Here is a 72,089-nt window from a genome sequence, read left to right as displayed (position 1 = left end):
GTTAAACAAACCAAACGTGGCCTGTACGTGGCCAATTTCACTGGAGGAAATGACCAATTAATGTGTACCTTCGCCGGCAATTTATCGTAAATGCTTGTTGCATCAGCATTATACCATCTACCCTTAAGTAGAATTATGCGATTTATGTTGTCAGAAAGGCTTTTGTAAATTCACTTTTGAATGAAATACGACTTTGGCTCTCTCATGACAAAAATTAGAAATGAGGGTTACACGAAGGTTTAAGGCATATTAGGGGAATCGATATTGATAGCGATAACGCTACTCTACAGGATTACAATACCGAGTAGGGGGTTATGTGGTCACCACTGCGCTCGCCCGTGATTATTACCTTGATTGGTACTGATACTCATTAACAGCTGAGCATGTTGGGAAGACGTATTGATAATGAGAGGAGCGACCAGTGTAGTGGATTACTCTACCCTCCCTTCCGAACAGACGGTTATCTATGTAACATACAAGGCTAGGAAATAATAATTTGAACGCACCGTTTATATGGATTAGTACTTAATGGGCTTGGCGGATGCTGAATACGAGTAAATAAGAAGTGATCATCACGCCACGATGGAAGACTTGTTGAACGACAGAGATTGGATTGGAAGACAATCTCATTCTGTTCCTCTGGAAGACAATTGTTTGGCGCTATTGAAAATTGAGGGCTAGTTTCCACTTAGTAAAGTGCCGGTAAAGCTCGTTCGTATGAAGTCAGGCGAGTGTGTAGTGTACTATGCATATCCTACGTGGAGGTGTAAATTACGATTATGACTTGTCTTTGAGAGTAGCGTTAGGGATATTTGCTGTGAAGAGTGAGGAGAGCGTTGTGGAAATTACGGACCCATATGGGAGAGCTGAGAATTTGGCAGACATTGAGAGGATGGAGATAAGCTTGTAGCGAGGATTTCAATTTTTCTAGAGGTAGGAGAGATTTCAGCATATATCTAGCTCACGAAGAAGTGGGCGTTCAGTAAGCAGTCATTAATTAGAGATGTTAGGAAATGATCAATGGTTTTAACGTAATGCTCATCTCGCTATTAAAAATAATATAGTGTCTTAGAAGCAATACCCATCAAGTATTGCTTATACGGCACTACGCATTGCGAAGGGAACCCTCATGGCGGCACTGGAATATTTACCAGATGCCCCGTTAAGCATTATCCTCTAGAAGAGTACTACAAAGACTATATAGCTCGAAACAACTTCAATCCGATTGTTGAAGTGGAGCAGCGAGATAAGCATCACTACGACCTATTGTCCTACCAAGTTCTAGTTGACTTCTAAAACATTCAGAGTATTTTTCAACTGTGGGGAACAGATTTTATTCGCCATTGGTGATTTTAATGCTAGTGATACTCATTAAGGATCCAAACTAATAACTCTAAAAGGAAGACAGTTGACATTTCTTCTGGACTGCTTATTGGCATTTTTTGGCTACCAGATAGACGAAAAGAACAAGCCAGCCGTGATGATGAGCTATTTTCAGACCACTCGTTCGGCAGTATGAAATTGGCGAACTTGCCTATAACAAGGAGTAAAGGTGGAAAATAAACAAACTGTTGAATTACTGAAATAACAGAGGCGCTCACTTAAAGATCACCGCTCCCTTGCAAGTTAAAGATGACATTGGCACAGTTCTGTTAAAATTCAATGAAGTATTGACTGTGGCTGCTCATCCCTCTCCCCACGTTCACATGTCGACAATCTCCCGAAATATAGTACGCCGCATAAAATATCACAGCTGGTCAAAATAAAACGCAAGTTAAGAGGACACTGGCAGACAACCCCTAGACCTACCACGCCTACAACCATGAAATGCTGACGCCGTGGTTTTAACAAGTCACAATAGACCACCCCCTTGAAATCCTACCCAACGCAGTGGATCGTCTTCTTATCAAAGCGATTCAGTCTTACGATCGCTATGAACTCTGCGCCTTTGTCCACCCATGACCTTTGATTTGACGCAAAGACCATTTTCAGCAAAATTTGACAGGTGCTTTTTTGTCTCACGATTTTTCTCTTGTGCAGCTCGGGTGGTACCCATTAGCGATTTTCTGAATCTTTTTAATCTTTTGTATACGATTGGAAATGGCCTGCTGACTTACGCCCGAATGCTCTGCGAGTTGTTCTTGTGTTTTCGAATCATTTCAGTCCAATAATGTCTGCAATTTCACATCGTTGCTTGTGATGGAGGCTAATTTACCATAAGCCTTTCGAAGTAATTGATACCGTTCAGCAGGAGTTTTTCACAAATGAAAACAAAAAATTAGTAATGTCCGCGAATGATCTTTATTTGGTGTTAAATGCGACATATTAAATACAACCACAAAATATTGTGAAAACACTTTTTCAGTTTATCTTGTATGCGGGTTCGACACTTGCTGATGGCCTAACAAAATGGCATGAATGACAAATTTTTATACCAAACACTGGACTGGTGCGCCACGTGTTTTCCCAAATTCGCATTTCATCGTTGTATACTTGTTAAAAAAATAATTAACAGGAGGAAGAATGGTAAAGCTATTTATGAGACTTACCGTTACTAAAAGGATGAAGACACCTATTAAATGCGAATCGTCATTAAGATCACGAGACAGCAGGTGGGCGAGAAGTGATGCCGAAGAAGGGCAGCATTTGTAAAATACCTGGTTGGCAGCAGAGCTAAAGAGCAGCTTCACATCTCTGCGTCCCCATAAGTTTGCTCCTCATCCTCCCCGGGATATTCGAAAAACTATTTTCAAAAATCGCAAGACCAACCAATAGATTCGTCGATACTAGTTTGGCTTTGGAGAGAAGCATGGTTCCATCAAGTAAATTCATAAGATCGTGTCTGAGATAAGGTATGCACTGGAGGATTGATGTGGCGAAGATTTCGACAATGTGTGGTACAAACGTATAATTTTTAAAATAAAGAAGTTGCTTGTAGTACAGTTGCTCGAAATTTCTGAATCTTTTCTCTTCCAGTGCTAATTCACGGTTAAATACAAAACTTCACCTTTTGACATTATAAAATCTAAAATGGGATTCCTTAAGGCGGCGTCTTTAGACATACATTCTACACCACCTACAGTTTGGGATTAAAAATAAACTGACAACTTCAATCTTTGCGATACTGCTATTTGGAGTACCTTCTCTGCTATACTCTCTTTTGAACACTTTAAAGCACCTGACATGGATGGCAAGGATGCTAAAGAATGGTACAGAGCACCTAGAGCGATTTCTTAGAAATATTTTTCGAGGATGTCTTGCTTTGGACTACGTGCCTGCCTGGCAGAAGGTTAAGGTAGTTGTCATACTTAAATCCAAAGAATTTCAGACAAATCAGCTTATCATCATTTTCACTGAAATGTCTAGAAAGCAAACAGTCTCTCATCACATTTGCAAGAAGACCCGAAGATTGCCAGCGTGGAAAGTCCTGTTGGTCTGCTTTCATTCCTTGGTTTTGAAAAAATTGTGATGACGCCAGAGAATATGGTGTCGTTGAAACTTTAATTAAGTGGATTTATGCTACGTTGACGCAAGGATTGCTGTGTGCGAAGAGGCGGCTCAAAAACAGAACAGGGTTCTTGTACAGTAGGCTGCGTCACAGTACATCTAATAAGTAGTATGATGTGTACAGATAAGCTTCTCTAATATATTCGCAAGTCCAGGACTATTGAGTGTGGGTATTGCCTATTAGATATATTGTAGTTTGCGTCTCGAATAAAAACGAAAATCAGACCCTTGCGACGATATGTAATGTCTTTCAGGTTGAACTGTAAGCGATGTTAAGGGCAGTGTCGCTGGAAGGTGGGGAGACTAACACTGCTTACAGAAGGAAAGGGACGCTGAGCTGTATGCTTGACTCGACAGGGACAGTGTTCGAAAAGCTCATCAAGAGCGGACTCACTGAAATCATACGTGCGGCCGGAGAATTTTTGCTAAAGAATATAAAACCGACGATAATGCAAGGTTGAGGATTGAAAGGAGGTCGTTATCTATGAAGATCAGCAACAAGGACTGAGTGGATGGTATTTCTTTTCAGGAAAATGGTTCAAAAGGGCAGTTAGACTGGGCGGTTTTTTTACAATTTCGGTCTATTTTCCGGCATGGTGAAATTGATTGTTTCTCTATCCAGCTTCTAAGTGGGTATGGGGTTTTTTAGTATTACCTGCACAAGACTGGGAAGGTACGATCCATTGACTAGGTTTTTTGCATTGGGCTGGCAGACGGCCCCAATCACAACTTTTTAAGGTTTTGTGTGAAACAAAACCTTATTAAAATCGAGACGGTGTCCGTCTGTCCGTCTGTCTGTCTGTCTGTCTGTATGTCTGTCTGTCTGTCTGTCTGTCTGTCTGTCACACCCGATTTATTCGGAAACGGCTGGACTGATTGTCACGAAAATTGGTAAGAGTATGTAATCTGGTGTTCCCTTTACATGCAGTAAGTGGCGCCATCTTGTGTTAAGTTTAAGGGGGGGGGGCTCCCCATACGTGTGAATGGAGGGTGCAATTTTTTTTTTCACAGAATATAGCCATGTGGGGTATCACATGAAAGGTCTCAACTAGTACTTTTTGAAACTGGTTCAATATTTGAATTTGGGTGAAACATAGGGGAGTGAGGACTCAAAATATGACCCCCAAAAAGTGTAACAGGTCTCGTTCTCAGAATCTATCCAACCGAAAAATCTGAAAAAATCAAAGTAGTGCATCTGTACGAAATCTAGGCCTCAAAATATATCCGGTTCCGATATCTGCACAAATAAAGTTAATAAAAGCATATTTCCATATTTTAGAAATTTACCCGGCACCCCTCTTATGTTTATCCCAGAAGTACAAAATTTGGCATGCGTGTAATGAAGAACATAATGCACAGTTTGGTCAAGTTTAAAAAAAAACCAACTGTTATTAACAAAGTTATAGGGGGTGAAACTTTACAATTTTTTGTGAATTTCGTGCACTCTACAACCTGCATGACGTCATCATCACATATCAATTGGTCAATACCACAACGAAATGAGTTCTTATGAATTGGGTCGCACAGAATTTTGTTTTAGTTTTTTAGTAATTTGTCAGCCAGACAGAATATATGCGTGCTAATGAACTTTGCGGGTAGTGCCTAATTTAAATAGATATAAGAAGTAATTCGGAAATATGGGTACGATCAATTTATATACGTGCATATATGTATACAGTATTTGGAAATAGGCAGTTTGTTTGTTTAGGGTGAGCGTAATATCTATGGCTGTAATATGTACGTATGTCTCGTAGTTAGGAAAAATATGAAGGAATATGTTGGATTTGTAGTTATATACGGATAGAAAAATGTGCGTTGAAATTTCTTACATAAGATGAAAACAAAACCTTTATACCCAAAGCGGGAGCTTCCGGTATTCCGACTTGTTTTCTATTTGAAAGTGGGATTGGATCCGTGAGAAATTTTATGCAAACACAGTGGAGTGTTTTCCAGACGACAGAGAGATTCTGAGGTGCGCTGGCAGATGGAGTTTTCCTGCCAAATTGTTTCAGTGTACTGCAGGGTGTGTCAATGATGGCTAGCCATAGTCTAATTCTACAGTCCTCTACCTCTTCGTTGTTACGAAGGTTTTAACGGAAATCACGTTGGATATGCCTTGGGCATCCCGGTCATTTGCGATCTCCCGTGCGGAGCTAGTGTGATTTAAGCCACGAATAATAAGGGATGAGGTATAAGTATAAGCGGAGAACTTCACCTGCTTCTTCACGCGGGGTTTTGGTCGTTGCGTAATTCTCTTTGTCCCTGAGAAGTATCTGATGATTAGAATTCTCTGATTTCTTTACCAGAAAGTTCTTGGTAGCGGAATTTGATATAGAGCTTTGCGTTCAACGGTGACAATTCCAGGTGCCTATTGTGCTTGTCGCTGTAGCTTAGATAACGCTGGGGCATCCTGTTTGCTGGCAACTTTGGTTGGAACAGTGGCACTGGGTATCTGCTTCTGTGGCTCTTTTGTCGGGTAGTTGATTGGGTTGAAGATGGATCCGCGGTACGTAGAATTTATGGTCGCCTTTAGTAAAGGAATCGGATTAAGTCCGAGTGTAATTATGCGGTGTTTCCAGCGATTAATTCTTTGAAATAATAAAAAAAACTTGTTTTTTTCTTGTTCGCTAGTGTTTATATTTTTATTTTGGCAAATACCGATTTTTCGGGAACCACGTGTTCCCTTCATCAGTGCTAACAAGTCTGCTCCTCAGAGGTTTATTTTTTAGTTGTATTTATATTAATCCAAATCTATACTACTATTCTAATTATGACCAAATTAGTTGTTAGAGAATTATATCTTATTTATTCTCTTTAAATGAATAAATCAATGTGGTATTATTCGGGTATTTCTTGATGAGGGCTCTGCCGAATCTGCACATCCTCCTATTAACTTCTACCCCCCACTGTAATGTACACCGGAAATATCACTTATATTTTTTTGCCAACACATTGCTCCATTGCTTTCGGTAGGTTTCTTAGCAGCGCATTCGACATATACCCTTTGCGATGCCAATACCAAAATAAAAATGCAGCCTCAAGCGTCTTTCGCTTGTTTCTTATAAATATTGGGTGAAGGTCGTATTTTCAACATCATCTTCGGAGGTGGTTGGCAAGTTACGGAAGGGGAAAACACACCTTCCCCCTTCAAGCCCAACGAATACTTGTGGCGGGTAAAAAGTTGTGGCATCTCAATGTGGGTTTCTTTTATGTAAACTAGTAACAACCTCCAGGGATGAGGATGGAAATTCAATCTTTACTTTTTCTGCTGCAGGAAGTTACCAATATTGATATAGGTGGGAGTACTGGGGACAATATATTTACGATAATGTCCTTATGTGGGAATTAATTTGCAGCTCTTCAATGGCGAGACAGTTGAAATGATTTTTTTGCAGAAAATATAAGCAAATATAAATATTGTCGGCATCCATTCATTTTCTGAATCATATTCATCTGGAATATTCGAGCTTTGAATTCGAATTCCTATTGACGTTTATTCTACTAAGTTGTCAAAGGTAATGTGGTATCCCCAGAGGCACATTGACGTTCATGTGCAAACTTCACTCAGCCTTGGAACGGGACTGCATCCCTTCTTATGGAATCTAAATATTTGATATCAGTAGCAGCTTCCAATGAAACAGAAGTTCTACGTAATTAGTCAAGATGTAATTTGCGAAACACACTCCACAATGTTATAACTGCTGAGTGGCTGCGCTAGACAAACCAAATTGAACTGATAGACTTGCCCGGATTTCAACGCTGCACCTCCGTTCGAAGACTAACTTATTTCGTATCCTCAGGGACGAATTAATTGGGAAATTCCCATAAAACAATTACAGGGAATACTCTCGCGATGGTGTTTAACATCATTCAATTATGTACTTCTGTTAGGGGCACGGAACAGGCTCAATGAGCTGATTAATTAGGATCTAATTGAAATTCTAATAAGTTTACTCGAATATGAAAAGTATCCTGTTTGGATAATGGCTGCTTTCGGGGGAGTCGAAGTTTCCCGTGGGTTATCTTCATAGAATTGCCTCGCTACCCTCAAAGATTGCGTGGACGATATGCGGTTAACTGGTAACGTAAATTCAAGCACGGTATTCACATTTTCGATTTGCATGATTAAAGCAGAGGATAATTGCTTTAAATACTAAATTGAAACTGCATGAGGCAATGCATCTATTGAGAGAGTCAATAATTTTACTATTTACCATTTTCCCCACCGCAAACTGCCTTGAATAGGTCCTGGATTTATTTGGCTTCCTCTCAAGTTGCTGTCTCCATATTAGCAGCAGATAAAATCAATAATGTTTGCACAGACCCCTGGCGAAAGATAAAGGAAACCCGAGATTGAGATCATAAGCTCTCTTTATAGAGGTAAATTGATTTTTTGATAAACAAAACAATGGAAAGTCAATGAAGTGGAAAGCATCAAAATTGTATCATAGTCTGGAGCTACCACTCAGTGCAGTGGTGTAAGCGTCTAGGAAGGAGTTTTTCGCCTTAATGTTTTGCACCGTCAGTTGGTCGCTTTTGGATTGGGACTGAAGCAGATTCCCTGGGCCAGATAAGAAAACCGCTTGATGTTAGAAAAATACGGAGCAAGAAGTGGAGGCTGGGAGTGACTACGAAGATAATCCTTCGATTGCCTCTGCTAATCCACTCTGCAACGAAAGAAATAGCTGAGTGAATTAAGATAAAATTTCGGTGTAATCCTGAGACGAAATTCTCAAGTCGATTCATCCCTCCTTTCGTCCTTTCGGATGTGTTGTTATTACTGTACTCTCTTCTGCTACCAGATCTTGTTGTCTTGCTGAAGTGAGCATTCAAGAGCGGAATTCTAAAGAAGTGGCCATAAGTGGCGAGGGAGCAATGGGAAGAAGCACTAATTGAAGTGGGGTTTCATCGGATTACATGTTAGCACTTATTTGGCTTTCCATATCGTTTTTGTTCAAGGTATTGATTGACGGGAAGGAAAACAACGATAAAAATTTCTGCCATGTACAAAAGGGTGGCATTTGCGGAATTCTGGATTCGACACACAAGAGTTGAGAGATTATTGGGACTACGTGATGCTGCTTGAGGATGGTAGTTAGTGAGCTGAAATTGCGCCCCTAATGATTTGGAGAATTCGAGTGGCGAACACCTGCTTAAGCTCTGCTGAACAGCGGGAGAAAGCTTGTTAACAACATGTTATCGGAACCGAATTGCCGTATCATAGCATGTATCTATGCTTCGTGATAAGTGTCTCAACACGGCGGCTCTATTATCATATTTCATGAAATTATTTATTAATACTTTATTTTTATGTCGAGTGAAGTGCGTTTATCGCTGAATTGATTTTTAGAGGCTCTTTGCGATTCAGAATATCCTTGGTTGGAAAAGTCTTGCCAGTATTGAAATAATTCGAGGAACAGATAGTAATCATTTGAAATAATTAAGACTGTTTTTGCTTTCCTGGTAGTATTATGTATTGTATTTCCATATACGGATATTTCGGGAACCACTTCTTCCCCTCATCAGTGCTACAAGTCGAAAGTGATGTTGAGAATGGGTAAATGGAGTTCTCCATTAATCTTTGAGGCTATTGATCGGCTATCATTTGAAAAGAAAAGTAATTAGGTTTCGGCTTAATGTTCAAAACTGTGAAATTGTTCTTTCCACAGAACGTTGAATAAAGCACTAATTTCCTTAAAATTATTAAAATTTTTCTTCAATTTGACCCGACTTGCTTCCCTTCTCAAAGTCTATAATAGCAGAGCAATCAGATATCAGCAGCGTAGCCAGGTATTTGAGAAAAGGTAACCTAGTCCATTGATCTCTCCATTACCTTTGAATAATGCAGGGTGAAGATCGTCACCGATAATGAAAAGAAGAAGTGTCGGTAGCACGGTGCAATCCTGGTGGACTCTGGGTTAGACTTCAAATTCCTCTGAGATTTTACCTCGATACACGTCACATTTTCCCCCCTAACGGGAGGTGACGGGTTCAATTTTTATAAATTTTTTTTTAAAATACATTTGAAAATATTCTTACCACATATTTGTGAAAGTCATAAATTTTATAAATTCTTTTTTTAGACTTTAACATTATGACAATATAGATGCAAAACATCATTCAAATATCTGTCTTTTTTTTCTAAAAAAAATAAACCGTTTGAAAAAATCAAAAAATCAAAATTTGAACCCGTCACGTCTCGTTAATATGTCGCTCTGATAATACGTATCATTTTCTCCGGTATACCGCCTCTCTGCATAGAACATTCCAGATACATTCGTTGTTAAGGTTTCAGGTCTTTTGAAATCGATGAAGAGCGGGCGGAGTGGTGATCTAAGCTCCGTACAGTGCATCACAATGATACCGAGGGTGTTAAATGGTGGGTAGAGGATGACCCAGTACAGAAACCATTCTGCCCTTTGTCAGTTAAGCTTTCGAGACGCTCGTTGATGATTTTGGTTGATATTTTCGCTACATCAGTGCGGAGCAGAAATTTGAGAGTCTGCAGGGGATGCATGGAAGAGTTTCACGAGGAGGCCGTTAAGGTCCTTATTTCGTTTGAGTGCGTTAATAACACTTCTGTTCTTGCTTAAATTAGAGAAGCGAGCATGTCGGAAGTCAGCGAGGGGCGTGCCCATATTCCACAAACCAATTACAAACCTTTTTCGGAAGCCAAAAATTAAAGCCGTAAGGTCCCTATCTGAGACGTTGTTTACGATTCAATGGCAAAGTAGTTTCAAAATTTCTGGTTGCTAGCTCATAATTTTCTAGCCTTGTAGGACAAGTATTGAATACTGTGATTATATTCTTAAGGCGTTACGATGGGCGGCGAAACGGAAAATCGAAATTGTTGCATATTCATTAAGTACGTTATCTCAAGAATATTCAAAACCTTATTAGAATCGTGTCGATATCTGTCTGTCTATCTGACACACCCGTGAGAAAGTGTGATCTGTGGATCCCTTTAAATACAAGGTGGCGCCATTTCTTGTTGAGTTTAAGGGGGGGGCTCTGAAAAAAATCACAACTATATGTAATCAAGGCCTCAGAATACATCCCGTTCCGATATCTGCACAGATGAAGTTAATAATAGTATATGACCATGTTTTGGAAATTTACCGGAAAAAATTTATACTAGAAGTACAAAATGGCAGTGGTATAAGGGACAACATGGCAACAGGCATAACTTTGAGAAGTTTGAAGGAAATCCAACTATTATTAACAAAATTATAGAAGGTCAAACTTTTACATTTTATGTCAATTTCATGTATTCTAAAAGGCATATGACGTCATCATAACATATCAGTTTGACAATACCAAACCAAACAAAGTGAACTCATATGAATGGGGGGGAAACATTTCGTTTTAGTTTTTTAATGATTTATATATCAATATCAATTACTCGAGTAACGAATGCGATTTTGTGTAGTTTTCAGGAGAGCAAAAAACTGATGAATTTCAATTTTTTATAAGAATGCAGGATATTTTTCCTAATTTGCAATTAATTATACCCCACATGAGGTTCCATTTTAGTCCTGTGTTGTTGTTTTAATATTAATTATTTATTAACAATGTAATAATATTATTTCACATTCGTTAGTTTAAGATGGTGTCGACGATATGTATGTATTTATGTGTATATTTTAGAGGTTTAGGTTTAGAGTAGCGTCTAATTCAGATTAATATCTTTGTACATTGAACCGGTATTCAATATATTTTGTTTATGTATACATATGTATACTTTTACGCACGAAGTTTTTGTAGTGTACGATCAGTTTAAATACACGCATAGATAAGTATAGCATTCGGTAATAGACAATGTTTGTTTATTTAGAGTGAGTATAATATCTGCGTCTGTAATATGCACGTATATCTTGTAGTTTGAAATAATATGAAGAAATATTTTGGATTTTTACCCATCTACGAATGGAAAAATGAAGGTAAAGAGTTTCTGATATAAGATGAACCCAAATCCTTATACCCACCAGGTTCCGGTATTCCGGCTTGTGTAATCGTTTATATTTTGACAAATCCTTTGCTCAGTGACGATATACTAACGAATTAAAATTTTAATTTCGGCTGTTCGGAACTATTATATTATGGAGTTATCATGTCTACATGAAACCATTCCAGAAAGCAATGAACTCTTAGACAAATCGGAATACCGGAAGCTAGCGCTTCGGATATAGTGGTTTTGCGAGTACTAAGTAGTTTGAGTAGATTCTGCCCTTGACAGTTGCCAGCGAGACACCGAATGTACCTGCCAAAAAACTGCCAAGAGCAGAGCCCCGTCTGGCTAATCTGTCCCTCCCTGTCAGCCCGTCTGACTGCAGGGCGGCAGTAGCACCTGCACAAGCGATTTTTTGAATCCTATTATCGTATTGTATTTCTTGCCATACAATAGAGCCGTATGTTAGGATAGGATGCACTACATCGGTGTACATCCAGAGAACCATCCTCGGCCGGAGACCCCATTTCTTAGCAAAGGTTCTTTTGCAGGCATAGAAGGGTATACAGGCCTTCTTAACCTTCAATTCTATGTTCAATCCAATTCCAATTTAGTTTTGGATCCCGGATTATACCCAGATACTTTACATTGGAGGAAATAACCAATCCTTGTTCATTCAGCCGTGGTAGGTGGAATTGAAATACTCTTGTCTTGGTGGTGAATAGCATTAGTTCCGGTTTGATTGGGTTTATGCCGAGTCGGCATCTTGCGTCTCACAGGAAAACCTTTCGCAACGCTCCTTTCATGATGTCGCTCATAATGGACGGAAACATCCCTGACCCTAATATCACCAAGTTGGCATATGCCACTACCTTTAGTCCGTTGCTGTCCAATATTCGTAAAATTTTGCCCATCACTATTAACCAGAGCACCAGAGAGATGGGTGCGTGCTTTCGTTCACAGTTCTGGTCAAGCGGTTGCCTTCCAGATCCGACTGAATTATCCTGATATTTAGCATGGATATAATTAAAGTTTAAAATACCCCACCAATTTCCAATACTGGTCAAGGCTTCCGTGATAGCGTTGGTATTAAAGTTGTTGAATGCTCCTTCTATATAAAAACGTCGACATCGCACTAATACAGGAGCCTTGGTTCAGAGGCGACCCAACCATCAAAGGGCTCCAGAGAAAATATTTTAATTTATTCCACATCACAGGAGACACTGATCATGACAGACCTAGAGCGTATATCCTCGCCAAGAGTGGGGGCAAAGAACGTGTATATTTCCTCGACTTACATGGCTTACGACTGGTCAGCTCAACACTACAACATTGGATGAACACCGTAGCCACAAAAAATACCAACCTGTTGATAGACAGCGACGCCAATCCAAGGCATACTGCTTGTACTGCAATGACCGCTCAACCGTGCCAATTACCTCGTGGAGAGCGGGTTAGGTAGATTTGCCTTTGAGGTAGGAATGCTGGGGGAGGTAGGAATGCTGGGACTTAAAGAAAGGTGTTCTTTCCATAATCCTCCTTAAGTAGACGACACGAAAGAGGTGAGGTTTATTGGTCGAAAGTCCTTCGCAAACTCATGGCCGCGCCTGCTGGCTTTTGATATTAAAACCACTCGTGCGTCTCCACGACCACGATACGTATTCTAAAGATACAGCTCCGGTAAATTTCAAAAAGTCACGACACAACCCTTTCCTGTTGTTTCTGTAGCATGACTGGCATTATGCCATTTGAACCCGGAGATCTACATGCTGAGAAGCTGAAGCTGTGTCTTTAGGTAGTCCTTGGTCAGCTTCAGAGGCTGGAGATACCTTCATTCCACCACGGAGGCAGTGTCATATTGCTGTATTTAGTAGGACACGAGACTTCAAAAGGGTATCGAATGCCTTTTCCAGAGCCTCGACCTTTGGTTCCAGTTCTTCTGTCGTGCCAATCTTGCCAAATTGCGCACCGGAGAGTTAGTTCTTAATTAGTTGACCAAACATTCTCCAGTCGATTCTCCTGGGGTCTATGAAGGTTTTGGAGACCTATGCGGTAAGATCTAGACTGAAAGGATCTCTGTTCAGACCCTCTCCAGTTCTCCACCCTAAGAGTTCCATTGTCGGTTAATAGGGTGATATCAACGACCTCCTCCCAGCCGTCACAGTTCTCCGAGCTGGGAAATGGAAGGTTGGTGTAGTGCCCCTGTTACACAGTGATAGGTTTGTAGTAATAATAAAATCAAAGAATGATTCACCTCTCTCGTTAATTTTCGAGGTGCCTAAAAAGCGTATGCCTTGGATTGGCGTCGCTGTCTATCAACAGGTTGGTATTTTTTGTGGCTACGGTGTTCGTCCAATGTTGTAGTGTTGAGCTGACCAGTCGTAAGCCATGTAAGTCGAGGAAATATACACGTTCTTTGCCCCCACTCTTGGCGAGGATATACGCTCTAGGTCTGTCATGATCAGTGTCTCCTGTGATGTGGAATAAATTAAAATATTTTCTCTGGAGCCCTTTGATGGTTGGGTCGCCTCTGAACCAAGGCTCCTGTATTAGTGCGATGTCGACGTTTTCCTCTAGGAGGAAGAAAAGCAGATTAGCCGCACGTAGAGTGCTGCAGATTTATCTGGGCTACCGTCAGCATGATCTGCTTGCGTGAGGGGTTGGTCAATCCCCGTCGGCCCGTCGATCCTCATCTCCTCTAATAGCTCATTGGCGGTGTTGATTGGATCCAGGTCGTCGCCGTTTTGCAGAGCGGAACACTTTCACTATTGCGTTCCCGACTCCGAACTGCATTTTATAGTCGTACTTTTCAAGTACCTCCAGGCACTCTCCGTTTATATGGGCCAGAAAAGTTTGGCTGTTTGTCAGGGGTTCCTCCTCGGTGAAAATAACCCCGTCGTCCATGGGAATCTGGGATTTTGAAGACGCACAGATTGGACGAGCATGCCCTTGTCCATGCGGATCTTTGGGTTACTTTGAGCTTTATGCCCTCCCAAGGGTCGTTGATTTTAGCGATGCACGAAACGAGAAGTGCTTTTAGAATTGGTCCTCACAAGCTATAACGTGGAACCCACGAACCACCTGAGAGGAATCAAAGCAGGGGATAGATTCCGTGTATTTGCCTTTGGCGTCCAGGAGATGCTCAATTATCATCTCTGACAGATTGGCCTAAAACCTGGTTCACACCTCCGGCGTCAGTTTGCCGTTAGCGGAATTACCATCCATGAGCGCCATACCTAAATGGCTCCTGGCTGAGTTGCTGAAGGGTTTCGCAGTTCGTGGCTCGTCGGCTGGCTGTTGCTGTGTACTTTTCTCCAGATGTTGCTTAGCGTCCGGGCTCTTGCCCACCCTGCACCGTTTGTTGTTTGAGAGCGGAGAGCTTCACTTTCTGCTCGTCTGCCAGGCGCTTACTGTTGTATTCCTCAACAATCGCCTGATATTTAGCGACATTTTTTCTTGCCGCTTGTCGACAGTACCAGTCTCCTTATTCTTAGCAATCTTGCTGAGAATATGCATGGACATCTGGTACTGGCCCTTGAGTAGGATACCAGTGGACCTTCGCTTCTTAGCCGGTTTCCAGTGACCCACCTTCTTGTCGGTCATTATTTTGATGGGTCCCCCGACGTCAAGAATTTCGGGTTAAGTGTACGATGTCTGGTACTCGCTACATCCAGCTTGACGGCAGCGGATTCCGGGCTAGAAATCACTAGTCTGTCTACCCCCTCGCTCAGGGAAGTTCCTGCGGTTGATTGCTACGGCTGGGACCGAGTGCGCTGCTTTCGACGGCTACTGGTTCCTGGCTGGTTGCCAGCAGCTGGTCTTCCGATGATGCGCCTGGCATTAACATCTCTCCTTCTATTGTCGATTTATTTGATTTTTAATAATTGAGTCCATGTCTCGGTCCGACGAGTAGTCCGGAAGGAATGTCGACCCTGGCTAACTAAAGCTAGCTGACTAAAAGGGTAAAGATATTTTTTGAGACTTAAGGTGCCCAAGGTATTCAGAGTTTGCATACCAAAGACCAAGTTCCCCATTGGCGACGCAGTTCTCGGTGTATGATGTTCCACCTCGGCTTGGGGTCCTCTTAGCACCTTCTCCGGTGCTGGGAGGACGACGAGCTGTTGGTTCGGCTCATTCTCAAGCCAGATCCACTTGCCCGTAATACATGACCAGCAGACAAGCGGATCCTCGTCAGTTGAATGAGCCTCCTCCTAGCCCGGCCCCACACATTCTTGTCCCGTCCGAAGACGGTTTCCAGCGGCCAACGCGAGGAGTTCGTATGAGGACTTGACGAATTATGCAACTTTAATCTGAAGCATAATCAAACCGGAACGCCATGTTTACTGTATGCTGACAACCATAAATTATTTGTCTCTATTTCGTTTCCGCTGAATTGTGTTCTCTTGCAGTCCAATCTTGACTCTCTGGTCCGTTGGTGTTGGGTTAATAAGCTGGCTCTGAATGTCAGCAAATGTCACTGGATGTGCTATTCACTCTTCTCCTGGCGGATAACCCATTTAACTACTGACCTCCGTTCAAAACATTGGTTCAACCTTCGTTTCAGTTCCTACTTCATTGATTGGCTTCCAAAATGCTTGCTTTTATCCAAACTTCTTCCCCCGACTTTATGTCAATTCAACCTTCCTTAACATTTTTCATCTCCCTTTGTCAGAAACATACTTGAATATTACTGTGTATTCTGGTCCCCCCTCCTGAACCGTGATTGCTCCCCCCCCTCTTTTTAAAGAGGAATCTTCCCGGGATGGACTATCCGTCACAGCTGCGCACTCTCCCTGCAGCAACGCTGCATTTTCTTTGATATATGTACTCCTTCTAAACTCGGAAATTGCTTGATGGACTGCTCTGCCAACTCCGATATTATTATCCGCACTGCTTCCCGGAGTGCACGTAGCGTCGATATTTTTGAAGTATCCTTCGCCGAGCTCGACACTTACTTTCATTCCCCGATCCCGAGGCTAAGCCGGTCCTGCAACGTCCTACAGCTTGGGTCTTTTGGCTCACTCTGTTTCCTTAGCTTTAGGCGCCTGTTAAGCCATTTACTTGCTACTCCCTCGGAGGGCAATAATTAATTAGCAATTCACTTTTCTGTATGTTGCCTTAATTAAAGAAATAAGTTAGATAAGTAAATAAATCAAATTGTATTCAATATCCTTCGTTACATTAATGCGAGTGAGATGAGAAGAAAATATAAGGGCCTCATCGTTGAATTGGATCAATTCCAAATCAAATTGATCGTTGGGAATATCACCAGTAAATATATTGTATAACGACGTTCCAACGATACAGTACAAGTTTGCAAATTTCTCTTTCACACTGATGTGGAAGTGCCCATCCTCAAAGAAACTTAGTGCTAATTTGATTACAGGGACTGGGACTCCGTGAAGGATCAATTTGAAATCTGCTTGTCCAGATGGAGTCAAATGCGAGGTTATTATGGCAGTAGCTGAAAGTATGCCGTGTTTCATGTGTATCCTTGAGGTCGCAGTCGCCGTACATCTAAAAAGTAGTATCCACACTCAATGTACTGGACTTGCAAATGTATTGGGGAAGTTTATCGTACATATCATAGGCACTAAACCATACGTAGATCCTGATAGATGTTGAAGGCCTATGATGTTTACGGATAAGCTTCTCCAGAATATTCGCATGTGCGGACCATTTAGTGTGGATACTGCCTGTTAGGTATATTATACTATGTCACAGTGTTGGACTACGCAACTCCGCCATGCTAATTAACATAACATGCTGGTCCCAAACCCAGGTAAAGGAGGAGGGTTTGAGGCAATTTACTTCGTACTATCCTCAGTAAAACAAAAATTAAGTGCTCAGGGAGATCAGGGAAAAAGATAAATAAAGTATAGTTGGAGTTATTCCACACTGCTAAATTCTACCCGAACTCTCTTGGTGACAGGTCCCGCCACAGACCGACCAAGAAAATGCATCCAATGTCGTCAGAAACAACATCGCTGTATTCACTTCTTCACCGCGTGCGCACCACAGACAAGTCGGCCTGATGCCGAGAAAGATGCCTTCTGGCAACTTCTCGATGAAAAGACCTGCAACGTGCCCGCTGATGACTAGATCATCATTGCCGGCGACCTTAATAGTTATGTGGGTGAAAGGGCAGATGGTAACAGGTGCCATTGAGGAAGGGGATTTGGAGCGTGCAATGGAGGTGGCGAGCGTAGAATTGATTTTGTGGATTCCCATGACCTTGTACTTATGAATACATGGTTCATCAGACCAGTGTCTCATCTTCCTACATTTTATAGTATGAACAATAAAACGCAAACCGACATTTTACCGCCGTCACTGATTGCAAAGCCGTTCCCTATGAGACCATCGCATCTTAACATCGGCCGTCGATTGCCGTTCTGCGAATTAATGATAATAACAATCGCTGGCGCAACAATCCATATTGGATCAGTGTGTTAAAGCACTTCATTCAAGATCGTAACGGTACACTACAGGATAACAGTACCCTCCAGGAGGCAATGTGATCAGCATTGCGCACGCACGAAATTATTACCCTGATTCGACTGGTATCCGACGTCAAATCACGATACGAATTCCACTCCCACCAGTGAGATTTGAACCGTGACCTTCCATACGACACCCTAGTGCTCTAACCATTGAGCTATCTTGCGAATTAAGCCACCGATAAAACAGCGTGAGGAATGCACTGGCCCGCCGTGCAATAAATGGTGACGATTTCGTAAGAAAAAAGAAGAAATGATTTCACTTACGCGATTACCAACCATTACGAATGTGGAAGAATCGTGGAACCAAATGGAAGACGCAACCCACAAAGCGGCCTCTGCAACCTTCGGGATCACAAAGCCAGGTAAGTGGTACATCAACCTGCTTGGCTTTGGAATGACGATGTTGAAATGAAGGTCCATGAAAAGAAACGCCGCTATCACAGGTTTCCTGACGATAAAACGCTGGCCAATCGACAAATTTACAAGAATGCTAACCGGGAAGCAAAGAAAGCGGTCGCTGTCAACCGAGCGGACCTTTACAAAAATATTTACGATAAACTGGACACTCGGGACGGCGAGAGAGATCTGTATTGACTTGCCAAAAGTCGACATGAATGCACACAGCCGTTATCCCTTCTGTTGCATTAATGACAAGCTGCGACGAATGGATGGCGAGAATACCTCGAGCAGATTTCAATTGAAAAAATTTGCTCATTCTCCATTGCCGACATTTGGAACAGTTCCACCTGTCAGCGCAACTGGTGCTCAGAAGTGGCGGGGGAGGAAGACGGGGCGGCAACCCTGTCGGCTTAACCAAAACAATGTGGCCGAGGAGAACCTCCATAGTGGTGGCACCGGGAGATGCTGTATCGCATTAGTTTGCCGGTTGTGATGCAGTAGGTGAATGCTCCAAAGCCTAATTAGGGCGATCAGACCCGAGTCTGCACCGGGACTCATCTGAAGTGGCAATAATAACGAAACCTGACCAGAGGTATATTGGTACCATGGGAACCGGGACACAGTAGATGTACTATAGGCAGTACCCACACTAAAATGACCCCACTTGCGAATGTGCTTGCAGAAGCTTATCTGTACACATCAGAGACGCTAAACAAAGAAAAGGCATAATTTTCGTCAAATCGTATTGGTAGGAGAGAGATCGGTGAGCTTTTGCTATCACAAAATCAATCCGTGTCTTAAGAAGACCGTGGGATTAAGTGCACGAGACAGGTACTCGCGTGAAACTTCCTAGGACTCACTGTCAGCGCAACTGAAGTTGAGGAAGCAATAAAACGAATGAAATCGGGGAAAGCCAGAGGATTTGACGACATCGCGTCTGGGCTCTGGAAAAGGAAGAGCTGGGACCCAACACTGTGGCTTAGAGAATTCTTTAATCGGATTATTCAGGAAAGTAAAACACCATCTGACTGGCAAGAAAGTACCACAGTTCCAATATGGAAGAAGAAAGCGAGTTCAGCAGAATGTTCAAATTACCGTTCGATCTGGTTACTTTTCCATTACATAAAAATTTTTGCACGCATTCTTGACAAACGAAATCGAAAACGAAATCGTTGAAATAACCGTGAATCAAGCCGAATTTGTCAAGAACTGCGGAACTATTGAAGCAATACATGCTGCGCGGCTACTCATGGAGAAACACCGTGAGAAGTATCGCCCTCTTTACATTGCATTTCTGGATCTGGAGAAAGCATTTGACCGTGTGACACACGAACTCATCTGATATGCTCTACGACAACACTTATTGCCGGAAGAACTCGTGCGCTGGGTTTAATTCCGCTACTACGATCCGAAAAGGAAAATTCGAAGTATGGCGGGTGTATCAAAACTGCTTCGTGTCTCATTATGGTAGCGCCTTCTCGTCACTCCTTTTTGTTCTTATTATGGACACCGTCACACGGGGCATCCAACGTCCAGCTCTCTATACACTGCTTTATGCAGATGATGTTTTTCTAATAACAAAAATGATCTCGAGCATCTTGTCCAAAAATAGAATGATCGCCTCATGCAACATGGTCTCAAATTGAATCTGGGTCAATGCTATCAGTCAAGGGAGAATTGCGCTATGAAATTGCTTCACGCATTAATGCAACCTGGATGAATTGGCATTCCACAAATGGTGTTGTTTGTGATGGAGGTATCAACCACTGTCTGAAGTCTAAAATTTACCGTAATGTCGTTCGTCCTGCCGCTATAAAAGACAATCGACGGCGTCTTGCGGTAATGAAGACGAAGATGTTGCGTTGGACTAGTGGCGTGACACGTTTTGATCACATGTGAAATGAGGATATCCGTGATCGATATGGGGTTGCACCGATCGTGGAAAAATTGCGAGAGAGGCATCTTCGATGGTATGATCACTTAATACGCGCTAACGAAAATTCGAAAACGCCGGCCGAAACAACGGTGGTTTGATACACTGGATGGGGATTTAAAAGCCTCGAGATTGCATTCAGATCAGGCATTTGATAAACTAAGATGGCGAAACCGATCACGGCTAGCGACCCCTCTTGTGAACGGGACAAAGGCTGAAGAAAAAGAAGAAGAAGTGTTGGACTATGCAAACAGTCCACACTTTCTCAAGAACTTGTTACAGGTTAAATAGGAAATTGGTCGGCCTAAAGTTGGAAGGCCTTTTGGCTTGCCTTTCTTATATACCGAAGCAATTCTTGTGGCTTTTTAAGAAGTAGGAAAATATCCATTTGAAATAATAAAAAACTTGTTTTTTATTTTTCGCTGTTGTAGATATTTATTCTTGCAGATACCGATATTTCGGGAACCACTTGTTCTCTCATTAGTGCTAACAAGTCCATTGTTGGTACAGTTACTGAAGATTGCTTCGAGGAATTTGAAAGACGCCCGATGCAAATTTTTGATTACTCAGCCAGGCATCTCATGTGGGCCATTTCAGGATTGAACAACTGAAGTTGTGCAGATCAGTCGGGCTGAAAGAAGGATTACGGTATGAAATTAAATTTTTTATATGTTTTTTTAAGGCGAGATACTTTAAAAGATTAATCTCAGGGTTCACCATCTCTGAGAGTGTGCAATTTTTACTCACTAAAACCACCTCTCGCCACGCTACGACTGAGATTTTCCCACCTAGCAGCTTTCTTTGCATATTTAGGCTTCGTTTTTATTGGGAGAAGACCATGTGGTCCACCCCAGCACTATGGTTGGCTTCGCTTAGGAACTGGCTGTTCCTCAAGAGCTTATATCTATAGGTATCTTTTATGTTGGCAAGTCGTTTGGCTTTACCTTTTTGAGTCGTCTCATTATATTATTATTATTTATGTAAAACGAAATCTTATTAAAATCGGTTTACTATCAGTCTGTATGCATGCAAAAGGGGGGTCTACATTTTTTTCATCAAATATAGTCAAATGAAAGGTCTCGGTTAGTACTTTCCGAAGCCGATTAGTTTTCACATTTATTGGAAAGGTGGGGAGTGCAGGGGGTTGAAAGTGATCATTTCTTTAACGGAAACCACTCGGAAACTACTCCACCCAAGAATCTGAAAAAAATCAAGCCTAGGCTCCGAAATATCCTACATATCGATATATGTTGAAATAAATTTCATAATAGTATATTGCTATAATTTTCAGTAATTGGCTGGAAAACCACCCTTAAGTTCATCCTAGTACCACCTACCTGCAGCAATGTTGGCTATAATATAGAGTATGACCCTGCCAAATTTGGTGGAAATCGCACTATTATTAACAAGGTTATAATAGGTCAAAATTGTCGCTTCTTTGCAAATTTAAGACTTTGAATGTTAATATCATCCGCAAGTAGATATTCTCACATAATATATGCATGTATTACGTGCTACGTACTAATGGGACAAATGCACACTCAAATCTCTTTATAAAAGAAATATATAAAACCTTTCATACCTGAAGCGTCCAGCTTCCGGTTTCCCGATTTGGTTTTGATTAGTGCACTTTGCCTTACCACCTGCCAGTATTTTATTTTCTCGGATCTAACAATAGGGGTTGGTTTGGTTTTGCCTGGCTCAGTTTGTCATTTTGCGAGAGCAGCCAGCTTTGGTGGCAGCGGTCCTTTACGTTTTAGTTTCTGTAATTCTTTCGCTGCTATAATAATAATTTACACATTTGGCCTTAGCTCTTAAGTTGTGAATTTTGTCATGCATGCTTCAGGTGGTTAGAGCGCTGGACTTTCGGAGCAGAAGAGAATTTGTTATCGTGACTGGATGTCGGATGCCAGTCGATTCAGCTGTGAATGAGTACTTGAGTCAAATCAGGGTAATAATATCGGGCGAGAACAATGCTGACACTTGAAATTGCATCCTACAGTGTACTGCAGTTACCATCTTAAATGGAGTGCTCTAACACACTTCGCTTCTGATTATTGTTTTTCCCTTTTTCAATGAAATTTTTCTCTTTTTTCAATATATTCACAGCATTTAGGAGCTTAAAACCCATTTCCTTTAGGTCTTCTACAATGTTGCCTTTTTGGCACGTTGGGTGGAGTCCCCTAACCATAACCTTGAGGTTTTTTCCATGTTTAGTTTTTTCGAGAGAACTCTGTACTCATTTGTGCTTACAATATATACTTTGCAAACATTATTTTTTAAAACATTTATTGGAAATTCCTTAGGGGGCCAATATAGATTCGGATCATTATCTCCTTGGCATGGTGTTCCGAGCTCGAATAACAACACCACCCCGAATTCCCTCTGACAACCACGTGAGACTTAACACTGAAGTCATCCACAACACACCTATAAGGGGGAAATGCCGCAATAACCGCATTCAACAGAGATCCTGAAGACGAACTATCAACAAATGATCTTCACAATCAGCTGAAGAACGTTATCATAATTACGGCCACAAACAATTGACTGGGGCCAATAAATACAGTCGGAACGGCTGGTTCGATGATGAATGTAAGCTAGGAATGGAACAGAAGAATGCTGCATACTGAGTAATGTTGCATTCTCAAAGGACGCGGGTGCGCGCAGAGACTTACCACGAACTCCGGCGAGCGAAGAAGCGACTTCACAGACAGAAAGGAAGCCTGGGAGAACCAACAGGTCTGTGAAAAATACTGGGAGCGACTGCACCAGGTGCGGAAGTTTTACCAAGAAGTCAGCAGGATGAAGCCCCACACACCTCGATGCTTATCCTGCCGAGACAAAGAGGGTAATCTGATTTCTTACAGGGCATATTGGAGCGATGGGTTGAGTACTTTGATGTGCTGCTGAACAACCAGAACATCGGCAAGTTGGAGGTCCCGGCAACTGAAGACGACGGAGAAACACTGTCACCACCAAGTATAGAAGAGACAGTCGGTGCAATTTATCGGCTTAAAAATCATAAGCCACCAGGGGCCGACGGAATTACAGCCGAATTGATAGGAGGCGACCAACTTATACTCTAGCATAGTCCCATACATAAAAAGGGGGATATGACGCAGTGCAGCAATTCTAGAGGTATCACGTTGTTGAGTACCATCTACATAGAAAATAATCTCTGCTATCTTGCTAGGTCAGAGATCTTTGGTTACACATCAATGAAGGCAATACGAAATATATGGTGGCAACATCAGCACCGCAAACCAATCAACCAATAACATTAAATCGCACTGATCAGGAGAATAAAGATAGGAGACTACAACTTCGAGACCATTGATAATTTCTCCTATCTAGGGTCGAAAATCACAACCGATAACATCTACGACGGTGAAATCCGCTCACGGTTGTTGGCAGCCAATACTGTTCCGCTCGAAACGTCTCACAATAGGGTCAAAGCTCTTACTGTACAAGACAATGATCTTGCCAATCCCCATGTATTTCTCGGAGGCTTGGGTTCTTAGAAGAAAAATTGCGAACTCTGGGCCGCGTTGATGATGATGATTGGGTATTCCATTGTTGATAGACAAGTAGCCTACTCCAAACTACAATTTTATTTTATTATGTATATATACGTTTCGGGAGCGCTTTATCGCTTTTCGCGGGACTTTGTCTAATGATTTCCGGTGATTCTTTTCTGAGACGCTCATCTTGTTTGCAAGATCCAGTCAGTTTCCCTGGACAATTGTTCTTCATCTGTGTGGTATCCTTTTGATTCATTTATACGGGGCTGCGGCACTTCACTGGGGGTGGAATAGCCTGAGTTGTTTTCTTGAGGATTTCGTTTCCCTGCTGTAGCTTTAACGCAAGTTTCTCTAGTTTGTTGTTCCATTTCTTGAGGTGCTTTCGCTATATTACCTGTTGGTTTTAAAGTTTTGAGTTTTCCTTCCTTTGGTGTTAGTGATATTTTTTTTGTTTTGTTATTTGAGTTTTGTTTTTGATCCATGGTGGGGGGTCTTGTTACCCTCGAACTCCCCCCGTAGGACCTACCACCCTTTCGCTGGGACGCCGCTCACGTTTGTTCACCACACGACGGTTGTTTAATGGTTATCCAGGGCTACCTCTGGGAGGTGTGAGTCAACTTGTCGATCAGGAACTTTACTTTGTGTGTTTGAACCGATTCAACCCTTGAAGCTGAAATGAAAGTGATTCTCTAAAAGGCAACAAAATCTTTGATGAGTATTTCGCATCTTTTGATGCATTTACTTAACGGAAATTTCGATGTTAGCGTTGTTGCGTACCATTCACTTACTATGGCACTGTATTCCTAATGCGGGTTGCATCTCCACTGCACTTTATTTTTGCTGGAATGTACAATTCTCACTATAGTTTTAAGTAACTGGTGGAAAGAAGTAGGATTGTGTGTGTGTTTGAGGTAAGGGAGACGCATAGTCTTTGAGCACTCAGACTGTAGTGGCCCATTGTGTTCAACCATCCAATGAAATATCCCAGATACGTTTATGTATCACAGGTTTTCCGTTAGTTGATGTAATTCTATCCGCTGCAACTAAAGCACATCAGTACCCAAGATTTGATGTCTCTTGCGTCCATAGGCAATGCCCCGTGGTTTCTCCTTCCTTTTTACAGAAGGGTTATGTCCAGCTAGTGAGTTATGGTCAGTCAGGATGCCCACAATATTTCGGTCACTCTCCCTGCTTTGCAGAATGCATGTTAGTTTCTGACGCTTAGTGTGTCTAGCAGCATTTAGGCTCTGCCAACTGCTATTATGTGGAGCTTGTTCTCAGTTCTTGAAAACAGGCTTAGCCACATTCCAATTGATGGTTCCAGTCCCTTTATGGGGGAAATTGAACCCTCCTTCGTTAAAGCATTTGATATTTTATTTCCCTTTACAGCACAGTGACCAGAGTAGTTGCACCGTATTAAGAAATAGAGTTCGACCAGTTTTCACATTGCCGAACAAGTTTTATAGTGATTAATTGATGACTATTCAACGTCTTTAGTGTATCCTGGCTGTCTGTGACTTAAGATCGCAAACACTTTAGCTTGAAAAACTGTTGTATATTATCCCAAACGAAAAGCCCTTTTTGGGTTTTATTCGAAAGGTAGACTCAGGCTTGAGAGCCCTGTTCTGTTTGTGACGCATCGGCTTAGAAAACGTCCGCATAGTCTGCCACGCATTCCTCTCTGACTTGCCAGTTCCCCCTACGTTTCAGGATAACTTCACATCTTCTACTAGACAGATGAATGGAGACCCGAGAGTCAGAGGGTTTTGTAAAAAATAGCTTCAGTTCTCCCAATAACTCTCCCCATGCTTTGCGCCTCTCATTTCCGTCCTCATCGGACACCATTGAAATTCAATCATATTAGGAAACTGGGAGTATCATTTTCATTTTGAGAGCGAAAAACAATGGGGGTCTTCAGTGGATTGAGCATATAGTGGCGGAACCCCTACGTGGGAGTTCGCGCTGGCGAGAGGACTACAGAGTGAGTCTTACCTGCTAGTAACTTCTCCTACACCATTTAAGGAATAGGCGGAAGAAAGAAAAGCCAGAAACGTGAACGACACCGTGATCGCGTAATGAGATAAGACCTTTCATGGATGAGGACATAAACACAACTGTTCCTCCAGTTTTGGCTATTCTCAGAGAAATCAAGCACCAGGGGATCAAGTCTCGACGGTATGGTGTGAGGGAAACTCGGGTACATGTCAGCCGTGGCACACACTTGTAACTATTTTCCATTACACATTAGACTAAGTTTACGTCGGAAAAATACAGATTGGTCAAATTAATCTGCAGCATGTTAAAGTCTCCTCCTATCTGTTGGCAGCGAGGCCGATGTTCGGTTATATATCCGTAGCACATAGCATTGGAAGAGTTACAGGCAGAACTGAATCCAGTTCTACCAATGCTTTTTCCAAACATCTATTTGGTAGAAGACATGAAGTTACCCTGAAAAGGAGAAAGAACTGGGAAGTTCCGGAGAAATGCGTGGCGGGATATATGGGAGTCTTCTACACCGATGGTTCAAAAGTGGAACTGGATTCTGAAGCCCGAGTCTACCTCTCGAATAAAACGGAGAAGTGGGGTTTTCTGGGACAATATACAACGGAAGTATATGCGATCTTAAGGCCGGCAAACTGGCTGATTGACGACTGGTTCAAGGGCAGGCGCATCGCAAATTGCAGTGATAGCAGGTTGCGTTGAGGGCGTGGAGTTGTCCTTTGATCACCTCAAAAATCGTTCAAGAATGCAGAAAACGTTTGAACTCTATTTCTAGATTGAATACGGTGAAACTACTCTAGGCACTGGTCACTTCGGTGTAGAGGAAAAACGAAATTTCGGATACCTTAACAAACAACTGTTTAATCTCCCTATACCGGAAGCAGAACAAGCTTCCCACAATGACAGGTGGCAGGGCTTAAATGCTGCTGCACACACCAAATCTTTCCTGCCAGCCCCTAACATGCATACTGCAAAGTACAGGGTGCGGCAGAATAACTTCCTTTTTTCAAAACTCAATAAAAACTATTGTATGCATCGGAAAATAAAAAATTTTTTTATAATGTAGGTACATGTCTAAAGTTTTTATTTACATTGTTTTGAAGATCAAATCTGTTAGGTGACGTCCCCCATTCTCCATACATTGCGTAAACCGATTTCTGGCGTTTGTCATGACTCTTGTTAGCATAGTAGGTGTTATGTTGGCAATTTCTTCTTGGATGTTGATCTTCAAATCTTGTAGGGTTCTTGGACGGTTCACATAAACACGGGATTTCAAAAAACCCCATAGAAAAAAATCACAAGGGGACAGATCGGGAGAGCGTGCCGGCCATTCCAAATCGCCTCGAATTGAGATAAGGCGCTCTGGAAAGTGTTCCCTCAAAACAGCCATCGATGCTCTTCAAGTGTGTGCTGTTGCACCGTTTTGTTGGAACCAAGTGTCCCCCAAATCCAAATTTTCTAGCCGTGCGAAAAAAAAATTCTGTAGCATGTTTACATACCGGTCCGAATTCACTGTCACTGTAACCTCATTTTTCTCAAAAAACCAGGGACCAATAATTCCAGCTGAGGAAATTGCACACCACACTGTGACTTTGGGTGAATGCAAAGGCTTTTGATGCAATTCTCGAGGGTTGGTGTCAGCCCAGTAGCGCATGTTTTGTTTGTTAACCGACCCACACAAATGAAAATGGGCTTCATTGCTAAAAAAACAATAGCACCCTCGGGAACGACATCAAGAAGAAGCTCACACGGGTTCATCCGAGAATTGAAGTCACTTTCTGAAAGTTCCTGCACTATCGCCATCTTATAGGGATGAAAATGAAGATCATCACGAAGAATTCTTCTCACAGAACGATCGGATAGTCCAAGGGCAGATGCGTGTTTGCGCGCAGAACGCCGTGGCGATCGCAACATTGACGCTCTCACTGCTTCAATGTTGTCAGGTGATCTAACGGGCCGAGGGATTCCAGTTCTTCCTTTTGTCGCACCTGCAGTTTGTCTGAATGTAGTGACCCATGTAACAATTGATTTGCGGTCTGGGACGTGAGCCAACGGGGCTAAATTAAAGCGATTCCGAAATGCACGCTGTGTTGCAAAAACCGAACATTCGCTTGAAAAGTAAACCTCAACGGCAAAGGCACGCTCCTCACTATTCCAACGCATGATGGTGACTGAACCATGTCGGGACAAAACTTTACAGTATCCCCTCTTGAACGAGACCACTAGCGCTCCGCTATGACATCAACTAACTGAGTGGCGCGCATTTTAAAAAAGTAAATTATGCTGCCGCATCCTGTATATCCTGTCTAAAAACAGGAAGACTAGGAGGAGCATTGTAGGCATTCTGACTGGTATGATTCAAGATGACTCTTGTCACGGAGTATTTTCTATGTGAATGCTCCGCTTTTGGACGCATCAGACATCAAACCTTTGGTGTCGATGTGCTCCAGTTGCAACGGGTAGCATCACATCCATCCATTCCGCAGACGGGGGAGTCGAGTGCATTGAGTCACCAGGGTTTGAGTGCTCTGAGGCTGTAGTTTCTCCCCCACCACAAACACACACTTCCGTCGTTTCCTCATAACCCTGAGCGAATTACTCTATGAACTGTTCTTATTGCGGTGCGTTGAATAAATATATCCGAGGGCTCCAAGGAAATTGAGTAATGTGTCTAGACTTGCGCCGGATGTTGCGCTCATGGCACCGGGAATACCCAGATAGCCACTTCTTTGTAGGGCGGCTAGTTTACAATGATTACGGATGCATAAGCGAACATCGGCTTAATGATAGCAACGAATATTGACTTGCTGCTTTGAATTAAAAAATAAATATTATTAATTTCGGTGTATCAAATAAAGTCGATAGTCAAACATAATAACAACTCGCCTTTAGATTGGAGATGGTATTTTGTCATAATTACTAAAAGAAGGAAATTGTTGCAGATCTTCTGCGACTACGGAGTATAGTGATGTTCACCGATGGGTGAAATTCTGAAGCGTTTTCGGAAAACCTGCGAATTGGCAACAGAAATATATGTAACAAAATTAGGAGGTCATACTATTCGAAACTGTCCCAACAATCGGATAGAATTATCACCCTCAGATCAGCTGGTGTGGAAATGCCGCAAGGCGCTTATTTACCCGGGTTGAGTGAATGAGGCTTTCCTGTTGCAGGTACAAGGCGTCTCAAAACTCTTTAAGCACCATTGGTAATTAAAAGGCTAACAAATTGGCTTATTTTGCGTTTGGCTCCAGGACAGTGGTACCGTATTTTGGCGTAATATTCTCCATTCTCAAGACTGTTGACTGTTGAAAGACGAAGTTGTAGGAGTTGTAGGATCGTGTTGCCTAATAGGATGCCGCTAATTTTCACCGGCGCGGTTTTGGTGAAGGAACCATGGATCACAATATTGCTTCTCAAGAAGGAAGACACAATAACCCCAATGTGGCCTTACATTTTAAAGTATCGCTTTTCGAATCTGGACTTCTTTTAGGAGAGTCCTTGTTTTCTATTCTTGCGCTATTGATACTTGCTGTCAATAATCTCATCCATATTTATGATTCACATAAATACTATAGGATGCGAATATCGATTACACACAACTACTCGTGACATGGCTTTGAAATCTGCACCTAACTCGTCAGCGATTTGTTTTTTATACAAATATATTATGAAATTTTCTGAGAAATATGGCCATTATTTGGGATAAATTGTGTAATCGACGCTTTACTTTTATGTCGTTTATCATTTCACATCGAATTGGTTTCCTCAAAAGAAAGTGATCCATATTTTCATGTCATTTGTAGATTCTTTGTTGATAAGTATTTATTTATAGAAAACATCTATGACTATAGAATTTACGATTTTCTTTTGTATAAGGATCTCCGATGTGGCTGGAGTAATATCGAACAACTAATTTTATTGGCTTTCGATGACTGATTTTGATAAACACGAAGTGACATACTTTTTTATAAGGAAGTGATGAGGAAACTCATTCAAGTTCATTCCAGAAATGTGAAGCATAATATCATAGTGGCGGAAAGAATTGACTTTCTTTGTTTTCTTGACTTTCAAGAATACCTTGGAATTCAGCTGGTTTACCAACTGGTCGTCATTGATTAGTCTCATGATTACAGGCGTTGTGTCAAAATCTATCTGAAAACAAAAATGAATGACATTTCTGGGACACTTAAAGAGTTTTATTTCGATAGGGAATTTCAGATAGATCTCAAACCCGTTTCGTTGCCATTTGAAATGGAGTTTCGGTTTAGGTTACAAAAAGAAGTTTGGGTGCTTCACGAACTTGACAAAATAATTTGTTATTGAATCGCTTTTGACGGGATCGGGGAACGGGGCTGAAAACTGGTCACATATTTATACTACTTCTGTGCAAAAGGAGTTTTTGCCCAAAAAACGATGATGAATGTTCACAAACGGTGGTAAGACTAGGATTGACGGAAAAGAAGGTGTTAATGTATACAAATATTTGAAATTTGAAGGGTGTTATTCATCACGCAACGCTGGTACCTGACCAAAGGGACAATTCAGGCGATTGAAGCATGCAATAGGAAACTTACATGCCAGAATCGACCAGGAAAATCAGACAAGTCTCTGATGATTCGGAAAGCTTATAAAACTTTGGCTGAAAAGTTATAATATATTTATCGTGTAGTCCTGGCAAAAGAACTTGCTTGTGATTAAAAGAAAGCTAGATTCCATTCTGAGTTGGCTGAGACATTTCATTCATTCAGAATCTATAATAATTGCCTCATAGGACGTAGAATAAGATAGTATACGTAAAAGCAAAGCCAACCGACATAGTTTATCGGATGTTTTACGTAGTTGTACATAGTGGTTGCGACTGAAATATGAAGCCGTGCAAGATAACAGGGTTCGATTTGCGTAGTTATTAATTCCGCAATTAGCATTTAGCTGGTTCGTAACCATTCCTGTGAAAATTGTACTCGGAGCAATCAACATGCTTGAACAACTGAACTAATATAGGAACCGCAGATCTTCCTCATATACTTCCGGAAGAAAGGAAAGCCGAAGTCTTAAATGTCGTCTATGCACATCGCATGATGTGTCTTTCCATCTCGATAGATATTAAGTCTAATGTATTATAGATGCTCACAGTTGTCAATTTGGGGGGGGGGTAGTATAGGTACCAGGGCGAAAACCTGGATCCGTACTCATGATGGATCATAAAGCCTGCGGAACGAACACACAACCAGCCCTAGGTGGGGTATTGGGCGGATGGATGGGATGGAGGAAAGGAGCTTCAGGGATGGATTTTAAAACAACAGAGCTGGCAACAAAAGCGGACAAAAGTTTTGGATATTTTCGCATGGAACCTGCGTTTCCTATACAGAACAGGAACTGCTATACAGGTAACTGATATGTCCCAATATAAGGCTGAGGGCACTTCGCCAAATTTCCAAATCTAAGCTTCATTAACTTTTACGTCCTTACAGACCAGGGTGCAGGGTCGGAGAAGGATGGCAGTGAACCCACTAAGCCTGCCGCAGGTAGGATATTCAAATCATATTTGAAGATTTTGACACTGTACCAAATTTCCTTTGATAATCAGGTCAGAATGAACTCTGAATTCATATATAACACAGTTCTTCTGGAAATGAAACTTTGACATATGAACTTCACAAAGACCTGAAGGGTGTTATTATTGCTATGGCTATAAGCATATTGGTTTAAGTTGCAAAAAGACCGAAACGGCTGGTTCCATGATGAATGTAAGCTATCAATAGAACAGAAGAATACAGGATCCCATGAACTCCGCCGAGCGGAAAAACCACTCCATTTAAAACAAGTCGGGAAACCGGAAGCTGCGCGTTTCAGGTATGAAAGGTTTTGTTTGTTTCTTGTGTGAGTATATTTGAGTGTAGAACTATCCCATTTGTACGTAGCCCGTTAAGAATATGCATTTAGCAAATCAGATTTAGTACTTCGGGTTGTAAATTTACACGGTAAGGCAACTTTGAGCTACTGTAATTTTGTTACTAATAATATGATTTTGATCAAACTTGGAGATAATATGCTTCATATTATATTTTATACTATTACCAACTTTTACAACTCTGACATAAACTCAGGGGGGTTTTACTCAATTTTCCAAAAAATACGGTAATATATATATATAAAGAAATTATCACTTTGCACCCCTCCCACCTCCCGTCTTTTCAACAAATCTCAAAACTAAGAGCGGGTTCGAAAAGTACTAATCGAAACGTTTCATTTGATACCCCACATGACTACATTTGGTGAAAAAAATTTTTACATCCCCCCTTTTACATGCATGGGGACCCCCCCTAAATCTCAACGTAGAAGGATATTACTCACTGCATATCTGGGGGTCCACAGTTCCCACCTTCTCACCAAATTCCGTGTCAATCGGTATAGCCGTTTCTGAGAAAAGTTCCTGTGACAGACAGACAGACGGACAGACAGACAGAGGGCTCCGTATTGGGCCCACTACTGTGGAACATCATATACGACGATGTACTTAATTTTCTCCTTTCGGGGGAAGCCACAGTGGTGGGTTACGCTGGCGACATAGTGCTGGTTGTTGTCGCAAAGCACCTCGAAGATGCTGAGTTATACTCAAGCGAGGCAATCAGTGCTGTTAAAAGTTGGTTAGAGCGCTCTGGTCTGACACTTGCGGAGGAAAAAACGGAAGCGGTCCTCATCACTAAGCGCCGGAAGAGAAATTACGCCTGTATTAGAATCGGGAATCATATCATCACTTCCAAGCCGACCATTAAATACTTGGGGGTGGTGATAGACAGGAAGCTTAGCTATAAGCAACATGTGCGGTATGTTTGCGACAAATCATCAACTGCAAGTATGGCCCTAGCAAGGATTATGCCGAACGTTGGAGGGCCACGGCATACCTCTAGGTTGCTTATAGCCAGGGTGGTGACCTTGATCATGCTCTATGCCACCCCAGTTTGGACGGAGGCGTTGTGGATGTCAGGGAACGCTACCAAACTGAGTTCAGTCTACAGGAGGACAGCTCTGAGGGTATGCTCTGCCTTCAGGACTGCCTCAGATGATGCAGCATTTGTCATCTCTGGAATGATGCCGTTTGACATCTTGGTAGATGAGATGGCGAACATATACAATGCGAAGCCAACCTCTTCCTCATCGCGGACGAAGAAGACCGAAAGGGAGAGATCCATAAATAGATGGCAAGAGCGGTGGGAACGCTCGGGAAAGGGCCGGTGGACTCACAGGCTCATTCCTGCCATCAAGGAGTGGTTGGAGAGACGACACGGTGAGATTAATTATAATCTCACCCAGTTTTTTACGGGGCATGGAGGATATCTCCAATACCTTCACAGGTTTAAATTGGAGACCTCACCCGACTGTCCAAATTGTGAGGGAGTCCCAGAGGACCCAGAGCATGTATTCTTCCACTGTCCGAGATTTGTGGAAGAAAGGAGGAATCTAGAGGAGACTCTAAGGGAGGTGCTGGTACCAGAAAATCTGGTGCCGAAAATGCTAGCACATCAAGAGAATTGGGATGCGGTCAACTCCATGATCGCATCTATCCAAAATAAACTGCGAAAAGCAGAGGAGAAGGGAAAAACGCGGTCACGTGCGCCGCGTATAGAAGAAAGGTGACAAAGCTAAAGTGAGATGACTCCGCCCCGTGATGTAATACCTTATGGTGGTTCCGCGGGGCAGGGAGGGAGTCGGGGGTGGTTTTAGTGGGTAAAATTCCCACACGCTGGTGTGTCCAGACCAGTGCCTTTTTGCAGATTTCCACCTCCTCAAAAAAAAAAGACAGACAGACAGGCAGACAGACAGACAGACATTGAACCGGTTTTAATATGGTTTTGTTTTACAAGCAAAACCTTAAAAAATGAAGTCTGAGGGGTTCAAAATGTATATGATAATGAAATGCAATGCGAGAGTAAGGAGTCAAAAATGTACTCACTTAAAGTGAGACGGGACTCATTTTCGGAAAATACCCAGCCCCTAAATGAAATCTAGGCCTCAAAATATGTCCCATTCCGATATCTGCTCAAATAAACTTACTAATAGAGTATTACCAACTTTTAGAAATTTACTGAAAAATCCACCTTAAATTCATCCTGGGACTACTATGCATAGAGGACCATACTTGGCATGCACATCCCAATCTAGCCATTAACGCTAAAGTTATTACAATTCAAACTTAGCAATTTCGCGCAAATTTACTGCTCCTAAAGCCATGCTGACGTCATAATTAACGAGAATAATTGAGATTCGCGTGAAATATTAGAGTTGCACTTATAAAGAATCTACTCCTTAAGTTCCTCCTACTAAATTTTGCACCGGCATAGAGAACAGTATCGTGCAAACATATGCCAAGTTTTTGGAAATCCGACTATTAGTGTGAAAGTCATAATTAGCGAGAATAATTGACATTCGAATGAAATATTAAAATTCCATTCTTGAAGAATCTACTTCTCCCCAGCCTGTGTAAAACAAAACCTTATTAAAATCGATTCACTGTCTGTCTGTCTGTCTGTCTGTCACACGAACTGTCTGTCTGTCTGTCATACGAACTTTTCTCCAAAATGACTGAACCAATCCGGACGAGATTTGGTGAACAGATGAACTATCAAATCCCACGCATACAGCGAGTGAAATAAATTTAAGTGGAGTTTAAAGGGGGGGGGGGGGGATTTAGAAAATTGGATATAGTCATGTAGGGTATCAAATGAAGGGTTTTTGCATCTGTTGCAGACTAAATTCTTTGCATTTGCTGATAATATGGAACTCAGAGTATGAAGCGTATGAGGTTGACTATTATCAATACAGGGCTTTCCATCAAATGATTTATTTAAATCACTTTCTAAAAAATAGAGGGCAATGGAAATTTACCTATGTGACACGGAGCTGTCATGCACTCGTCCCTCCTCACATCTTCTTCCTTTTCTTTAACCTTTGTCCCGTTCACAAGCGGGGTCGGCTCGTCGTGATCGGTTTCGTCATTTTATTTTATCAAATGTAATCGTAAGGCTTTTAAATCCCTATCCAGCGTGTCAAGCCACCGGTGTTTCGGCCGGCCTTTCGGTCGCTTACCATTGACTTCGATGTTCAGACCAATCTTGGCAAGTGAATTCTCGTTAGCGTGAATTACGTGACCATACCATCGAAAACGCCACTCTCGCAGTTTTTCCACGATCGGTTCAACCCCATATCGATCACGGATATCCTCATTTCGGATGTGATCAAAATGTGTGACGCCACTAGTCCAAAGCAACATCTACGTCTCCATTACCGCAAGACGCCGGCCATTGTCTTTTATAGTCAACCAGCACTCAGAACTATAGAAAACGGTAGACGGATGAGATTGTGGTAAATTTTAGATTTGAGACTTCCATCACAAAAAACACCAGTTGTGGAATGGCACTTCATCCTGGTTGCGTTAATGCGTGAAGTAATTTCATAGTGCAGCTCTCCATTGGCTGATAGTGTTGATCCGGGATATTTAAATCGCTCAGTTCTAGGCAGGTTACTGCCATTGACAGAACTGACCGATTTAAATATTTCAAGTCAATGCTATTAGTCAATGGAGGACTGCGTGATGGTCTTCACATAGGGAAACACAAAGCCTTTTATACCTGAAACGTCAAGCTTCCTGTTTCCCCACTTGTTTATTTTTTTAAATATTTGGAAAAGAAATTATTTTTTCGTTTAAAAATAGTTTTTTTTTGGGTAAATCATACTTTTCTCTGAAACTGCACACTCTATATCCACCAAATTTTCAGAATTTTTTCGAAGCGGCAAAAAACAGTAGGTTCTCAAACGATTCGACTTACTTTCAATTTATATAAGAAAACCATGTGTTTATTCATTTTTATATCAAAAATTCTGGTAATTACATTATTTTGAACATAGCTCCGTTATTATTTACCCCACTGACTTCTATCATTCTTCATTTTAAAAGTACTTTCAAGAACTTTGAAGGAGGTTTACGAGAATTATTGCATCTACAAAAAATAAAAAGGTTTATTCTTTTTGTTATTTAATATGCTTTATTTCTGCTGAACATCAATTCTACGTTCAATATATGATTTTCGAGTTATTTGCGCAAAACCGTTGAAACACGTATCTTTTTCATAAAAAGACGACATGTTTGAACATGAATTACTCAGAAACTACAACTTGTACAAAAAAGTTTTATTACACATTTTTTGCTTAGAATCCACCATTTAATTGATTTCTGTAGTTATTTCGAAAAAAATGTCCACCCCAGAAGGGGGTGCCACACCCCTCCGCACAGTGCTTCGAATGTATGATGACAGTGGACAAAAATCCGAAACTTTGTAATCTTATAGGAAATTTTGAGCTGAACAAAAAAGTTCTTATAAACATGGGGTCGCAAATGCTTTCTTAGAGAGTTATAGTGTAATTTGTCTGAAAAACGCTTGTTTTTCCTGTAGGAAACGTCAATTGTTCATTTAACCTTTCTATCGTATCAATCTCCTCCAAGAAAAAAAGGGATTTATTGACCACAAATGAATTTTTAATTGATTCAGTACTGGTATTGCTGAAAATTAAAAAAAAAAAATGTTCAAGTATGAAGTTTTGGTAAATAAAAGTACCTAATTATTGGCAACAATATATTTTAAATTTTCAACTACATAATATAATTAAAAAAAACAAAACAAAGAATAAAAATTATCGAAAAAATCATTATTAAAAAAACAATATACCAAAGAAACAAAATCGGATAAATATATATATATATATATACATATCGGAATTCGATATAGAATCGGACGGAGAGTCAGATTTTTCAGACACAGATTAGTAACTAATCTGAGTCTGAAAAATTTTTGTCCGAGAAATCTGATTCTCCGTCCGATTCTAAATCAAATTCTGCAAGAGATCGATTTACTTCTGATTCTGTCAAATTCGGATTAACGGAAATAGGTACTAAATATTCCTCGATACATGAGTCAATATCAGTGACTTTTTTTTTCTGTTTATGTCTTTCAGACGCGATATAAGGATCGGACATCAGCAATAAATTATTGATTAAATCAGTGCACATATTGATCCTTGAGGATTTTCGGGTGTGATGTAATCGATTGTGACGGACTATTTTGTGTAACGCTTCTAAAGCATCTTCCGACAAATGCCCTATTGGCATAACAAATGACTCTATTTTGTCGGATCCGTGTATAAGAAGTTTGGGAAGGCTGCTGGGCATGTAGTACCATCCATATAGCGATAAATATAATTCATGGGTAGACCTCAGCAATAGTCGGAACTTATCAATATTAATGAATCTACCTAGAGCAAGTACTCTTAATATTATGGATAAGTTCCTTACGAGTTCGACGTCAATTCCGGTGATTTGAGAAGTTAAGACTGGATTTGAAAAAAATCTCCTCGCAGTATTCCCATCATTTGATGAGCCATAACCTTGTTTAAGTGTATCCACTATAAGTCCCATTTTATCTTTGAACTCTTTCCTAATTCTTACCTTCTCAGCTTCTAAAAGCTTTTTTTTCTCCTCCCCTTTGGCTTGCCACGATTTAACCACCTGTACGCTATGTGAAGAAGGCATTCCATCGATCTTATATATGCATGGAGGGATGACAACCCGAAACGAAAATGCTCTCTGTTAGGGGGTTTCTCATCTATGTTAATGGAATTCATATCTTTTGGTTTGGCCCCACAAATAAAACATCTCGCTGATGCATTAGTATCCGTTAAAACATTACAAACACTTCCGTCAACCATCGGCATTTCAAGGACAAAACTCACGTCCAGGGTATGGGTTTTAACAAACAATTTATGGTTGACGAGATTTTCTATTTGTGTCCTTATATGATTTTCTTCACTTATTATTACAGATGAACATTCTTTCGTGAAAATAAATTTAATTGGCCTGCAATAAAATGTTGATCCCGGATGATCGTTTTGCCACAAAACTTCACTAGATTCAAAGTCAACTAGCTTCAAAGGGACGAGTGCTATTAAAAAGGGTATTCATCGGTGCTCTCATTGTCGAGAAACCTTTGTTTGTACAAACTGTGCCCGCCACTGCCATCGAACCCCCATTTACATATTAAATTAGCACGTATATTTCTATCAAGGTCGAGTAATCTCGAAATAGAATCTACGGTGTTATTTAACAATTCTTGTAATGGTACACTTGCTGATACGTCTGTAATGTTAATGATCTTAGGCAAAAAATTTTTTTTCTCTTTTCGGAGTGAGTAGAGACTAGGGAAAAAGTTTTCGTTGACATTATTCACAACACTTCTAAGGACATTATACTTCTTGTCAGAAAGGTCAAGGTCTAACTTTAATATTAGCGCTGCAGTCCCCGATAAAACTTCAGGGTTGCTCTTCTGTTCCCTTGTGTTCTGTGCAGTTGAAGCGAACTGAAGTTCCTCCGCCGAATAATTTTCTACCAAATGCTGCACTCGTCTCCTCTTCGTTCTGGCACAACACTCTTCAAATGACTTTTTCGGCCGACCACGCAGTAAAGTGCTTGAACTTGCTTGCACACCGTATGTCGGCATACATTTGGTGACATACTCAGGAAAAGTGAGGGGAGTATCCAAAAACCCCTGATTCTTGGCTAAAAACAAGGTCCGATACCCTTTGCAGGAATCATACTTCTTTTGAAGCTCAAGGGAAGTTAATCGGGCCCATTTTGAGAGGTCATCGCAAGGTTCCAAATTCCACTTATCTCGAACCAAAGACAAAATTGCCATAGCTTTATCCTGTTTGGGAACGGAGACCCATTTTTCAAAAATGTCCCTTATCAGGATTCTTGAGTTTTTTTCTGAAAATGGGGAAAAAAAATTCTTTAAGGAAAGTCTTGGAAAAATTTGATGTCACACAACGTTTCAGCATGAATCAAAGAAACTTTTTATGCTAAAATCCCAGAACCGTTTTTACCGTTTTTGAGAAAATGCGTTCTGAAGTTTAAAAAATTTTGTCGTTTTAATGCTAGTTTATTATTACTTTGATTCGATCAAAAATGTATATACATACCTTCTGCTAGCTCGCACATAGTTTCCTGGCGCTTTTGTACCGAAAGAGAAGGAATAAAACTCACCACTGTTGTTAAACTGCTTCTTCATTCATCCGTTTCACCTTTGTTTACAAATATTAACATATATAGGCGAATATTTTCGGTTCAACCAATGTTGTTTTTCTCGCCTTTGAACCTCACAGAGTAATACCCCAAACAAAGAATCCGCAAAATAAAAAGTCGATGTTTTGATTTTTGTCCATTACTCGAAGCACTGTGCTCCGGGGGAAGGATTTATTTTCAGTTATATAACTTTTGTTTCTACTGCCACTCTCTATCCCCACTTCAAAATTCATGACAATCGGTTTTGACTGAAAGAATTCGGAGGTCGTGGGTTGGATATGCAAATGTTATCCTATATTTTCGTTGCATTCTCTAACTTCAAAACACTTAAATTATTTACTTTCTTTAGAAACTAGCTTAAGACAAAACAATCCGGAAATCATCTCAAGGCTTCTGGTATGAAAGGTGTTTAGTATTAGTAATGTAACAGCTTTTCAGTGTGTGGTACTGACATTCTACATGTGAGCCGTTTATTTTGAAAGCGGTAAATTATTTTCAGCATGATTTAAAATCCTGTGATTAGTGAACGTAGATACACACGTAAGTGGGAAAGAATAGTGCAGTTTAGTAGTGTATATTATAGTGATATCAGCTTACTGGACTTTTCTATGATGTCATCAGACAGTGATTCAGGGGCCTTTCAATGTGCATTATTAAGAAATATTCCTGGCATAGCGAAAAAGCGCTAAACCTACGAGAAGACTGATTTTATTTGAGGAAGAAGCTAATTCTATGGAGTTACTGGAAAACGAAGCTCGCCGTATACCTAAAAGAGGATGTAGAAATGAAAGAAAACTTTAATAATAATAAAAGAAGTGGTGAAAAATATATTACAGCAAATTCTAAAATGTTAATTTTCTCAAAACACTGCAGTTAGGGCTTGTCGTTTGAAAAATTATGGACCTTTTATCACTAATTATGAACGAAAAAAATATATCAGTCCAAATATTTGTTCATATTATTGGTAAATTTATAACGAATCACCCCTGCAAATTTAATAATGATGCATTCATTACATTTTGAGCTAGAATTCCCCCAAATTTGAAACACATCATTTTGAGAAAAGTGCGTTTCAAAAACAATTTTTTGAAAAATCCCCTTTCGGATATGAAGACATTTATCACTCTTAATTGTGAGCAAACTAGAGTTACAGCAAATATAAATTCACCCCTACAAGGGGCAGATGCCAGGTATTTATAAATACGCTACTTACATAACGCCACAAGATTTCGTAAGGACATAAAGCGAGCTGAGCCGCTCATAACATTTAAAAATCCAGGAATTTTGTTTTGAAAGCAGGGTATTCTGGGATTGCTAATTTAACGATCTATGCAATAAAAAAAATTGATTCTGAAAAGCTCCTAATGTGGTTTCTCCTCTTAAGGAAGCACAATTTTAACCCACAAATCAAAGTCGAAGCAATACCAGTTTAAATATTATTTAACAGATGGAAAAGAAAGTATATTAGTTTGTAAGAAATTCCTTCTCGATATTTTCAACCTCCCAGAAGGATGATTGGCTGGTACTCTTAAAAAATGATCCTGGAAAACATTTGCGAGTAAAATCTGAAAATTCCAGAAGAAAAAGAGAATCTATCAAAATTGCTCTGAAAGAACACATTCAAAGATTACCTGCCTTTACTAGCCATTACGCAAGGTGTCACAATCCTCATGGAAGATACCAGAAGAAGTCCAGATCCAATTATTAGGAAAATGCATAGTCTCTATCTTGAAAAGTGTAAAATGTTAATCAACATGTTAATGAGTGGATATACAGATAGAGGGTGTCCCGTTCACGATGGTAGAAACTAGTACCACCATTACAGAGTTATAGTCTTTTTCGTGAATAGTGTCAGAAAGCTTGACTTTCCCAAAAAAATTACAATTTTCCACTTCCCTTCTATATAAAATTCTATATAAAATTTCTTATAAATGCATAAATCATCAACGCTTCGAAAAAAATTTCGAAATCGATTTTTCATCTAAATTTCAATATAATTTATCACATCATCATCAACGGTGCAACAACCGGTATCCGGCCTAGGCCTGCCTTAATAAGGAACCCCAGACATGCCGGTTTTGCGCACTAATTCGATATCTCTAAAAGCTGTCTGGCATTCTGGCCTACGCCATAGTTCCATCTCAAGCAGGGTCCGGGGATCGTCCATACTCATGTACGGGTCAAAAACTCTTCAAAGGAATCTTCTATCGAACGCGGCCCAGAGTTCGCAATTTTTCTTCCAAGAACCTAAATCTCCGAGGAATACATGAGGACTGGCAAGATCATTGTCTTGTACAGTCAGGTGAGACGTTTCGAGCGGAACAGTTTTTGTAAGCTGAAATAGGCTCTGCTGGCTGCCAACAATCGTGCACGGATTTCATCGTCGTAGCTGTTATCGGTTGTGATTTTCGACTCTAGATAGGAGAAATTATCAATCTTTATTCTTCCAGTTTGACCAGTGCAATTTAATGTTGTTGGTTGATTGGTTTTCAGTACTGATGTTGCCACCATATATTTAGTCTTGCCTTCATTGATGTGAAAGCCAAGACCCAACGCATCTCCTGTAACGCTGTTATATAAGCTTTATATTGGGACAGGGTATCGGTTACCTGCTCAGCAGCTTCATTTCTGTACAGAGAGCGCACGTTTCATGAGAAAATCAAATCGTTATTCTTTTGTCGTTGCCGAGTTCGTCGTCGTGTTATCCGTCCAGTCCGAGGCTCCTATTGTGGCTTCGTAAGAAGTTGTTTTCCGTGTAGGGTTGTCAACCCTACCCAAACCGCAACCTGGAGGACCACCAATTCACCATCAGACATTAGATCTATGAAGACGAAGTGCGCCAGCTGAAATGCGTAGCATTACATCCACTAGGGAAATCCAGGGAGACATAAACGAATCCGGGATATTCCGTTAGATGGGGGAGCCGGGCACAATGGACCACCACGGCCTGAATTGTCAAAAGCTATAAAAAGTTTTTCTCCCACCAGAAATACACACATACAAAACGCCCCCATATGAATGGCGGAGAGCAAGGGAATATTCTACTTTTCCTTTTTCAGCTTTTTTGGTTATATCAGCACCAATTATTCGAGACGGATAATGAAGTTTGCGGGTAGATATATATATGTATTTGTACGTTAGTGCAGTGGTATTCAAAATATATACTGTATTTGTTCCTACGTACGCTTTTGTGCACGAAGTAAATCGGAAATATGCGATCGATTGATTTGTATGGATACATGCATGTATAAGCACAGTATTCGGTAATAGGAAATGTTTGTTCGGCTAGGGTGGGCCAAGAAGACTATATACGGGAAACTCAACTTCCAGTGCATTCTTTGAAATTTTATGAAAGCGGATAATCCTTGCACATCTTCAACCGCGATGGAAGTTTCGCCACCAAAATTCCGTTTTGAGCCGAGGTCCACCAGTTCGATCACCCTACAAGCTATCTGGCGTCCTGGCCTACGCCATTACCCCATTTCAACCAGGGTCTGCCTTGTTTATTTTCTCTACTATAGATATTGCCCTTATAGAGCTTCCGGGCTGGATCATCCTCATCCATATGTTATCCACAACCGGACGGTCATGGTATTGCTCGTAGACGTCGTCGTTTTGTAGGCTACGGAATCGTCCATCCTCATGTAGGGAGCCAAAAATTCTTTAGAGGGTTTTTCTCTTGAACGATGAATAGTTGGCAATTTTTCTTACTAAGAACCTAAGCCTTCTCGGAATTCATGAGGACTGGTAAGATCATTGTCTTGTACAGTAAAAGCTTTGAGCCTACATATGGTGAGACGTTTTGAGCGAAACAGTTTTTGTAAGTTGAAATTGGCTCTGTTGGCAGTCAACAACCGTGCGCGAATTTCATCTTCCTAGCTGTTATCAGTTGTGATTTTCGACCCTAGATAGGAGAAATTATCAACGTTCGACCAGCGCGATTTGATGTCGCTGGTTTGTTGGTTTTTGGTGCTGACTTTGCCACCATATATTGCCTGCATCAATGCGCAATCCAAGATCTCCAGCCATCGTTTCAATATGCGCATTGTGGCGGAAATTAGATTTCCCTCTTTGTCTCGGCAGGATGAGCATCGAGGTGCATAAAGCTTCATCCTACTGACTTGTTAGGAAAACTTCCGCGCCTGTTGGTTCTGCCAGGCTTCCTATTTCCGTCTGTGAATTCGCTTCTCCACTGATTGGACTTCGTGATAAGTCTCCGCGTGTGCCCGCGTTTCATGAGAATGCAACATTACTTGATAAACGGCATTCTTTCCGTTCCGTTGCTAACTCACGTTCATCGTCGAACCAGATGTTCCGACTCTTTTTGTGGCTGGGGCCAAGTATGTCTGTGGCCGTATTAAGGATAACGTTCTCCAGGTGGTTGTGAAGATCACTTCATCCCCAGGATCTCTGTTGACTGTGGTTATTGCGGCATCCATTTCCTTCTTAAAGGTGTTTCGGAGGTCCGTACTGTGGATGGCTTTAGTGTTAACTCTCACTTGATTGTGAGAGGGGATTGTAGGTGGTATTGTTATTCGAACCCGGAGCACCATGCCAACGAGATAGTGATCCGAGTTTATATTGGCCCCCCTATATGTTCTGACATTCATCAAGGCTGAGAGGTGGCCGTGTTCGATTAATACGTGGTCAACTTGGTTTAAAGTGGTCCCGTTTGGGGAGGCTCACGTACGTTTGAGGACCGCTTTCCGCGCAAACCAGGTACTTCCAACAACCATTTTGTGCGACACTGCTAACTAAATGATCCGCAGTCTAACCCACTGCGGTGTTGGTATTCTTATGTAAGCTATGGGAGTCAACGTATCGTCTGAATATGGGCTCCGTCCGTACTTGGTTTTTAAAATACCCAAGTATGATTTTAATATCATATCTGGGCAGGCTTCGAGAGTTTGTTCTACTCCCTTCTTCTTTCTGTAGACCGTGTACGTTTATAAGGCTTATATTTTTAAATTGTCGTCGCAAACGCGGGGTGCATAGCCCTTCGCTTGTGTTTTCAAAGCGGATAGGTTTTATTTTTTGGCTGATTAAGAAACCTACTCCGAACACATGGTTTAATGGAAGGTTGCTATAATAAATGATGTAGTGGCTCTTCTCCAGAAAACCGGTCCCTGATCAACACATCTCATGCAACTTTGTTACATCAATCCTATATTGGGACAGGGTATCGGCTAGTTGCTTGGCAGCTCCTTTACTGTACAGGGAGCTCACATTCCATTAGAAATACGCAAATCGCTGTTCCGTTTTGGTTGCCGGTTTCGTCGTTGGGTTATCAGTCCAGCCCGAGGTTCTTTTTGTGGCTCCGTAGCAAGTTATTTCTGTGTAGGGTTGTAAGTCCTATCCATCCCCCAACCTGGAGGATCAGTTGGTACAATTTGCCCCGTTTTTAGGCGCGGGAGACTCGCCTTCATTCTTCTCCCTCTGCAGCTTTCGTTAAGGAAGATCTCCCAGCGGTCACCATGTGGAGGTGGTGTCTTGTTCATGACGAATATTAAATTGCATTGAGGTATTTTTATATTAAATACATTACCATTGTTCTTTAAAAATATTAACAGAAATCTTTCTTGAACATGTTAAATATAACAGGTAAAACTAATATCGTAGCTCATTTTTGTTAACTGTTTATTTCGTAAGTGACACGAGTCCACTCTACGTAATGAAAATATGGTGATTTTTCAATTGCTATACGAAATTTTTCATGCTGAGAAAAGTCGAACCATCCTGAGGTAACTAATTCAACTAAATCTTTTCGGAAGTTAGCGTCAATATTTTTAAACATTTTAAAAGGCAAAGCTTTAAATATCTTAATTCAATTGGCTTATGTTATGTTACTTTCAGCATAAACGCTTTTTATAATAATAATGATCGATGGCGAAACATTGTAATATGAAAAAGAATATAGATGACTTGCGGTTTCGTCCAGGGTAGAGGCAACTTACCATAGCCATTGATACTGAAAATCGGGTGTGATCTCCGAATTCGTTTAGTCAAGACCGATTGACATGAAATTTGGCATGGGTGTAGAGGGCGTAAGAAACAAAAGTTACACAGCGCCGATGTGCGCGATGTGCAAATACGGATCTATTAATTAAAAGATTGATTTGGAAGATAGTTTCCTTTATTGGCTAATAATTATGTAAAATAGATAGGGCTTTCTTTTGAACTAGGTGTAACGTATGTGACCGTTTGTACATACAGTACATTAGAAAATCAGGAGCCACACAAATTGGAACATAAAACTAGTCGGCAATCGGAAGTTCTGCGCGTATGAAAGGTTTTGTTGACTTTTTATGAAAGAATATTTGGATACAAGATGGTTCCATTTATATATAGCTCGTACTGTATATACGTTAAATATACCCCATATTGAATTCGATGCGGTACTTACACTTTATCTCTTAGGTAGTAGAAATTTAACGAAGAAGAGGCACATTTGATCTACTATAACTATATTAATAATCATGGGGCTTCCGCCAAATTCCAGTTCATCCTAAAAATTTTACGGATTTAGGATGAACCTAAGGGGACTCGCAGCAAAATTCCAAAGTATTATAGTATTATATTATTAATTTTATGTGAACAGATATATAATAGTAACGGAGAGTATTTCAGAGGCTAGTTAATTTTTTAGATTGTTCGGTTAGGTAATTTCTGAGAACAGGTCCTTAAAGTAATTGAGTAATATCGAAGCTAGCAGGGAAGTAAATGCTAGGGGCGCATTTAACGCTTTTGCGAAACTGAATGTGCTTCTGCCCAACGGAGGTGTTGTAAAAACTTTTCGGGCCTCAATTGTACACCTGACCTTTGTCAGCCCTACACTGGCGCGTGCTGTGTTCTGGTGCAACAGCGAAAACAAAGGAAGCCCGTGAAAGCCTTAAACTTGCCATCCAACGGATCAAGTGCGAATGCTTTAAGCAGTTCTGTTCGGAAGTGGACATAAACACCTGTGGAGCGCCTATATAATCATGAGGGGTCGATGCAGGGGCCGTGCTCTACGCTTTTATTAAAAAACACCTGCCACCAGCAAGACGAGGGCGATGACAGTTTCTAGCAACCTTTGAATGTGGCGGCAATAGCGGCAGTCACCAGAGATGAGCTGCTGGATATCTGGTATAGTAGTAGAAAGCAAAGCCCCGGGTTAAGCTTGTTATTAAATTCATGCTAGACTTGTTTATTGATCGTTCGAAGTGTGCAAGTTCGAGGGGATATTTCCTGCGGTATTGAAGGGACTGGTGGTCAAAGGGTAGTATAGGTCCCGGGGCGAAACGTGGATTGGTACCCACGATGGAGCATAAAACCTGGGAAATGCCTGCTGAACCAACACCAACAGCTCTACTACCAAACCCTATCTCCACCTCCACGTGGTGACCGCTAGGAGCTCTTTCTTGACGAAAAGCTGCAGACGGAGAAGGATGAAGGCGAGTCTCCCCGCCTAAAAACGGGATAAATTGTACCAACTGGTCCTCCAGGTTGGGGGTTGGGTGGGGCTGACAACCCTACACGGAAAACAACTTGTTACGAAGCCACAACAGGAGCCTCGGATAGGACGGATTTTAAAACGACGGACCCGGCAACGACAAAGGAACAACGATTTGCGCATTTTCTCATGGAACGTGCGCTCCCTGTACAGAGATGAAGCTGATAAGCAGCTAGCCGATACCCTGTCCCAATATAGGGCTGATATAACAGCGTTGCAAGAGATGCGATGGACAGGGACCGGTTTCCTGGAGAAGAGCCACTCCACCATATATTATAGCGGTCATCTAGTAAACCATGTGCTCGGAGTAGGTTCCTTAGTCAGCCAAAAAATGAAACCTGCTGTTATCGGCTTTGAAAGCATAAGCGAACGGCTATGCACTCTGCGCTTGCGAGGCAAGTTTAGAAATATAAGCCTCATAAACGTTCACGCCCTTACAGAGGAGACTGCAGAGTCGGAGAAGGATACCTTCTACGAGGCAGTAGAACGAACCCTCGAAGCCTGTCCCAGATATGATATCATAATCATACTTGGGGATTTTAACAGCCAAGTGGGGAAGGAGCCCGTATTCAGGCGACACGTTGGCTCTCATAGCCTACACCAAAAAACAAATGATAACGGACTGCGGACTATTCAATTAGCAGGGTCACACGGAATGGTTGTTGGAAGTACCTGGTTTGCGCGGAAAGCGATCCACAAACATACGTGGGCCTCTCCAGACGGGACCACTTTCAACCAAATTGACCACGTGTTGATCGAACGCCGCCACCTCTCAGCCTTGATGAATGTCAGAACATATAGGGGGGCCAATATAAACTCGGATCACTATCTCGTTGGCATGGTGCTCCGAGCTCGAATAACAATACCACCAAGAATTCCATCTGACAATCAGGTGAGAGTGAACACTGAAGCCATCCACAACACAACCCTCCGCGACACCTATAAGAGGGAAAGTGATGCCGCAATAACTGCAGTCAACAGAGGACCTGGAGATGAAGCATCAACAAATGATCTTCACAACCACCTGAAGAACGTTATCATGGATACGGCCACAAATACACTTGGCCCCAGCCGCAAAAGGAGTCGGAACGGCTGGTTTGACGATGAATGTAAGCTAACAACGGAACGGAAGAATGCCGCATACCGAATAATGTTGCATTTTCAAAGAACGCGGGCACGGGCAGAGACTTATCACGAACTCCGTCGAGCGGAGAAGCGACTTCACAGACGGAAAAAGGAAGCCTGGGAGAACCAACAAGTCTGTGAACTAGAAAAGTACAGGGAGCAACCGCACCAGGCGCGGAAGTTTTATCAACAAGTCAGCAGGATGAAGCCTTATACACCTCGATGCTCATCCTGCCGAGACAAAGAGGGAAATCTGTTTTCCGACAGAATGGGCATATTGGAGCGATGGGTGGAGTACTTTGATAAGCTACTGAACAACCAGAACATCGGCGAGTTCGAGGTCCCGCCAACTGAAGACGACGGACAAATACTGCCACCACCAAGTTTAGGAGGAACAGTCCGTGCAATTCATCGGCTAAAAAATCATAAGTCGCCAGGAGCCAATAGAATTACAGCCGAATTGGTTAAATGTGGAGGCGATCAGTTACACCAAGTGGTTCATCAGCTTGTGCTCAAGGTATGGGACAGCGAATCAATGCCTGACGATTGGCAACGAGGCACTTTCTGACTCATACATAAAAAGGGAGATATCACACAGTACAGCAATTATAGAGGTATCACGTTGCTAAGTACCATCTATAAGATATTCTCCGCTATCTTGCTAGGCCGGATAGCCCCATACGCCCACAACATCATTGGCCCATACCAAAGAGGCTTCACTCCAGGCAAATCAGCAACAGATCAGATTTTCTCTCTGCGGCAAGCGATGGAAAAACTGTTGGAATATGGACAACAGTTGCACCATCTGTTCATCGACTTTAAAGCCGCCTATGATAGCATGGCCAGGGTAAAACTATACACGGCCATGAGAGAATTCGGTATCCCGACGAAATTAATAAGACTGGCTAGGCTGACCCTGACCAATGTGCGAGGCCAGATAAAAGCAGCAGGATCACTCTCAAGACCATTCGACATCAGCAACGGTCTACGACAACGGGATGCCCTACTATGCGTCCTCTTTAACCTGGCCCTCGAGAAAGTGATTCGTGATGCTGATGTAAACGCAATAGGTACGATCCTCTTTAAGTCCACCCAACTACTTGCCTATGCTGATGATATCCACATCATGGGAAGAACCACCCGAGACCTACAAACTGCCTTCATCCAGATCGAGCAGGCGGCGCGAGATCTTGGGCTGCACATCAATGAAGGCAAGACAAAATATATGGTGGCAACGTCAGCACCGAAGACGAATCAACCAACAACATCAAACCGAACTGGTCAAACAGGAAGAATAAGGATAGGAGAATACAACTTTGGGACCGTTAACAATTTCTCCTATCGAGTTTCGAAAATCACAACCGATAACAGCTACGATGATGAAATCCGCGCACGGTTGTTGGCAGCCAACAGAGCCTATTTCAGCTTACAAAGACTGACCATAGGGTCAAAGATTGACCATAGGGTCAAAGCTCTTACTGTACAGGACTATGATGTTGCCACTCCTCATGTATTCCTCGGAAACTTGGGTTCTTAGCAAGAAAAATTGCGAACTCTTGGCCGCGTTCGAGAGAAGAATTCTCCGAAGAATTTTTGGCCCCTTACATGAGGATGGACGATTCCGTAGTCTACACAATGACGAAATCTATGAGCGATACCATGACCGTCCGGTTGTGGATAAAATCCGGCTCAATAGGTTACGATGGGCGGGTCACTTAATCCGTACGGATGAGGATGATCCCACCCGGAAAGTCTATAAGGGCAATATCTATGGTAGAAAAAGAGGACGAGGCAGACCCTGCCTAAGATGGAGCGATGGCGTAGGTCAGGACGCCAGACAGCTTTTAGGGATATCGAATTGGTGGACCTCGGCGCAAAACCGGGTTGTCTGGAGTTCCTTATTAAGGCAGGCCTAGACCGGATACCGGTTGTTGCGCCGTTGATGATGATGATTGAAGGGACAGAAGTCAGAACTGCTCATCAGTCACCAGAGATGAGCTGCTGGATATCTGGTATAGTAGTAGAAAGCAAAGCCCCGGGTTAAGCTTGTTATTAAATTTAGGCTAGACTTGTTTATTGATCGTTCGAAGTGTGCAAGTTCGAGGGGATTTTTCCTGCGGTATTGAAGGGACAGAAGTCAGAACTGCTGCCTGGCGTACAGACCTATAAATCACTTTTGATATTTGAGAGCCAAGAAGGACTCAGATCGACAATATGGGTTTCCTTAAAGCCAAATGAACCATTGATGCCATCAAATTGATTAGTGGCTTGACCGAAGAGGCAATTCAGGGAAAGCGTAGCACCAACAAATTTTATGCGGTGGTGACTCTAGACGTGAGAAATGAATTTAATCCGGCCAATTGAAACCTAAATGGTGGCAACGTCAGCACCGGAAATAAACCAACCAACAACATTAAACCGAAAACGGGAAAAATAAAGATAGGAGAATACAACTTTGAGACCGTTGATAATTTCTCCTATCTAGGGTCGAAAATCACAACCGAAGAATTTTGGCCCCCTACTTGAGGATGGACGATTCCGTAGCCGACATAACGACGAAATCTATGCGCGATACCATGACCATCAGGTTTTGGATAAAATTCGGCTCAATAGGTTATGGTGGGCGGGTCACTTAATCCATATAATCCAGCACGGAAAGTATCTAAGGACAATATCTATGGTAGAGAAAGTAGACGAGGCAGACCCTGGTGGAAATGGAGTGATGGCGTAGCCCAGGACAGGGATTGGTGGACCTCGGTGTGAAACCGGGATGTCTGGAGTTCCTTATTAAGGCAGGCCTAGACCGGATACCGGTTGTTGCGCCGTTGATGATGATGATGAATTGAAACCCAACACGAGAATTTCTGGCGAAAATTGGTATTCCAGCCTATTTTGCAGCTACTGTCAACAACTATTTACAAGAGCAGAGGCTCTGGTTTGACATCGATGATGGACCGAAGGAGTACGTTGTCTCCGCGGGTGTCCCACAGGGCCCGGTACTGGGCTCACTGCTGTGGGCCATGTTCAACGATGTTCTTAATCTTCCGTTTTCGGAGGAAGTCACGGTGGAGTTAGTTTTATAGCAAGTGTCTGGACGCGGCATAAGAGATAAACAGCATAAGCACATATTAGATGACAATCGAAAATGCCCTTATTCATTACTTATACATCTCTTGGAATACCATGCAATTGCTTATACGATCTTTTAGAGGTTTCCAATATCCTATGCAATTAAGCAACCAACCTGAGAGTTCTTATAATATATGTTGTATTAGGTGCAGCTACTATAATATCATAATAGCAGATATAATAGCATTTCTTTGTGTGAACTGCCACGGATGGCCCAAAGCCCGCTTGAAAAAGGAAGGAAAAAGTTGCGTTAACCAGAAGAGGCGTATAAGACCGAAGCGCTTCATAGAGCAGGTAGGGACATTTTATACTTTGTGAATAACTGAATGCATTTTATGCCCCATTGAAATGATGACCCCCGGGAATAGGAGATAAAAATGAACATAGAAGAAGGAAGGTTTCTATGAGGAGGAACTGACTGCAGTCCGGGAGAGGTTCTCCAAAGGTGAAATTACGATACTGATAGGCGATCTAAATATCAAGGTGGCTATGATCAATGAGGTGGGCCACTTCGCGATCCGCGGTTGATTTATGAGTTGTCTTCTGAGGGTAAGAAGAGGCGAGTCGGCACCTGCTTCGAAGAGAATCATCACAAGAGTCGGATGGCTATTTCACTGACAGTGCGGCAGATGTAAGGCTTATAAATCCGTTTGCCCATACGAAGTCAGATACCTTTATTGTTGACAGTAAGTCGGGTGGTGACGATGTCCAAACCAGTAGTTTATGTAGCACAGTAGCTGGACCAACCCAAATGTCCATGTTCTCTTTGATGAAAGGGAGATCGACCTAGATTTTTTTGTTCCAAGGAGAACCTTTCTCCGTAATAGCTAAATTGCAGTTGTAGGCAAAATAGTCACTGTTTATCCACTTAATAAAAAGTGCAAGTGACGGTGTGGTAAATTTCTGATGAAGAATTTATGAATTTCGTTATTTGCAGATGACTTTTTATCATTTAGATTTTTGGTGGCAGTTGTGGGTTGTGATAAACATAAAAAGTTTGGCGAGTCGATGGGTTTAGTTGAAAAATTTCTTTTCTTCAGGGAGAAGGTGGTGAGTCTATGGGTGTTTATGGAAATCAAAACTTTGGCTGTTCAACAATCGAAGTTTGCATAAAGATTGCCTTTTTGCTTTTTTAGCATCACAGGGGGGGGGGGGGGGGGCTCCCTGTTTTTAGTGAGAACGAACTTAGGGCATTCGTGCTTCCCATTAGTCTCTCAATTTGTTGAAAGACATTTGATCACTTGGTCTTTTCTCCTCTGTTAAGCTTCGATACTAGCTTTGATGAAAATTTGTCCTAGTTTGTGTAGTTTGTGATCCCTACTCGCATCTGCAGCTTTGTTTTTTTGTTTGTTTTCTTTGCGAATTCCATGTTGCAACTAGCAGGTTGAATTCAGGGCTGTGCAGAGGAAATCCTTGGGTGAAAATTTTGCGAAGAAACGGGGCCTGTGGTGAAAATTATGTGGGTCCCTATTACCGTTTTTGGATTGAAATTTCTATTGTGTTGTAGATTTTTTTTGGATTAAGAAGAATATTGTGACAAGATTCTTTGACCTCCATATTGTTCCATAATGTTATGAGTAAATCACCTTAACTCAACTTTGTCGATCAAGATGAGAAATTAATGTTCATTTATGTTAAATTTTTTTGAAGTTCCTGAAGGAGACAGACATCTCCCCTTAAGATGAGAATGTTCTGTTTCGGGAGAAATTTTGAAGTGAATGGTATTTGACAATCTGCAGAGACTCACTCGACATGCGCATCCTCAACGGAGCCTACATGAAGATTTCGATCGCAGAGTCTAATTCCTCTATTTACGTATCAAACGTTCTTGTGCGTTTATAAATAGATCAGTTTTTCACGAGTTTTCCCACTAACCGTAACAACGAACTTAAGACATTTCGATTTCACAATCATTAGGTAGTAAGGCTTAAAAACCGAGCGAAAACTTTCTAGTTGGTGATTTTTCCGAAGCTTTGTTTGAAATTTTCACGGTTCTACGTTCAAAATATAGGAATCTCTTGAGATATTCTGCGTTTTTGTTCCCAGCCATATAAAATCAAAAGTGCACGGCCTAAAATGGGTAGTGCGCCTTCGACACCCAACCACAGCCAGGAGCAATTGAATGATCCTTGGTGGCCGCTTGAAAACGAACATTTCAGTTTAGCTCTTCCCCCAAATGTAGTCCCAGCAAGGGTTGATCTTGAAAGGATTAATAAAAGTAGTGCTGGTGTTAATGAAAGAAGTAGTGATATAAAAGTGGATAGTGAACTTTCGAATAAGACAAATCTGTCTTCTGAAGAGAAATCTGATAAAGAGGTTGCAAAGAGGAGTGAACGTAGGGAACAGACCTTAGAGGAGTTCAAGGAGAATTTGCAGCAGAAAAGGATGGCTCGTCAGAGTGCTGTTGCGGATATTCGTAATGAGTTAGAAACTTTGCGGAGCCAGTTGGCAGCGGAGAGAGAAGTGAACAGGCAATTGAGGGCAGGAGTCAACGTGTCGCAAGCCATGTGTGATGCTTGCACGAGCACCGACCCATATGAAGTGCCTGAGCCCAAAAGCCTTTGTGAGAACGATGAAACAGGGTCAAGTACTGCGTCGCTGAGAGCGCAATTGGCAGAGGTACAGCTGTCGCTGCAATTAGCTAATGCCGATAATTTGTCATTGACAACTGAGGTGGGAGTCGTTCGAAAGCAGGTCGCATCGCTGAAAAAAGTGATTTCATGCAGTAAAGAAATGATTAAAGTACGTGAGGAGCAAGTTGTACAGGTGTGTATTCCCATTGAAAACTACAGTTTTGAAATCAGAAGTCAACGATTTCTGTAAGATTAGGTGGACTTCTGCTTTTAAATAAATATCTAAGGAAATCTTCTGTTCCCTGATATTTCTCTAGCTCAAGGCAAAACTGCAGGAAATTGAAAATTCCTTAGCTGAACGCGAACTAAGGATTATGTCCGATGATCTACGACAGGAATACAATCGGCAGCTCGCCAATATTCGGAATTTGCGACAACTGTACGAGGAGAGAGCACGTGTAAGTGCGGCGGAGCGGGAGAACTTACTTCGTCAGGTCTCAATCAAGAAAGATGAATTAGCCGCAGAAACTGAAAAGTGAGTAATATTCACAAATATTTTGGGAAATTGTTCTGTTTTGTTTTCAGTTTTGTCTTTTTCTTATAAATTGATTTCATTGCACCTGAATAAAATGATGAGTCATGCATTTTATTCGGGATAATATGGAAAATACAGGGATGACTATATTGCAGTTTTTAGAAAATGAAGAAATCATAATTTGACAACAGGAAAATGTATTTCCTAATCTCCAAATCTTTTGAACTTTTACTCAGGTGTCTATGAATACTTGTATCATTGATTGGTAAATGGCTATTTTTGGGTATCTTTATTCGGTAAATGAATTGAATTTGGAATATCATTAATATAAATTTGTGCAGAGCGTTGGAACTATTCTGGTAATTAAGGTTTTCTTAGAGTGTGTGGAGTGATGAGGAATATTTGTGGTATGGTATTTAGCGTTTGAGGGAGTTGCGAAATGGAGAAGTGCGAAATCAAAAGTGCGACTCAAGGTGAGGGATATGGTTAATGAAATTATATCACAACCCATCCTTTGTAGTTGAGACCCCAAAAGACCAGATTTTGAAAATGTTGCTTCAAACCCTACGATTCATTAAAGAGATAACGTATGTTGAAAGGTTGCTTTTTAAGGTTTTGTGTAAACACATAACCTTATGAAAATCGGTTTACTGTCTGTCCGTCACACGCATTTTTCTCGGAGACGGTTATAGCGATTGCCACCAAAGTTGGTAGAAAACTGTGAGTTACATCCTTTTACGTTGAATTTAAGGGAAGGGGATCCCCATATATGAAAAAGGGGGGTGTAAAATTTTTTTTCATCAAATGTAGTCATGTGGGGTATCCAATTAAAGGTCTCGGTTAGTACTTTTCGAAGCCTAGCTTTGGCATTTGGTGGAAAGGTGGGGAGGGCGGGGGCTTGAAAGTGATGATTACTTTAAGGGGCCATTCTCAGAAACTATCAAACCGAAAAATCTGATAAAAATCAGGAGGCTACCACTATATGGTGCCTGGGCTCCGAAATACCTTCCATGTAGATATCTGTTCAAATAAAGTTAATAATAGTATATTACTATAATTTTTTGTAATTGGCGGAAAACCTCCCTTTAAATTCATCCGAGCACCACGAAATACAAGTGACATAGTCTATAATGCAGAGTGCGATCTTACCAAGTTTGGTGGAATTCGCACTATTATGATACGTCAAAATTGTTGCTTCTTTGAAAATTGAAGACTATGAATGTCAATATCACCCGAAAGTGGATACTCTCACATAACATATGCATATATTACGTGCTACGTTCTAAGAAATACACAAAAGCTCTTGAACCTGAAGCGTCCAGCTTCCAGTTTCCCGACTTGTCGTATAAATGTACAGCACCCTAAGGCATCATAGAATGTCAGTACATTTTGAGTGTATTCTTGTAGGCTACAAAATACTGGATAACTCTAGAACCTGCTTAAACTCAATAAAATGAACTTGGAATGAAAAGACAGATTTCGTCCAATTATCAAAGGATGTGTTCATTAATAAATTACCCTCATTAAATATGGCCACTAAACGTCGTATTAACAACGCCCTGTGTATGTTGAAGTTGTGAATCAAATCGACATTGATTGCAAAGAAATGGGTTTGGGAATTTGAAAAGCAAACCTTGAAATCAAAGGCCCATTTCCAGGAATTACTCAATGGAAAAATTGGAAAAAATCATAATAGTGCCTCTCAAAATATACCCTACATATACGGATATTTGTTCAAGTGGAGCCGTCGTTGTCGTTGAGATTCTACAGCCTGTATAAGGCCTTGACCTTCGAAAAGGACTGCCTCGAAATGTCTCGATTCCTCGATCGTATTCTAAATCCGAGCAGCGATCGTTTTGTGTAAAACAAAACCTTATTAAAATCGATTCACTGTCTGTCTGTCTGTGACACGCACTTTTCTCCAAAACGACTAAACTGATCTGAATAAATTCGGTGGACATATAGGAACTTTTAGATACCACGCATACAGTGAGTAACATAAACTTAAACGTAAAGTGCAGTTTAAAGGGGGGTTGCAAAAATTTTTTTAATCGAATATAGCCATGTGGGATATCAAACGAAAGGCTTCAATTAGTCATTTCCGAATCTGATATTCGTTTTTTACATGAATTGCAAAGTGCGGGAGTAAGGAGTCAAAATGTACACAGGAGGAGAAGATTCATTTTCGGAAACTACCCCACCCAAAAATCCGACAAAAACGAGAAGGTTCGCGTTGATAAAATGTAGGTCTCAAAATATATCCCATTTCGATATCTGCTCAAATAAACTTACCGATAGTATATTACCATCTTTTATAAATTGGCTGAAAAACCTCAATTAAACTCATTCTAGGAGTATTAAAGTTTGTCCCTGCATGGAGGACAGTATCGTGCATACGCATAGCAAGTTTTATAAATCCAACTATTAGTGTCAAAGTTATAGCAGTTCGAACTTATCAATTTCATGCGAATTTACCGCATCCTAAGCCATACAAATAAGATACTGATGTCATAATTAACGAGATTAATTGACATTTGAGTGAAATATTGCAATTCCATTCATGAAGAATTTATTTCTCGCCAGTCCTTTTTAAGGTTTTGTGTAAAACGAAACCGCATTAAAATCGGTTTACTGTCTGTCTGTCTGTCCGTCATACGCATTTTTGTCGGAGACTGTAGCAGTGACTGACACCAAATTTGGTGGAAAGGTGGGAACTGTGAACGCTCAATGAATTACATGTTTTCATGTCGAATTTAAGGGGAGGTCCCCATACATGCAAAAGGGGGGTGTACATTTTTTTCACCAAATATCAAATCGGTCGGTCGGTTAGTACTTTGCAAAGCTTGCCTTAGTTTCGACCTTTGTTGGAGAAGCGAAAGTGATCAGTTATTTATAGAAACCGCCAACCGAAAAATTTGAAAAAAATCAAGAGGCTGCCATCATATGGTATCTAGGCTCCGAAATACCGTCGATACCGATATCCCTTTAAATAAAGTTGATAATAGTATATCACTATAATTTTCAGTAATTGGCTGCAGAACATCCTTACATTCATCCTAGCACTACGAAATATAGGCTATAATATAGAGCATGATCCTACCAAATTTGGTGGAAATCGCACTATTACTAAAAAAGTTATAATAGGTCAAAGCTGTCACTTCTTTTGAAATTCAAGATTTTGAATGTCAATATCACCCGAAGGTGAATATTCTCACATAATATATGCGTATATTACGTAGTACGTACTAATGGACAAATTTACACTTAAATGTCTTTATAAAAGAAATACAAAAAACCTTTCATACCTGAAGCGTCCAGTTTCCAGTTTCCCGACTTGTTTGTATCTGTTGTAATTAAAAGTGTGAAGCATATGCGGTTGACTATTATCAATATAGTGCTCTCCATCAAGTGATTTACTTAAATTGGTTCCTAAAAATTTGAGGGCAATTGGATTTTTAACTATGTACACACGGAACTGTCATGCACACAAATATGTACACACGGAACTGTCATGCATTCATCGCTTCTCATATAGGGGAACACCAAACCTTTTATACCTGAAGCGTCAAGTTTCCGGTTTCCCAATTTGTTTAAACCGACGCAACGTTTTTTGGTATTTCCACTATGTGTCCTTCGGGTTTTCCAATGAATACCTATTTAGGTATGCTTTACCTGTTTAGGAATTCAATTTTCGTCCACGTGTGGAACATGGCCATCGTGACTTGCATCTTGATAATCATGGTAAGTTTCAAATATTTCGTGCAGTTTACGTCATTGTTAGCCCGAATATTCATATATCATTTTCTCAGGTGCTTGTATGAAATTGCATGTTTGGCATGTCAAGCATAAGGCACGTTCCACACATATACGGGTCGATTCGGTTCGGTTCGGTTCGTTTTCGGTTCTATTTAGGTTGCTGCGGACAAATCGAACCTTTTTGTGTTGTGGGAATATTCGCTGCTGTACGGATTCAATAAGCTACCAAATAGACAGCTTATTGATACCGAAACACCGTTTCATACTTGTTGACAAAGACCGAAACTGAACCGAAAACGAACTGAACAGAATGGAACAGTATACGTGTGAAGCAATCCTAACACTGGCCTTTTAATTGACTTGTAGACGCGTGTGTATTCAGGTGCCCTTCAAAACTATCAGAACATTTTACTAACTTCCGTTATTGTTTTTGCTTGGTTTTCCCTGATTCGCAGGCCAACTAAGTTTGTAAGCCTTGTCAAGGCTTACAAACTTACTCATATTATATTATATATGATATTTTTCCATTTACAACAATGAAATTAGTACTTTCATCTTTTCTTTTTTTTCAAAATTATATTTTTCAAATTGGTTGCAGTTCTAATTCGATAGCATATCGCCCGAACGACTTAATGTTTTTAGCACATTTGGTATACATACTATATATTTCTCCCGACAATGACCCTCCAGTTTTTTTATTGGCTGACAAATGCATCATCAAATTGTTGGCCAAAATTATAAATATATTTTTTTTAAACTCTGCAATTTTTTTCAAGAATAGACTCCCCCCTTTATTTTCACTAATGACGGAAATCACTTCTATGGTGCAATCTAACAAAACTCGCAAAGACGGTTTTTGAAAACAAAACTGCGTGTTTGAAATTATCAGTATCTAATATTTAAACCAAACTCAAACAGACTGAAAAGCGCGTTGTGTGACATCACAACTTGAGCCAAGAAACTTTAACTATTATTATTCAAACTCAAATCAAGTTATAAGGGAAGGGATACCAAAGAATATTCAGCCCACCCAAGGTTTGAATCCCGCTCAGTGTAAATCCATTTTTTGCGGAGTGTGAATCTTTCAGAAACGAACGTTTTATCGCCGCCCAAATAAAGATGTCAGAATTTTCTATATAGCTTGCTACCATTATTGCCGAAACGTAAAGTAAATTGAAGGATTGCCCATTCACGCATCAATTTCCCACATTCTTATTAAAAACTGATTGATTGACTTCAAAAGTGACAAGTAACAAACACCAAACTGGATGCTTTCAAGTAGATCAGATTCAAATTGCTCGCTCGATGAGGTCACAAAAAGTGTCAGCCAATTACCTCGTTTTCTTTTCTGTCTTGTGAGAATTTAATTTTTAAACCATTATAATTAACAAATGAGAGAGCATTGGGTTGTCATACGGAAGGCCGCGGTTCAAATCTCGCTGGTGGCAGTGGCTTGACGTCGGATACCAGTCGACTCAGCTGTGAATAAGTAGCTGAGTCAAATCAGGGTAATAATCTCGGGCGAGCGTAATGCTGACCACATTGCCTCCTACAGTGTACTGTAGTGTACCGTTACGGTCTTGAATGAAGTGCTCTGACACACTTCAAGGCCCTGACCCAATATGGATTGTTGCGCCAACGATTATTATTATAATTAACAAATGAGCGGTCCGAATTGGTTTTTTAACGGATAAGTAACTGGGACCCGCCTATTATTTCTGTGTCGGGGAGTCTACTTGAGACCAAAGTTGGGCAAAAACGTGATCATTATTATGATTACAATCATGATTATGATTATAATCAGGAAATTTGCAGGATTTCCTGGTTAGACGATTGTGATCGTAATTACAGGCGATAAATACGATAGTAAATATGTAATCATATGAATCCTGCAACTATTATCACTGTAATCATAATCATGGAACCATGATTTCATTTAGTCATGACCAACGCTGTTGCTGTACTTTGCACCAAACGGTTAGTTAACCTTATAAATGACAACAAATTGTTGGATTGGTTGCAATGAACAAAGGACTAAAAACTGGTTTGGTTGTTAGTTGAGATTGTGTTCCATGCAAATTGACAACAGATAAACGTATATGTACTTGCTTTAGACATAAGATAGACAAATATCCATGTCAATCAAATATTTGTCTCGGAAAATTTTTTTTTCCAGACAAACCTTTGTGCCAGACAGCAATCTACGCTTGTGTCAGACAAATATCTGTGTCAGACATCAAACAGACGAATGGCAAAGTCTGTGTGTACCAGACAAATGGTGGTGCTTTCCTCAGAGAACAGACACTGAGGTTTATGTGCCTGAGTCAGACAAATGTTTCCATCTGAATGGTACTTCGCGACCCACACAGTATGTACGGTGCAATTGCGATTTACGAAATACACGTATGTATATATGCACTGTACACATACATACCAATATTCCCAACTTATTTTATTTTACAAGGGCGTTACAATAACGTTACAAATCGGAACCACTTTAGGTATGAAAGGCTTTGTTGATTTTTGATGTAAAAATATTTGCGTACAAGATGATTCCAATTTCACATATATGGCTACCATTCACCTTTGGTGGGGCATAGCGCCATCAATCAAACCTACGCGTCATCGCTCGCGGTTACCTGAAATGCACTTCAGCTACCCCCACGACTTGCTGATACGTTTGCATTCCTCCTCTACTGTTCTGCGTCAAGTGTCCTTCTCGCTCTGATAATAGATCACTCCAAATACATTCCCTATTTACGCTATCGAAAGTTTTCTCTAAATCAATGGAGGGCAGGTGGAGCGCAGATCTAAACTTCATCATCATCATCAATCATCCGTAGAGTGTTGATATGGTGCAGAAGGATCCAAAACGGAAACTAGCCTGCTCTCTGTCGATCAAGCTTTCGAGATATTCTTTGATGCGTTCCACAATTACTATTCTCTTTCCAATGGCAGGGAGCACGTATACACCGCTCCAATTATCACACTCAAAACGGGTCCCCTTCTTCGGGATCTTGGCGATCATCTATTTCTTCCAGTCTCTGGAAAAGGTCTCGGATTCTGGAAAGCGGAAGCAGCAGACATACAGTAACTGCAGGTGCCACGATAAATAACTCTGGGGGAGACCAGTCCATGTCCGCATGTTACGGTGGCTAGCTATTTCACCCACAAGAAGAGCAACTTCACCGTGTTGAAGTGTTCTTTTCGCCTCTTCAGTTGTTCATCATCATGGCTGAGAAGTCGACCGTTAACGTCCTTCATAGGACCATCAAAAAATTTGCGACCACATGCAAGCTCTTTCGTGATGCGGTATACATTTCTGAAATCATTGCCATCTGGGGCATCCCCGCTTCCCTGACCAGGGCAATAGGAAATTCTCTTTTGCCACGGCGTACACTATGCTGAACTTCTTGGGATTTCGCTCGGTATCAAAGTTCGAGCGCGACACGCGCACTTCGCTCGCAGCGGTTAGTAGAGCCTGTGTAGCACCCGAGAAAAGGACACTTTTGATGGCGGCCCAATGCTCATCAATAATCTCAGGCGGATTACTAAGATGTTTGCCGTTCGATCAGCAAGATATAACAGCTCTCCCACTGTGGAGCTATATCTGGGTCATACAAGTGGACGATGATGAACTTATGGGATCGCAGCCGCAGCACGGCACATCCAACAGATAACTCCTAAATCTACTGCTGATCGCGAAGTGGTCGATCTGATTGCTCGTACAGCGTTGGTCAACTAAAACCCAGTAGACCTCATGGCAGGCTCTGTGGTGAAACAATGTCCCACCAATGACGAGGCGGCGGAAGTTGCAAAAAATGACGAACATCACAGCATTACCATTGGGGTCGCCAAGACCATGTTTCTCCATCACATGACCGAGCAAGGTGTTGTCAGATCCTATATTATTACAATGCCATCTTTAGAAAGCCTGCCGTGAGCTGTGCTTAATTGCTCCCTTGGCGCGTAGCATTGTAGAATTGTGATGCTTCTTAACCTGCACCGGAATCTTATAGTTGAAAGTTTGTCAGAATTCAATTCAATGTCGTACTGACTTTTATCTCTTAGGGAGAAGTAATTTGACGCCTACTATAACTTTGCTTATATTTCCACCAAACTTTCCAGTATGATGCTCCATATTGAAATATATATTACTAGAAAATTTTACGGATCCAGGATGCACTTAATGGGGGTTGTTTTATATTTGAGCAGACATAGAAAGGAAGATTTTTTTGAGACATAGACACCATATGCACACACCACCACATTTTTTTCATATTTTCCAGTTGGATAGTTTCTGAGAACGGGTGCTTGAAGTAATTGACCCCTTTCGGAAGCCCACATTCCTCTCTTTGGCAACCAATGTCAAAACTATCTGCTGCGGAAAGTACTAGTCGAGGTCTTTCATTTGATACTCCACACGGCTATATTCGGCGAGGAAATAATGTTGTTCCCATCTTTAGAAGCAATGTAGGGGTTCGCAGTTTCTTCCTTTCAATCGAATTTCGAGTCAACAAGTGTATTGGTTTCTGAAGAAAGTGCGTACGATAGAGAGACTGCGAACCAATTTTAACAAGGTTTTGTTTTCAATTAAACCTTAAAAATGAAAAATTTGAATCCTAATTTTATGTCTAATGAGTTGCTTGTGCGTTGAGACGAAACCGCAGGGTAATTTTCTGTTTACTTCATTATCTCGGGCATCTTGCCTGCAGCGGGAATTCCTGCGTCATATGTTCATGGGAAACTTTTTCATCAATTGGTGTGGGCTGATGTCAATTGACTCAGAACTCCTTTCTTGATAGAAAAGTAATCAACACATGGTTTTATTTCATGCATATCATCATGTGTTTGGATGCCTCAGAACCGGAGACCAGACATTGTTCCTTGGCAGATATGCTTCATCTTTCTAAATCTATTCCTGTAAATCAGGCGCACTGTTTGCGTAAAAGTATTTCTTTGTTTGGATGAAACCCGGCAGACGTACGAGTACGTCTCAGAATCCACTCTCAGTCAGTACAAGTATCTATTTTTAATCCATCCACGAGTTTCAGATGCAAATAAACGATGCTTTGTGGAATCAGCCGTTTCTTGTTTATGTCGAAGGTCTTTTGCTATATTTATATGAACGTATGTAGTTTCCTCAGTGGAATGTTAATGCGCTTATTGGAAGTGAACTTTCAGTTTCTTCCGAGATGGCGGAAAGTGGAATGTCCCACGCTAGTTATGCGCATATGGAGGCTGTAGTCAAATTTATTTTTGAATTCGGACAGTGATGGCGAGAAAGATTAATATATGCAGGATGAACAACCGCGTTACAGATGCGGATGCGATCATGTATTGTGTGCTCATATGCACGCATTATTGAACCAAATTGCAAGTTTTTTTTGTGGAAATGTATGGAAGAGCACGTGAAAATTATTCGAATTTAATCAGTGAAGCTTGCGTTTGTGATAAAAATACAACGGACTTTTTTTAATTATGTGAATTCTTGTGCTTCACAAATTCTCTTGGAAATTGCGCCGCAGTTTGAAATGGCGTATTTGTTAAAATAATTATTTTTTCCGAATATTTTCAAAAATACCGCTAGCCATAGTCTTCCATCTCTATTATATCAACTACAAAACAACAAGTTTCAGTTCGAATATTGGATTTATATTATTATTTTGCTGATGCGGGGTCAGACTGAATCCACAGGTAATGAAATTTACGAGGATGACCTGGCAGAGTGCGATATGGCACTATCACTAGAAATCGGGTGGGTTTAAAAAAAAACATGGCTAGACAGATAGTCGATATTTGCGTAATTGCTGAGATGGAACCAATATTATTCTAGGATTATTTCTTAGGCTGTGGTGACAGTTCAAAGCGTGTGTTAGTATGTGAACCGAGTCAATTTATACAATACACCGCACGCTAGGATTTAGGGTGCAATTTCTACAATAGCTACGATAAGGTTACACGAAGTTAACTGGTCGACATTCTTATCAGCTTTTTGCATCCCTACCCTACCTATCGGCATTCAAATTTCTTTTCAAAGGTTGGTAAGGTAGCGTGCGTTGCGACAAAGGGAAAATGACGGAAGGGAATTTAGGGAGGTTGAAGTTGCTGCACATAATATTGACTCTGCTACATTTCTTTGAGGATAGAGTAGTCCTGAGTCAGGCAGATCGTATTAATTTGGAAGAGCAACTCATATCTTCCTTGTAGTGCACGGGCTATTACACAACACTTTAAAATGTTGTTTGCTGGCTGACGTCCTCAATCGGCAACCGACGGTTTTAGGTCAATGTGATTAATACCCCTGGGCTTTTGAATTGATATATAGGATTTTCAATTCAAGTTTAGGGCATTCCAGATTAAAATAGCGGTCAAAGGGTAGTATAGGTCCCAGGGCGAAACGTGGATTGGTACCCACGATGGAGCATAAAACCTGGGAAACACCTGCTGAACCAACACCAACAGCTCTACTACCAACCCCTACCTCCACCTCCACGTGGTGATCGCTGGGAGTTCTTTCTTTATGAAAAACAGCAGACGGAGAAAGATGAAAGTGAGTCTCCCGCGCCTAAAAACGGAACAAAATGTACCAACTGGTTTTTCCAGGTTCCAGGTTGGGCTGAAAACCCTACACGCAAAACCGATGTTACGAAGCCACGAAAAGGATGGATCTTACAACGACGAACCCGGCAACGAACACGGATTAACGATTTGCGCATTTTCTCATGGAACGTGCGCTCCTTGTACAGACCGAATGCTGCTGAGCAGCTAGCCGATACCCTGTCCCAATATAAGGCTGATGTAACAGCGTTATAAGAGATGCGTTGGACAGGGACCGGTTTCCTGGAGAAGAGCCGCTACACCATATGTTATAGCGGCCATCCAGTAAACCATATGTTCGGAGTAGGTTTCTTAGTCAGCCAAAAAATGAAACCTGCTGTTATCGGCTTTGAAAATATAAGCGAAAGGCTATGCACTCTACGTTTGCGAGGCAAGTTTAGAAATATCATCATCATCATTAAGGGCGCAACAACCGGTATCCGGTCTAGGCCTGCTTTAATAAGGAACTCCAGACATCCCGGTTTTGCGCCGAGGTCCACCAATTCGATATCCCTACACCATCGCTCCATTTTAGGCAAGGTCTGCCTCGTCTTCTTTTTCTACCATAGGCTGGATCATCCTCATCCATATGGATTAAGTGACCTGCCCACCGTAACCTATTGAGCCGGATTTTATCCACAACCGGACGGTCATGGTATCGCTCATAGATTTCGTCATTGTGTAGGCTACGGAACCGTCCATCCTCATGTAGGGCGCCAAAAATTCATCGGAGGATTCTTCTCTCGAACGCGGCCAAGAGTTCGCAATTCAGTTTAGAAGTATAGGTCTCATAAACGTTCACGCTCCTACAGAGGAGACTGCAGAGTCGGAGAAGGATACCTTCTACAAGGCAGTTGAGTGGACCTTCGAAGCCTGTCCCAAGTATGATATCAAAATCATACTTGGAGATTTCAACAGTCAAGTAGGAACGGAGCCCGTATTCAGGCGATACGTCTGCTCCCATAGTTTATATAGGGATACCAATGATAACGGACTGCGCATTATCTAGTTAGCAGTATCGCATGAAATGGTTGTTGGAAATACCTGGTTTGCGCGGAAAGCGGTTCACAAACATACGTGGGCCTTTCCAGACGGGACTACTTTCAACCAAATTGACTAAGTGTTGATCGAACGCCGCCACCTCTCAGCCTTGATGAATGTCAGAACATATAGGGGGTCAATATAGACTCGGACCACTATCTCATTGGCATGGTGCTCCGAGCTAGAATTACGACATTACCTACAATCCCCTCTGACAATCAGGTGAGAGCGAATACTGAAGCCATCCACAATACAGCTCTCCGCAACACCTATAATGGATGCTGCAATAATTGCAGTTAACAGAGGTCCTGGAGATGAAGCATCAACAAATGATCTTCACAACCACCTGAAGAGGAAGGAGGAGGAAGCCTTATACACCACAATGCTCATCCCGGCGAGACAAAGAGGGAAATCTGATTTCCGACAGAATGGGCATATTGGAGCGATAGGTTAAGTACTTTGATGAGCTACTGAACAACCAGAACATCGGCGAGTTGGAGGTCCCGCCAACTGAAGACGACGGACAAATACTGCCACCACCAAGTATAGGAGAAACAGTCCGTGCAATTCATCGGTTTAAAAATCATAAGTCGCCAGGAGCCGATGGAATTACAACTGAATTGGTTAAATATGTAGGCGAACAGTTATACCAAGGGGTTCATCAACTTGTGCTCAAGGCATGGGACAACGAGCCTCATACGCCCAGAACATCATTCGCCCATACCAAAGAGGCTTCACTCCAGGCAAATTAGCAACAGATCAGATTTTCTCTGTGCGCAAGCGATGGAAAAACTGTTGGAATATGGACAACAGTTGTACCATCTATTCATCGACTTTAAAGCCGCCTATGATAGCATAGTAAAACTGTACACGTCCATGAGAGAATTCGGTATCCCGACGAAACTGATAAGACTGACTAGGCTGACCCCGACCAATGTGCGAGGTGAGATCACTCTCAAGACCATTCGACATCAACAACGGTCTACGACAAGGGGATGCTCTGGTACGATCCTCTTTAAGTTCATCCAACTCCTGGCCTATGCTGACGATATCGGCATCATTGGAAGAACGACCCGAGACGTACAAACTGCCCTCATCCAGATCGAACAGGTGGCGCGAGATCCTGGGCTGCACATTAATGAAGACAAAACAAAATATATGGTGACAACGTCAGCACCGAAAACCAGCTAACCAAGAACATCAAATCGCACTGGTCAAACGGGAAGAATAAAGATAGGAAAATACAAATTTGAGACAGATGATAATTTCTCTTATCTTGGGTCGAAAATCACAACCGATAACAGCTAGAGACTTGGGGAACTGTTGGCCGCGTTTGAGAGAAGAATCCTCCGAAGAATTTTTGCCCTCTACATGAGGATGGACAATTCCGTAACCTACATAACGACGAAATCTATGAGTGATACCTTGACCGTCCGGTTGTCGATAAAATCCGGCTCAATGGGTTAGGGTGGGTGGGTCACTTTATCCGTATAGATGAGGATGATCCAGCCCGGAAAGTCAATTTCTATGCTAGGAAAAGAAGACGGGGCAGAGCCTGCCTGAGATGGAGCGATGACGTAGGTCAGGACACCAGACAACTTTTAGGGATATCGAATTGGTGGACCTCGGCGGAAAACCGGGATGTCTGGAGTTCCTTGTTAAGGCAGGCCTAGACCGGATACCGGTTGTTGCACCGTCGATGATAATGAGATTAAATTAACAATTTTCCGAATCCGCCGATGTGACTGCGCGTTTCCGAAGAGCCACTAGGAAGGTGATGTTCAGGAGATGGGCAACGGTGGGATAATTCCGAAAATGAATCTGTCTCCGTGTATTGGGAGTGACCGAAAACACGCTGGATTGAATTATCGACGGATGCGTCACTGAATCGTGCTGGTGTATACCAGAGCTCTCCTTGCCAAGTAATACTTCACAGTGGATCCGCGGAAATATAGCCGGAGAAGTGGGGATGAGAAATTAAGATTTCCACCTCAATACATCCAGAAAATATTGTGAAAAGAGATTTACAAGCGAGCAATCGTATTCTTAACGGAACATTATACGTGCCTTGGACAAGCGAATACGGACTGCTCTTCCAGACAAACATAAAATACTTTTGGCGTCAATGAATTCAAGAGTAAAGCAGGTTTGAGACTCTTTCTGCCAAACTGTTCCCTGTAAGTCCTGCAACTCCTGCGAAGCACCTATTCAATCGAAAATCCTAAAAATCTTACATCTGTTGCAAAGAAACGAGGAAGTCAGTAATTGTCAACATTGCGAAGAAGAGTATTTTTTGAGAAAATGGGTTGTTATTAAATTTATTAGCGCGTTAAGAAGCTCCTTGAAAGCCTGATTTTTCTTGTCCTTCAGTTCGATGGCATATGTCGTCTTTCCTTAAATACCTACACTGCGCTTGCGATATCTGCTTCCTTGGCGAAAAAGCTCTCAATTCGGAGAAGGAGGGAAGAAAATCGGGCTTATGACAAATACTAATGAAACCAAGGCTCTGTGTCTGACGGGTAATCGCTCTTACCTATTTGCTGAGGAAAAAGTGGCAAAATTAGATTTGTGCTCAAATATTGAATCAATCCTAATTGACGAATAAAATGCAATAATAATACTTCTTTAATGCCCTTTCAGAGTGAAGAATTTTGAGGAACGCGTTTCGTCATTGGAAACAGAGTTGAACGCCACACACAAAAGTTTATCAGTATCGAAAATACAATGCGAGGAATTCAAATTTGAAAATAAAGGACTCAAAGAGGAAATGGCCGCAATAAATACGGTAATGAATTACCTACCTCTGATAAATAATTGCTAGAGTTTCAATTCGTGTGTTTACAGCTTTTCAGTCAAATGTTGACCGGATTCAATGGAGTCAATAACCTTGATATTGATAGGCTCACCACAATGCTCGAGGAAAATCGAACACTTTTGAATGAGATGGCCACAACTGAAACAGACTCAGAAGGAGCATGCCTTCCAAAACTTCTGTTCGAGATAGTGAAGGAGGCAAATAATGAAGACGATACATCAGAGACACTTAATGAAAGCAGCGATGAGCTGGACACAGCTCGAAGCAACCTCCGCCTCTCTTCGTCCCAAGAAATTATTGGCAATTTACCAAAAGTCTGGCGAGTTCTAATGGAATTACTTAACCACCAGAAGATAGCCCAAGTTGAGTTTCAGGAAAATGGACAAGGGGAAGATTGCTACAAATCCATTCAAACACCGACTGGACCAAAGGTAGAGCTGAGTGTCAGCAAAACGTACATAAAGCTAAAGGTAAGCTATACATTGCACGTGTACTGTCTATTTCCTAGTCTTTCACAGATTTTTTTGCGAAATATAGATAGAAATAAGTTTAATTCATGTATTTTATTTTACTCTTGCTCAGGACCTAATCTTGGAGAAAAAGGCGCTACAGAAGGAAACTACTCGATTGAAAACTTTGAACGGACATTTGGAGCGACGATTGAATGATCAGGAGAAGCGACTGAGCACTGTGAGTTTGGAACTTACAAAAACTTGGCATCTGGTTGGGAAGATGCAACGGCAACATCGTCAATTACACACCCATGAGCAGATCCTGAGATACCAGTTGCAGCAGAAAAGAAGACATTTGAATGAATTGAAAGATGAACTCGAATACTGCAGAAGAAAATGGGCTGCGGCCCGTGCCAAGAATGCCGAATCACAGATTCAATGTGAAGATTTACGTAGGGAGTTTGCTAGTAGGAAGCTACAGGATGCTAATAATTCCGCAGAAAGTGGATACAGTGATGGACCGTTGTCGGATGATGACGATGTCGATGTGTCAAAGAAAGACTATTCAAATCTTTTCACCGTAAGTCGAAAGCTTGAAAGAACCCGTAGCCAGTCCCCAAATCGATCTGTTTTTGATGGGCTGCTGAAACGCGGAAATAGTGCTCCTCATATAGCTGCTTTTTTGACGGAGCTCATGCATACCACGAAAGAAATTGCTAGTGAAGTCCCTCCGCAAAATGTAGCTGCAAGTAGTGTAGTGTTTGAAGACGTATTAGCAAGAGCTACAGTGGTTGATCCTCCTAAGGAAGTAGCCATCTCGACAGTGGTTTCTAATCCCCTTCCTGTCAAACAAGGTCTAGTTCCTAGTAGAGCCAATATATCTGGAGTTGCTTCGAGTTCCTCAGGTACGGTTCCTAAACGAGGAGTTAAGCTCTCTAGGAGCAGGCGAGAGGAAAAGAAAAGCAAAACTAAACCTGAAGAGGAAACTTTGGAGGAAATGTTTTACAGGATTGGTGGCGAAGTGAAGGAACCCACATTAGATTCAATGGAGGATGCTGAGGAGAAACGCATTGACCGAGCAGCGCGGATTCAACGACTTGAAAATCAATGTAAATCGCTAATTACTCAAGTGATCGAAACTTCAACCTGCCGTGATCAACTTAACGAACAACTAAGTCGATTCCAGGAAGAATTAGAACCAGTGGCAAGTGGATCAGCCACGCAGTCAACCAATGATGATGGAGAGCAATCTACTCGGCGAGCGGAAAGATTAAAACGTTTAGAAACAGAAAGCGAACAATTACTTAAGCGAATAAAAAAGACAACTGATCGCGGCAAAACAATGACTTCTCGCTTAGATTACCTTCATTCACGTATGACGAGTAGAGAAAGTAGCTTTGATGAATCGGAAAGTGCGAGGGGTTCACCTAAACCTCATTCTAATGAGGACCAGTTTCCTAAGGGCTCTGATCCTGAAACTCGGGCTGAACATCCTGTAAAGCTGACTGAAACTGAAGAGGCATACTTGGCAAGAAGGACTGAAAGGATCCAAAGACTCGAAGAGGAAAGTAGACAATTGCAAAACGCGGTTGCAAGAAATACGCAAAGGGGAATAGACTTAAGTTCAAAACTGGATGATTTGCACGAAAAGTACGGAGCTAGTGCCATTGATGCTAGCAGTCCCAAGGAGGTGAACGAGTCGGATGAATCAAAAGCCACTGAATCTGATTTATCAGTAAACTCAGGAGAGATGACGAAGGCTGACCCATCTGAGGACACATTTCCAACTGATCGGGATGGATCTTCGAAAGAGGGCTGCAATTCACATGAGGGAGAAAATGTAAAGAGGGATTCCGGTGGCAACGAAAATCCGTGAATAAAGTTTTTGTTTGAATGATTAGATTAGGTTTCCTTTTAACTAGTTATTTGTACATGTATACTATTCAGGGTGTTTTTGATACAAATAAAGTTTATCGAGCATATTACGTGAATGGTTTTATGTTCATGTCAAGTTAGTACACAGTGTCTAATAGAATTGCTTCAATTTATAATCACATGGTCAATAGTTTTTAATGTTATCTGACTGTCAGATAGGATATGGACTTTAGGGCGTTTCTACTTCTTTCGTAGATTCTGACTTACAGGTCTGCACACATTTCTACCTGAAATACAGTGCTCTGTTGACCTAGGGGTTGGGACATTGCTTGTGTCGGACTCACTCCATATATCCCGCCTGTAGTGTCTTCTATTTTAGATACATCTCATCTAGTATGGGCTGCTCCAGATGTTTGTGACTATTTATAGTGACCTCGGGAGTAATTCCAAATTCAACTAATCACCAACGTGGACGAAAAGTCCGCTACAGGGCCATCGAAAGACCTAAAGCCGTCTCTAAATATTCGATGTCGTATACGGCAGCGAAGCTATTGTTATTTGTTTCAGCTTTTGCTTCAGGGATCACGGAGATGGCTAGTATTAAATCTGCGTGGTCGCCGTTCCTCTGCAAGCCGACTTAATTTTGGCACGCAAAAGGTAAGTTGTCATTGGATTACCGTTTTTTCGAGGTTAATTTCAACACCATTTTTGTTACCCACATTCAGAAGACAACTTCTAAATCTATTGTTGGCGGTGATGTGATCGATCCAGGCGGTAAAAATAAAAGAAATCTACAAAATTGTCACCGTTCTTAATAGGGTCATCCAAATCATGTGCCCGAACGAAGTGTTGCCGAAGTCCACCTTCGCTTATAAATCAGCCGTAATAATCACCATGTCACCTTTACAAAGCTCTCTAGAATTACGTATAGTCAGTCATAGAGTCCTTTTCACTTGTATCTGAAATATCTGATACTGCATAATTCAGCACAATTGTAATGCCATGGCTTCCTGTCAGATGCTGGTTCCAAGGCCACCAGAGCGCCACTTTTGGGATGGGTAGAGATACTCTCCAGAGTCTCACCATTCAACCTCAGTTAAGTCCAGAATGGAGAAGTAATCATTTCAGAAACAGCGATTCCATTATCGAGGAGCGTACGTAGACTCCAGCAACCAATTGAAAAGCGTGTGTTTCTGTTTGTGCTGGGGGAAAAGCTAAAGTCTCTTAGAACTCAGATCATGGTGGCCCATTGTACTCGATTCCTCCGTCTAACCCAATATCGCGTTAATGTATTGCAGGATTTCCGTTCCGTTGCGGCAGGAAAAGTATGGTGTTGTGTTCATTATGTGAAGCTTGTTCCCAGTTTATGAAGACAGCCTTGACCAATGCTACCAAAACTTCAATTGCTGGTTCCGTCCCGGCTTGGGAGAAATTGAATCCTCTTTTGCTACACCCTGCTACACCATAGTGAGCAGGTACCCAGAGACGTCCCACAGTATTCAATTTAGAGATAGAATTCAAACAGATTGCAAGGTGCCTGTCCTTCGACCACTCTCTCTCTTCGTTTCAGTGTAATTCATATCCTCTACCAAACAGATGTATGGGGACCCGAGCATCAGAACTGGATTTATGCCTAATGATAGCAACGTATATCTACATGAGACCTGAGTCCCTATGTCGAGGCAAAGTTCCATCTGCACAGCCCCTAAGCTGTAAGAGTTCGTTTTAACTTTCTCTCTAAGTGTTTGT

At 41.5% G+C, this 72,089-nt stretch overlaps 1 protein-coding gene across 1 annotated transcript; it reads left to right on the top strand.

Annotated features, from left to right (window-relative positions):
• The first annotated feature begins 52,549 nt into the window (after nucleotides 1-52,549).
• On the top strand, nucleotides 52,550-70,450 carry LOC119646176 (myosin-2 heavy chain). Its single transcript, XM_038046559.1, has 5 exons — nucleotides 52,550-53,459; nucleotides 53,584-53,801; nucleotides 67,839-67,983; nucleotides 68,043-68,483; nucleotides 68,596-70,450. Exons 1-5 carry the CDS (start codon nucleotides 52,770-52,772, stop codon nucleotides 70,339-70,341), a joined length of 3,240 nt encoding a protein of 1,079 aa, XP_037902487.1. The 5' UTR covers nucleotides 52,550-52,769; the 3' UTR covers nucleotides 70,342-70,450.
• The last annotated feature ends 1,639 nt before the right edge of the window (nucleotides 70,451-72,089 follow it).

The sequence above is a fragment of the Hermetia illucens genome, chromosome 1, assembly GCF_905115235.1.
Source record: "Hermetia illucens chromosome 1, iHerIll2.2.curated.20191125, whole genome shotgun sequence".
In the NCBI taxonomy this organism is placed as follows: domain Eukaryota; kingdom Metazoa; phylum Arthropoda; class Insecta; order Diptera; family Stratiomyidae; genus Hermetia; species Hermetia illucens.
The sequence above is the reverse complement of the archived record's forward strand: the minus strand, read 5'-3'. Positions and strand labels throughout refer to the sequence as shown.

Excerpts from the sequence above, each read along its gene's own strand:
- LOC119646176 (XM_038046559.1), top strand. The coding sequence starts at position 52,770 with ATGGGTAGTGCGCCTTCGACACCCAACCACAGCCAGGAGCAATTGAAT. Across the intron at positions 53,460-53,583 it reads GTGAGGAGCAAGTTGTACAG|CTCAAGGCAAAACTGCAGGA; the intron begins GTGTGTATTCCC and ends ATATTTCTCTAG. Across the intron at positions 53,802-67,838 it reads TTAGCCGCAGAAACTGAAAA|AGTGAAGAATTTTGAGGAAC; the intron begins GTGAGTAATATT and ends ATGCCCTTTCAG.